The sequence below is a fragment of the Capsicum annuum genome, chromosome 9 (assembly GCF_002878395.1).
Source record: "Capsicum annuum cultivar UCD-10X-F1 chromosome 9, UCD10Xv1.1, whole genome shotgun sequence".
In the NCBI taxonomy this organism is placed as follows: Eukaryota; Viridiplantae; Streptophyta; class Magnoliopsida; order Solanales; family Solanaceae; genus Capsicum; species Capsicum annuum.
The window spans coordinates 42,893,025-42,965,113 of record NC_061119.1 but is presented as its reverse complement, the minus strand read 5'-3'; the positions used below and the strand labels follow the sequence as shown (position 1 = coordinate 42,965,113).

Sequence of the window (72,089 nt, the reverse complement as noted above, 5' to 3'; positions counted from 1 at the left end):
AAACTCTATCCAATGACTTAAAAATACCTAAAGGACCTCTTTTCCTTTAGCTATCAAGATTAAACTTACTCTTTCCCTCTTTAACTCCCAAGGCAAAAGTTACTAGGGTTTTACAAGGGATTTAATATTTATGCTCCAACCTCCGAATTCATTTTAGTTTCCTGTGTATTTTAGGTATGTCACTCATCACTAAACCAGTCTTTTTTATTATGGCATAAATTGATTTAATGTTCATATGATTTATTTGTTAGGTTTGAAATTGGGTTGAGGGATTTTGATGGTGGTCACTTGAATTGCTTTTCCAATATTTTAAATATATTATTCATGCTTTAATTGATCGTTTTGGGACTGAATGGGTGTATTTCCATAGGGAACATGAGTTTCCCTAAATTGATGGCTTTTTGGCTTAGTAATTGCATTAACCTCAACCCATCTTGTGAAATTTGGTTTGAACATAGATACTTGTATAATTTAACTCATCTTTGAAACTATTACTTTGTACTGAAGGATAAATGGATAAAAATGGATTTGAAAAGCCTTGCTGGCCTTGGTTTTGGATTTCAAATGGAACTTGGGAGCATAATGGTTACATGGATTGGGTTGGCATAATTATTTAATCTTGCAAGCATATTGGTATGACAATACCAAGTTGGTAAATACCTTAATGAATGACTACTGGGTTAATGGTTGGTTTTATGTGTAAATTATTTTAAATTGGGCTTAAAGAGAGTTGTGTAGCTCGCCATGATGGTTTATTACCGGAGGGACCAACTATAGAAACCACATTTGTAGGTGTGAGGTCAATATATCTGTGCGCTTGGTGCACACTTGATATTTTGGATGGCTATCACCTTTGTGTCTTTAGATTTTCCTTGGTTTCCTCAGTTCGTGCGGCTAACACGCACTGGCCCTTTCAGCAGGAGAAGTTGAACCCATATAGCTCATGGGTTACACAGTTTAGGTTAATATTTAAATCTCTCATGTTCATGACCCTTGTCCCTATACCATCATCCAATATATGTATATAAATGTTGTGCATGTGGTTTTTACTGGTTTCTTATAATGACATTATTTTATCCCTTTCCCCTATTATATTATCCTTAGATGCTGCAAAGTTTTATGATATAGGATTTAAGGCTTTTTTGTGACTTCTGTTTAACGTTAGGTGGTGTGGTGTATTAGTTGAGTTGCTGTGAAGTGGTGAGCCTTCATCTTTTGGAAAGCCCTTCTATTTTATTAGGTTTCTTTTCATATTTTAGGAATTGTGAATTCTCTTTTCTCATAGTCAGGGGCATATCTCATTCTAGTTTGTTATTTCTGGTTTTAGAGGCTTTTGTAGAGAAGTATTGGGTTGTTTGTTTGTTTTGATTCTCGAAATCTTCTTTTGGACTATTTATCTTTCTTATTACTATTTTTGGTTGACTTTTGTTATTTATATTTTATTGTTCTTTGGAGGTTAGGCTAATGGGGTAGCCTCCGACCCACGGTGGGCTCAAGGTACCCATCATAACTAGGTCCTAGTTTGGTTCATGACACCTAGTTTTATAAGGCCTTCTAGGAGATGTTTGTGTCGTACATCTTGAGAGATTAGATATGTAATGAGTTTGATCACTTAGAGTAGGACTCTTTGTCTATTATGAGTTTAAGGTACACTTTCATGCTCCATTCAGATGTTCGGCCGCTAGCATTTCCTTTATGTAAGAGAGGATTTATAAGTTTATAAAGGGGTGAAGGGATGAGAAGGTCATTATCAGTTGGCTACTACCTAGATGGTTGTATTAGTTCCTTATTTTTAGAGATTATTGATCATGCCAAGTTAACCGAGTCTATTATTAAGATACTCTGGAAGGCACCAAGAAGGTCTGTTGTTTGGGTTAGTTTAGTGGTCTCAATATGGGGATTTCTCGAGTAGGGGTTCCCATGGTTAATATGGTAGGTCGATTCAGGTTTCTTTGCAGGAATATGGTGGTAGAACTTCAGCATCTACAGTTTTAGGTAGCTAGGTATCAGGTCATGTTGGTAAGGGTTCCAACTTAAGTTTTTTGAGCCAGAATAGTTCTACTGGTTTTTTTGTACCCCTTTAGATTGAGTCATATCATAGAGGGTGTTTTGTATGTAATGAGGTTATTCATTTGGCCAAAGATTTTCCTCGATGTGTGTATAGATACACTCAATAGGGTTCTCAACTTTATCTTTTCCCTACTCCAATATCTACAGTGATAGGTAGTTCACAGAGTCGTAGGAGTGGTAGGAGTGGTGCTAGGGATGCTAGAGGTAGAGGTGAGGGAGCACATGGTAGTTTTGAGGGGTTACTCAATCCGAACGCAAATAGGGTCAATGTTACACTTTATTTAAGAGACTTGAGGCAAAGTCTTTTGATGCAGTTATTACTAGTATCATCCCAGTTTGCTACAGATCTGCTTTCGTGTTATTAGACCCTAGGTATACATTCTTTTATGTGTCTATATATTTTACTTCTTATTTTTATATTACATGTTAGCCTCTTGCTTTTTCTCTTTACATTTCTACCTTCGTAGGACATTATTTAAGGGTGGCTTGAGTGTATCGATCACGTTGTTACCTTTGTGGTGTACGAGACTTGGTAGAATTGAGTATCCTAGATATGATTGAATTTGATGTTATTTTTGGTATGGATTTGTTAGCTCCCTACTATGCTATTTTGGACTATTATGCTAAGGCTGTGACCTTAGCTAAATCGAGTGTACCAAGGTTAGCTTAGAAGGGTATTCATGATTCAAATCAAAATTTAGTTATATGATTTTTACATGCTCATCTCAAGTTAAAAATAGGGTGGTTGTCTTATTTGGCTTATATCCGTGATACTAGTGTTGCCTCACCACCTCTTATTGATTCTATTCGAGTTTTTGCGAGTTTATGGATGTGTTTTCTATAGATTTTCTTAGTTTTCCCTTGGATCATGATATTGGTTTTTCTATTAATAAGGAGTCGAGAACCACACCCATTTTCATCCCTCCTATAAGATTGTCCCAACTAAGTTGAAAGAATTAAAGGTTTAGTTGTAGAATTTGTTGAGTAAGAGGTTCGTTAGACCTAGTGAGTCTCTCTTCCTGTCTTCTTAAAGAAAAAGGATGGGTTGATGTATATATGTATTGATTATAGGATGTTGAACAAAGTGGTTGTTAAGAACAAGTATCTTCATCCTCACATTGATGATCTTTTTGACTACCTTCAACATGCTTTAATGTCTTCCATGATTGATGAGATTCAGGTATCACCAATTGAAGATTAGAGCTTCAAATGTTCTAAAAATGGTTTTTCGAACACTATTACAATCATTATGCATTTTTGGTCATGTCTTTGGGTTCATTAATGCCTCTAACCATTCATAGAGTTGATGAATAGGGTATTTTGACCATATCTCAATTTTTTTGTGATTGTTTTTATAGATGACTTCTGGTTTATTCAAAGAATAAGGCCGACAATATGAGATATTTGAGGATTGTACTACAGAGATTGCATGATGAGAAGTTGTATACCATGTTTTCGAACATGAGTTTTAGTTAGATTCTATGTCTTACTTGGGTTATGTTTGGACCAAAGATGCTATTATGGTTGATCTGACCAAGATATTTGTGATTTCTGATTTGTGATTGGGCTAGACCTACTTCTCCAACTGAGATTTGGAGTTTCAGTCGTTTAGTAGGCTATTATTGAATTTTTGTAGAGGGTTTCTCATCTATTACGACTCTTTTGACCAAGTTGACTTAAAAAATGTTATTTTTCAGGGGTTGAATGATTGTGAGAAGATCTTCCAAAATTTCAAAGAGTTGTTGACTTCAGCCCCTATTTTAACTTTTCCAAACAAGGGCATGGGTTTTTCCATGTTTTATGATACTTTTGGTGTTGGTTTGGGTGCGGTGTTTATAAAGTTAGGTAAGGTTATTACTTAAGCCTCTTGTCAGTTGAAGCCTCCTGAGAGGAATAACCTTATCCATTATTCCATAGTATTGGTGTTGAAGTTGTGACGGCATGACTTATATGGAGTTCTTTCCAAGATTTTCTCGAATCATCGTAGCCTTTAGTATATCTTTAGTCAGTGAGAATTTAATATGAGGCAATAATATTGTCTTGAGTTGCTTAAGGATTATGACCTCACTGTTCTTTATCATCCAAGCAAGGCTAATGTGGCTACGGATAAACTTGATCCAGAAGTTCACTAGTATGGAGATTTTAGCTTATTTTTTTACCTAGGAGTGGCGTTTTAGCCTTAGAGGTTCAATCTTACAAAATGGTTAGGCCTTATATTTCAATACCTGGACGTTTGTTAGCCTTTGTTGATACTAAATCTTCCTTAATGGAGCAGATTTGAGCTCACTAATTTAATGATGATAGTTTGAGGCTGATTTGAGATAAGGTATTGAGTAGCGAGGCTAAGGTAGCATCGCTTGATTTTGATGGTGTTTTCAATATTGGTGGCTAAGTTTATGTGTTAAGAGTTGGTGGATGGGAGAGAATAATTTGTGTGGAGTCATATTTTTCCAAGTATTCTATTTATCCATGGGTGATCAAGATGTATCATAATTTGAAGCAACATTGCTGGTGGGGTGGTATGAAGAAGGATGTGGAGGACTTTGTAGTTTATTGCTTGTGCTGTTAGCAAGTGTTGGCCGTGCATTTGAGATTGGGTGGTTTGCTTTAGAGATCACCCATTCTTAAGTATAAGTGAAAGTGGATAACTTTCTAGGTCGTGATTGGGTTGCCTTATACTTTTGTAGTTCTAACAATATTTGGGTCATCGTGGATAGGTTGACCAAAATGGACCATTCATACTTATTCAATTTTCCTTTAATGTTGAGTGATTGGTTCATATGGATGCTCATGAGATTGGGCATTTTCATGAAGTACCCATGTCTATTATTTCAGATAGATGCTTAATGTCCACTTCTAGATTTTGGCATATTTCAGGAGAAGTTTGGTAGTTACGTTAACCTTAGCACAACTTTCTATCCTCGGACCGATGGTTAGTCAGAACAGCCAATTCAGGTTTTGGAGGATATGCCTTGTGCTTATGTTATGGACTTCTGAGGTCAATAGGAGCAATATTTAGCCCTAGTGGAGTTTTCTTATAATAAATAGCTACTATTCGAGTATTCAAATGACACTGTTTGAGGCATTGTATGGTAGGAATTATCGATCTCCTAATGGTTATTTGGTTTGAGACTTCAAAGGTTAGACCCTATAGTACCTACTTACTTCATGAGTCTATGGAGAAGGTTCGGTCCTAGAGTAAGCAAAAGAGTTATGCAAATCACAAGTTTCATGCCTTAAAGTTTGGGATTGGTGATCGAGTTTTCCTTCGTGTATCTTTCATGAAGGGGATAGGGTTTTGGAAGAAACGTAAGCTTAGCCTTAGGTATATCGAGCCATTTGAGATTCTTTGGACCGTTGGGGAGGTTGCTTACGATTTGTGCTTATCTCTAGGATTTTCAGTCATTTATCTAGTCTTTCATGTATTTATGCTTTGGTTCTACATTCCGACTGAGTCTTATGTGCTTCATTAGGACTCGACTCAGTTGGATAAGCGATTGACTTTTGTAGAGCAACATTGTCTATTTTAGATAGAGATGGTAGACGATTGCATTCTAGAGACATTCTTGTGGTTAAGGTTCAGCAAAAACACCATCCTATTCAGAAGGCTACTTAGGAGGTCGAGTCTAACTTGCTTAGTAGTTACCCTCATCTCTTTATCGATTCAGGTATTTTGTTTTCCTTTTGTTTAAGGACGAACTAGAGTCTTAGTAGTGGATACTGTAATAAGCTAAGGTTTGAAATATTTATTTTCATGTGATTTGACCAATTTTTCCTTCCCTGTAGTTTCTACATATTGATTTTGGGGTGTAGGGATGGTTGACATGGTTCCCAATGCATTCATGAGGGTTTTGGGAGAGTTAGAGGTGTGCTTAGAAGCTTTAAAAGTTCCATAGTTAAATTCATCCAATATTTGATATTTTGAGTGCCAGATGAAGATTTGAATAGTTTCATTAGATCTGAAATATCAAATTTGGGTTAGAAGCAGGTTGGTTTGGGTTCAGATCCTTTAGTTTGCATTTCGACCCTCCATTTGAAATCTAGTTAAATTTGACTTAATGGGTCCCTGAGGTTTAAATTCTTAAAAATGACTTTCTTAAACTTGACGTCGCCGTTGATTCCAAAATGTTAAAAATATCCTATAAGCATAGTTCATTTACATTTACGAGATTCTAAATGAATCCCGAGGGAATAATCGATAACTTTGCAAATTTAACAAAGTTGCTGATATGTTTGATATCTGGTGAAGCCACTTAAGAAGCCAAGGACTGCTTAAGCGGCCCAAGATCGCTTATGTGGTAGCCGCTTTAGCATCCAGGGTCACTTAAGTTGTAGCCGCTTCCATCACTGTATATATACTTTTTTCACAATCTTTCACCATTGTTGGACTTTGAGCTTCGAGTTTTGGCAATTTATAGGGTTTTCATCACCATTTGAGCTTGGGTAAGCTCCAAAATCTTATTTTCACTACTTTATATAAAGTTATATCATCAAAACACTCTCTAATCTTGGTTTTAATATGGGATTTTGAAGATTTTTCTGGAAAAGCTTAAAAATAGTTTTTCTTGGATTTAGACCTCGTTTTAAACTCATTTTCACATGGATTTTCATATGTAAATTACTTTAATCTTGGGTAATATATTTCCAAAATAAAATTCCAATTTTATCTCTTTTGCTCTCGAACTCATTTTTTAAATCCATTTTGGACTCAACTTAAATATGGATAATATTGGTATCCTTAGCTCTTTTTAATGCATAGATGCTATATCTGAATGTTATAGTTGATTTTGAGGCCGTTCGAAAGGGGAATGATCCGTGTTGAAGCACTTTAAGCTTGGATTTTGGTGTTTGAGATTGGTTATGACTTAACTTTCTTCAAAATGGGGTGGGTAGTTAATGAATAAGTAAAACATGCTATGAGTTAGGCAAAAGAACTATGAGATATGACTTTAGAGGTATTATATATTGTGTGTTGCCTGTGGGGGGGATTATACTCTATTGATGTTGACTTATGGTATTATATACTGGGTGTTGCTCCTGCGAGGGCTTTATTTGACATTACTGGCCTTATTTATATATTTAAATGCCTTGTTTCTTAATGTGATGCTCGAATGAGGACTTGAATAGATATTGTAGGCCCTATTAAAAATTATTTGTCTTTATCATGATAAAATACCCGTGTTTGTGGGTTAATATGATATTACTGATGTGTTACTGTAATGACTTAATTTTTGGTAATTCTTATGAATTATTAATTTATGTGTGATTTGACTATTTTACCCCTCCTCCAGGTTGCTTTGTGGTATTTCTAGGGTGTGGAGATGATTGACATGATTTCCATTGCATTTCGGTATTATTTGTGGTAGTTTGTGGTTTTTGTGGTTAAAAGGATTATTAATTGACTGTGGTCAACATTTATTATTCTGCGCATCAGATGAAAAAATGGACTGTGGCAGTAGATTTGGAACGTCTATTTTAGGTTAGTAACATGGGTGGTATGATTTTACGACTTTGGTACCTTATTTCGACCCTTGGTTTAGAAAGTTAGGAAATTAGGTCTCTAGAGTCAATTTTGTGAAAACGATAATTTTTTAAAATTCTAATATTGTTATTGAGTTTGAAGCGTTGAATTTAGTAGGGTAATATAGTTTGTTTCCGTTTCTTAGGATTCTGAATAAATCCAAAGGGATCTGCGGAGACTCTAAGTCTCCAGCTAATCACCACTCATCTGATGCATCCTCTTAAGTGACGCTTGGGCCACTATAGCGGAGGCTACTTAAGCGATCTGTTAGTCGCTTAAGCGACCTGGTTCAACCAGCTGAGTGTTGCTTAAGCAAGACTAGCTCGGTTAGGTGAGTGTTGCTTAAATGGCATTGGGTGCCCTTATATGACCTGTGCAGACTTTAGCAGGTGTCACTTCAATGGCACTTGGCCGCTAGAGCGATGGCCGTTTATGTGGCCCGATTTTCATTTAAGCAATGCTTGGGTGGTTTAAATACCCCTTTTTCTCAAATTTTCACCATTTTTGAGATTTGGAGCTCCAAATTTTAGAGTTTGAGGATGATTTCTTCAATTTTCAAGTTTGGGCTAGCTCCGAATCTCAATTTCAATTATTTTTCTTCAATTCTTGTCATCAAAAGCTTGTTAAAACTCGATTTTAAAAGTGAAATTTGGGGATTTTTTCTAGGAAGGCTTAAATTAGTATCTCTTCAATTTAAACCATAATTTCAACTCATTTTCAATTGGATTTTATTCCATGGGTTTCCTTAATCACGGGTAGTATATTTTTGAACTAAAATTTATGTTTTACCCTTCTTTCTTCAAATCCCATTTCCGGGGCCCGTTTTGACTCCGACCTAAAAATGGGCAATATGGGTATCGTTGGATTCCTTTTGACTCGTAGATTCCATAACTATATGTTTTAGTTGATTTCAAGGCTATTCGTGAGCGAAATGCTTCATGATTGGAGGCTTTTGGATTGGATTTTCTTTATTCGAGGTAGATTATGACTTATATTTATTCAGATTGGTCTGGATAATTAATATTGATATAAAAGTATGTTATGGATATGATAACTAATCAGGAGAATTGTTTTATTATTGTTTTATGCCTGTAGGGACCTATGTTGTTGTTATTTGGTGATTTTGGGACATTATTTGCTATGTGTGACCATATGGGGTCTTATATGATGTTGTTGGCCTGGTATTTATGTAATTGGTTTTTTCTTAGTGGAAACTATCTAAGTTTGGATTTATGTGGCATCAATGGAATATCATAGTATATCTTAAATAAATAATGCTAGATCATAGATGGTTGGCTTATTGAGTGAATTTTTGGCTCACATGCTTGGTACATTGGTTGGAACTAGAAATTCTCATTCTAGTTGGTTGTGAGCATTAAATTCTCATATCATATACATTCATGAAACATTGGTACCACAGTGGAAATACTGGCTTTTTTGATAGAAAATGTGACATCTTTAAAAACCCTTAACCGATGTATCAGAGAAGAGTTGTGGATATTGGATTAGTATTGGTTATTAGATTGTATATGGGTTGACGAACCCCCAATGGGTCCTATCTCAGAAGAACAACTCGGTAGGTATTTACGGAGATTGTGCGACAACCTCGTCCATTATCATCATCATCATCATCATCTTTATTGCACTTCATACATTGTGTATATTCCTTGTTGAATTTTCATGCTTGATTTGATGTTTTTTGGTTCGTGTTTCTTTCTTGTACTTGTATTTCGTATATGTGTATATCTTAGAACTTTTAATGGAGACAATGTGGGCTAGTGTTTGGGAAATTTTTTGTTTGTAGGTGATACCTACTAAATCTAAGTGGACCGTACTCATTCCTACAACACCCTTTTGGTGTATATCCAGGTACTAGTGCTCCACACAATAGTTATTGGGTGGTATTTGGAGTATTTTTGAGGTAGCCATCAGTCTCTGCTTTTGAGTTGATGTACTACCTCCTTTTGTTTAGTTTGTGTTGTTTTGTATTCAGAGGCATATTATGTTACTTTTGGACTGTCAGTTGTATATTTTGATTTTAAGATGTACTTAGTTGGTTCTAACATTGTTATATCAGATTTTAGGGATTTATGGTATCATTGTTATGTATTTTGCCGCTATTATTGTATATGTGTGGTTTGGCTTTGTTCGAGAAGCCTTACCTTAGGATTTGGTGTTGTTGTTCTTATTTCATATCAGTTTGGGTGATAGGCTTACTTGTCAAAGGTTGCCACGATAAGTGCCATCATGATCCTTAGTTTGTGGGTCATGAAAAATTAGTATAAGAGCAACCAGGTTCATTGGTCTCATTAGTGTAAGAATAAGATTTCTAGTAAATTCTCGTGGATTGATACGTAGACGTTCGTGTCTATCATCGAAAGGCTATAAGACATCTTTAAGAAGCTTTCCTTATTTTCTTTCTTATCATATAGATTCTTTCATACCCTATATTCTAAACTGAGTTTTGATCTTTTTTGTGCAGTTGGTGAGGACTAGATCCTGTGAGGCTAGAGATGTGGAGCCATTATTCAAAGAGAGAGCCTAGTCTAAGGGAGAGTTATGGGTCGCAGACAGGCACAGGGATTTACCCTGTCTAAAGATAATCCTAAGAGGCTCTCCTCTGAGCCTTATATTGAGCATGCTGAAGATATAGGGCCTACCCAGTTCACAGAGAGTTCTTCTACCCCACTATTAAAGAGATTATTAATTCATTTACTGACTCGTTTAGAGGGTGTTCCTTTGAGGCACCTGGTGTTCCTTCAGCTCTGAGTATTGTACCCTTATCTCTGCTAGAGCCTTCTTATGATGTTCTTCTAGTTTTGATTGTGGATTCTCCAATGATACCGATATCTGCTTATGATACTCTTTAGACTTTGAGTGTTGTTCCTCCTTCTGTGTGGGCATCTAAGTATAGTATTCCCAGATCGGGAGTTCATCTTTCATCTATATTACCTCTTCAAGTAGGATCTTATCTAGTCAAATTCACTATGCCTCCTATTATTACAAGTATGATTATGTTCTAGGATCATATGAGGTTTAAAAAATTTACTCATTTGGGTTCATCTAGGTTCAGTGGTGTTGTGGGTGAGGATGCCTATGAGTTTTTAATTGATTATAGGGAGAAGTTGCATAATCTTGGATTGCTCAAGTTGTATGGGGTTTCTTACACTACTTACCAGCTGAGAAATGCATCTAGGGATTGGTGAAGGTCTCTTGTTAGTTGCAGACCTCTGGTCTTTCCAGAGATGACTTGGGATTAGTTTATTGAGGCCTTTTTGGATAGGTTTGTGCCATACAGTTTGAGGGATTAGATAAGAAATGAGTTGGATCACCTGGTGCTGAGCTTCATGACTATTGTAAGGTATGAGGCACGCTTCCTTGCCTTGTCTAGATATTCATATGCTAATATTTCCACTAAGTCTAAGAAGATTCAAAAGTTCATAAAGGGGTTGGATGTTTTACTTTAGCTTACTACTACCCAGATGGTCGTGTCAGGGGCATCATTTTAGAGTCTAGTGGACCATGTGAAGATGACTGAGTCTATTCTTTGAGCATCTAAAGGAGGTGCCAAGAGGGTACTCCATCAAGGCGAGTTTAGAGGTCACACTCCTTGAGGTAAACATTCTAAAGGCTTCTATGGGTGTCATGCCATACCAATGTAAGCGGCCTTACAGGGATCAGGTAGTGGGTCTTCTGATTCAATAGCTTTGGGTGGTTGTTATTGCTTAGTCGTACCTCCCCCTATTGAGTCGGGCTACAGAGATTGTTTTGTGTGTAATAAGGTTGGACATTTGCCCAAAATCTACCCCTTACATATTTTTAGGCCTATTTTTATATCAGTAGTGAGCGGTAGAGGTTCTATTAAATGTGCGTGAGACAAAAGTAGTGGTGGCTATGGTGGTAGTCGTGGGTTACTTAATCGGGTAGTGGTAGTGGATAGTGCTATGATATACTCGCCAGATCAGAGGCAAAGGCTTCCAATGTTGTTATCATTGGTATCGTCCCTATTTTTTCAGATCTACATCTATATTATTTGATTTGGGGTTGACTTTTTTTGATGTGTCTAAATATTTTGCTTCGAGTTTTGATTCTATTAGTGAGCCATTTTCCATGCATGTCTGTGTATCCAACCCTGTAGGAGACTTTTTAGTGGTGTCTTAGATATAGTAGATTTTGATGTCATCTTTGGTATAGATTGGTTAGCTGCTTATCATGCTGTCCTAGACTGTTATGCTAAGACCGTGGCTTTAGCTTTGCTGGGTGTGGCAAGGAAGCTTAGAAGGTCTTATTCGGGTCCCAAAAGAGTTATATCTTTTCTTCAGGCTCGTTATTTGGTATAGAAAGGGTGTTTGTCTTATTTGGCCTATATTTATGATACTAGTGTTACTTCACCGCCTTTTTTAGACTCTATTCGTATTGTCCATGAGTTCATCAATTTTTCCCTATGAATTTGCCTGGTATGCCTTCAGATTGTTATATTGACTTTGCTATTAATGTTAAGTCATACACTAAGTCTATTTTTATTTCTTCTTATAGGATGAACCCAATAAAGTTGAAGAAATTAAAGGATCAATTATAGGAATTATTGGATAAGGGATTTATTTGGCCTCGCACTTAACCTTGGGGTGTGCCTTTCTATGAAGAAAAAGAATGGGTCTATGTGCATATGTATTGATTACCGACAGCTGAATAAGGTAACTCTTAAGAATAAGAATCCTCTTCCTCTTATTGATGATCTGTTCGATCATCTTCATGGTGCTTCGATATTTTTGAAGATCAATTTAAGATTTGATATCACCATTTGAGGATTAGAGCTTTGGATATTCTAAAGATAGCTCTTCATATTTTGTATGATTATTATGAGTTCTTGGTCATGTCCTTTGAGTTGACCAATGCCCTAACCATGTTCATGGAGTTGATGAATTGAGTATTTCGGTCATATCTTGACTCTTTTAGTATTGTATTTATAGATGGTATCTTGGTTAATTAGTAATGCCAATCACAAGGAGAATTTTCATATTGTACTCCTGAGATTGAGGGGTGAGAAGTTATAAGCTAAGTTCTCTAAGTGGGAGTTTTGGTTAGAGTCTATTTCTTTCTTGGGTTATGTGATGGCGAAGGTGGTATTATCGTTGATCCAGCCAAGGTTGCAGCAGTTCATGATTGGGCTAGGCCTATTCTTCTATCGAGATTTAGAGTTTTGTTGTTTTGGTAGGTTACCATCAGCGTTTTATTAAGGGTTTTTCATCAATTGCAGCTCCATTAGCCAAGTTAACTCAGAAAAAGATTTTCTTTCAGTGGTCTGATCCTTGTGATGTGAGCTTTCAAAAGCTTAAAGATTTGTTAACTTTAATTTCTATCTTGACTTTGCCCAATGAGGGCATAGACTTTACTGTCTTTTGTGATTCTTCAGGTGTTAGGGTAGGTTCTGTATTGACACATAAGGGTAAGGTGATTGTGTATGCTTTTCATTAGTTGAAGCCCCATGAGAAACATTATCCTACCCATGATTTGGAGTTGTGTATGATTGTTTTTTCTTTAAAGTTGTAGCTGCACTACTTGTATAGAGTCCGTTGTGAGATCTTCTCAGATTATCGTAGCCTTCAGTATTTTTTCACTAAGAAAGATCTTGAGGTAGCATTATTGTCTTGAGTTGCTTAAGGATTATGACCTTACTATTTTCTATCATTCGAGCAATGCTAATGTGGTTGTGGATACCTTGAGCCATAAGTCGACTAGCATGCCTAGCTTGGCGCATCTTTTGACATAGAAGAGACCTTTGGTCTTAGAGGTTCACTCTTTGGCTAACTAGATGGTTAGGATTGATATTTTGACACATGGTGTGTTTTGGCATTTGAAGAGGCTAGGTCTTCCTTGATAGAACAGATTTTGGCTCATTGGTTTAATGATGTTGGGTTGAGAGTAATTTGGGATAAAGTGTTGAGTGGAGAGGCTAAGAAAGCCTCGCTTGATTCTGATGGTGTTTTAAGGATTAGAGGCCAAGTTTATGTGCCGAGAGTAGGTGATTAGGTGAGATTGATATTGGAGGAGGCTTATTGTTCTAGGTACTCTATCCATCTGGGAGTGTCTAAAATAGATTATAATTTGATATAACCCTACTACGGGGGTGGTATGAGTAAGGATGTAGCAGATTTTATAACTCGTTGCCTATGTGTCTAGTAAATGAAGGTCGAGCATTTAAGGGCTTGTGGTTTACTTCGGAGGTTACCCATTCCTAGGTGCAAATGGGAATGGATCACTATGAACTTTGTGACTGGGTCGCCTCGTACTTGTCGTGGTTATGATAATGTTTGTATCATAGTGGATCGGCTAACTAAATCTGCCCATTTCATTTAAGTTTGGGTTTCTCTTAGTGCTGAGAGGTTGGCCCATATCTATAATCGTGAGATAGTTCAACTTTAGGGTGTACCAGTGTCTATTATCTTAGATTAAGGTTCAATGTTCACAACTCACTTTTGAAAGACTTTTCAGGAGGAGTTAGGTGCCTGGGTTGATCTTAGTACAACTTTTCACCCCAGACCAACGATCAATCGGAGCGGATTATTTAGGATTTGAAAGATATGCTCTGTGTTTGTTTTATGGACTTTGGAGGTAGAAGGACTAGCATATAGATTTGGCAGAGGTTGCGTATAATAACAACTATCATTCCATTATTGAGAAGCTCAGTTTGAGGTTTCTGAGATTAGACCTTGAGGTAGGAACTTGATTTGCGAGTATTTGAATAGAGTTATGGGTATTTGAGAATACACTTCAAGCGGTACAGAGTACACAAAAGTGCTATACATATCATAGACTTTGTGCCATGAGATTTATTGTTGGTGATCGAGTCTTCCTTCTTGTGTCACCCATAAAGGGCGTGAAGAGGTTAGGGAAGAGACGAAAGCTTAGCCCCAGGTATATTGTACCATTTGAGATTCTTTGGACTACTAGGGATGTGGCTTATAAGTTAGCATTGCCCCTAGATTTATCAGTTGTTCATTCAGTTTTTCATATTTCTATGCTTTGGCATTACATTCCGGACGAGTCTCATTTCATTCGTTTGGATTCAGTGTAGTTAGATGAGAAGTTATCTTTTTTTGAGGAGCCCATCTCCATTTTATCCAGGGATGTTAGACGGTTGCGTTCTAGAGATATTCCAGAGGTTAGGGTTTAGTGGAGGCATCGACCTATAGATGAGGCTACTTGAGAGGTCGAGTCCGGTATGTGTGATAGTAATCTCCAGCTTTTCACTGATTCAGGTATTTCCTTTGCCTTTAGTTCGAGGACGAAGTAGATTTTTAGTGGTAGATGATGTAATGACTTAATTTTTGGTGATTTTTGTGAATTATTTATTTCTATGTGATATGACCATTTTATCCTTCCTCGTGCTTGCTTTGTGGTATTTTTGGGGTGTGGGGATGATTGACATGGTTCCCAAAACATTTTGATATGATTTGTGCGATTTTTTGGTGGTTAAAAAGGCTTACTAGTTGACTTTGGTCAAAACTTATTATTTTGTGCGTCATATGGTAAAACGGACTGTGACAGAAAATTCAGAACGTCAATTTTAGATTGATAACATGGTTAGTATGATTTTTTTATTTTGGTACCTCATTTCGACCATCGCTTCAGAAAGTTGTGTAATGATGTCTCGAGGTCAATTTTGTGAAAACAATATTTTTAAAAATTTTGATATCCCTATTGACTCTGGAGCATCAAATTTAGTAGTATAGCATAATTTGTTTGTGTTCTCAGGATTTTAGATGAATCCAGAGGGGTCCGCAGAGACTTAGAATTCTCCAAGTCCCCAACTGATGCACCACTCTGCTGGTGATCCGCTTAAGCGGCCAGTCATTCGCTTAAGAAACCTGGCTCAACCAGTCGAGTGTTGCTTATAAGTTACACCAGCTCGCATAGACGAGTGTCGCTTAAGCGACATTGGGTTCACTTAAGCTACCTATGCAAACCTTGGAGGGTGTCGCTTAAGCGGTACTTGGGTAAGCTCTAAATATATATTTCAATTATTTTTCTTCAATTTTTGTTATCTAAAGATTGTTAGAACTCGATTTTAAAAATGGATATTGGCCAGGAAGGCCTAAATTAGTGTTTCTTCAATTTAAACTCCAATTTCAACCCAATTTCACTTGGGTTTCTTCTATGGGTTCCTTCAATTATGGGTGATATATTTTTGAATAAAAATTCTAGTTTACCCTTCTTTTTTAAAAATCTGTCTCCATTTTGATCTTGACCAAAAAATGGGCAACATAGGTATCGTTGGATTCCTTTTGATGTGTAGATTCTATAATTGTATGTTTTAGTTGGTTTTGAGGTTATTCATAAGGGGAAGGCTTCCTAATTAGAGGCCTTTAGGTTGGGTTTTCCTCATTCGAGGTAGGTTATGACTTAACTTCTTTCATATTGGTATCGGTAGCTAATATTGATATAATAGCATGTTATGAGTGTGGGAACTAATCATGGAAATTGCTTTATTATTGTTTTGTGCCCGTATGGGGGCCTATGTTTGTTATTTGGTGGTTTTGAGACACTATTTTCTATGTGTGACCGTGTGGGGTCTTATATGATATTGTTGGCCTGATATTTATGTAATTGGTTGTTTTTTTCTTAGTGAAAACCATCTAAGTTGGGATTTATATGGCATCAATGGCATATTATGGTCTATCTTACTCTATTGGTACATGGATTTTGTTGGATCATAGATAGTTGGCTTATTTAGTAGGTTTTTGGCTCAAGTTCTTGGTGTATTGGTTGGAATTAAAAATCCTCAGTCTGGTTGGTTGTGAGCATTACATTCTCATATTTACTTTCTCTTCAGCCTTGTTTACCAAGTTTGTGCCTAATGGATTGATATCGCCAGCCTCAAACAACCCAATAGATGACCTACGCTTCCTTCTGTAGAGTGCTTCGAATGAGGCCATATCAATGCTTGAGTGATAGCTATTGTTGTATGAAAACTCATACAATGGAACCAATTGTTCCCAATAACCACAATGCTTGTCTAAATTATATTTCTTTTATTTTAAAAAATGAATCTAATTTTTTTAGTCCTTAAAAGAAAATGACTTTTTTATTTTATAATACTAAAAATCCAATTTTTCACATCATATACATTCAGAAATATTGGTACCGCCATGGAAATACTAGCTTTTCTGATAGAAAATATGGCATCTTTTAAAATCCTCTACCGATGTATGTGCAAAAGAGGAGTTATGGATATTAGATTGTATTGGTTATTGGATTATATATGGGTTGACGAACACCCTATAGGTCCTACATCGGGATCCAACTTGGTAGGTGTATACGGAGGTTGTGTGACAACTTCATGCATTATCATCATCATCTTCATTACATTTCATACATTTTGTACATGTTGTGTTGTACTTTTGTGCTTGATTTGATGTATATCTACTTGTGTTTCTTTCTCCTACTTGTATTTGGTATATATGTATATCTTAGCATTATTAGTAGAGATGGTGTGGGCTATCGTTTGGGACATTTCTAATTGTAGGTGACGTACCCATAGTGTGTCTTATATATACTTTATTTTCTACTTTCTTCAGTTGTCCTATGATACCTACTGTGTATAAGTGGACCGTACTCATACCTATTACTCCCTTTTGGTGCAGATCCAGGTACGAGTGCTCCGCACGGTAGTTGATTCGGGTGGTGTTTGGAGTATTTTTGAGGTAGCGGTTGGTATATGCTTCTTTTTGTCTAGTTTATGTCTTCTTTTTGTATTTAGAGATATATTATGTTCCTTCTGGACTATCAATTGTATATTTTCACTTTGATATCTACTTAAATGGTTTTTAAATCCTGACGCTGGATTTTTGGGATTTGGTGTAGTTCGTCTTTGTTCTAGAAGCCTTAAGTTGGGATTTGGCGTTTTGTTCTTATTTTATATCAGTTTGGATGATAGACTTACGTGTCAAGGTTTGCTGCGGCAAGTGCCATCATGGCCCTTAGTTTTTGGGTCATGACACTTACATGCATATTTATTCCAATGGTGCCCAACTAGAACTGATATCATGAATTATTGACATATTGAGCTGATTCTTTAGGTCATCTATACACGTATTTCAAGGATTTGATAAATTCATACTAATTTGTTTGTAAGAATTATATCTTCATTACATATATACACATTCATGAGATATCAATACTATTAAGGAACATTGATTTTTGAAATAAAATAAGACACTTTCAAAAACACGTAGATCGAGGGATGTGCTAGGCGGGTAGATTGAGGCATGAGATTGAGATTGGTAAACATTTAAGATAGTATATGGATTGTGAACCCCCCATGGATCCTATTTTGAGAGTATTGAGGCTCGATAGGTGTATACAGAAAGCCATGCTATTATGTTCGACTATTCACTTCATCATTCACTGCATTGCATTGCATTTTCACTTCATGTATTATTTTATGTGTTACTTGACATGTAATTAGCTTTTATCTATATCTTCGTGTATGCTAGGGCCTTTTGATGTTTATATAAATATACTAGAACTATTAGTGGAGATGGTGTGAGCTACCGTTTGGTAACTTTTTTGCTTGCAGGTTGCATGTCCATAGCATTTTCTTTACTTATTTTATACTTTCCTCAGTCGACTTGTGATACCTACTGAGTAAAATTTGACCGTACTCACTCCTGCTATGCCTTTTGGTGTAGACCTAGTACTAATACAACATGCGGAGGCTAATTTGATGCTGTTGAGTTGGTAATCCGAGGTACTGACCCGTTCTAGGCTTTTAGAGTTTACTTCAGACCTCCTGTTATCTATTTCTAATAACTTTATTTGTTTTTGAAGATAGATAGTTGTATTTTTATTATTTTTTGGCTATTTTTATTAGATGATCTACACTTATGACACCAAATGTTGGGATTGTTATAGTTTGCTCAGACTTCTACTGAATTTTGTCTGTGTTGACCTGACTTCATTCTAAAAGTCTTGTTTTATCTTATTTTATTTTTTGTTTTGGTTCTTCTTTATTTTATGGGTGATTGACTTACTTATCAAGTTTGGGCTGCAATAAGTGTCATCATGAATTCAATCTTTGGATCGTGACATTAGAGTTCCATATCATGATGGGAAGAGATTTTTCCTTACACTGGTAGATGATATGTCTAAATGTACTTGGATTTTTTTTGTTTCACACTAAGTTTGATTGTATCACTATTTTGAAGGACTTTTTTACATGATAAGAACATAATTTGGTCTAAGTATCAAATGTCTTAGAACAGGTAACGGTACAAAGTTCTTTAACTCTCAAATGGATAGTTTAAGACAGGAATATGGCACTTTGCATCAGAGTTCTTGTGTGTATTCGCCTAAATAGAATGGTATAGTTGAGAGGAGGATGTAACAATCCCATTTGTTGTTACGATTAAGTCTCTCTTACTAACATTCAGGTTAATATCAAGTCTCTCGTACTAACATTCGGGTTAAGATCTTCCTCGGGGATTTGAAATTTCAAGCTAGGCTAAGCTCAGACAAAATCTGAGAAAGGTACGATCTAGAAAAATTGAAGAGTAGATTGGGGGAGTGTGACTAAGTTTATCTTGACTGGGATAATTGAATCCATTGGACTTTATGAAAGTAATTTGGGTAAATAGAACTCCCAATATTGATCTCGACGTCATGGGGTTAGTTTAAAATATCTCAGTTTAAGGGTGTGTTGTGAAAAAGAAAAATATGAGAGGATTCTTGAGGTTCTACCTTGCCTATGCCACTATAGATACATGCACATCGCTATAGAATAAAAATTCTTGCTATAGCTGAGGTCAATGACAGTCAAACTCGTTATAGCGAGTGCCTCCCGTTATAGCAACATATATCGTTGTTTATTTAGAAATTTCTCCAAAATGCCTCATCATTCAAAAACACATTTTGGAAAAGGTCTAGGGAAAAATAGGCAAATTCTAATAGTTTTTATTGATTTTTTCATAAAGGTAAGTAAAGTGTTCTCTTAAACTAATATTTCAAATAATTAACCTTAGAATCACCAGTTCACATGTTTTTAGGGAGGAATATTGTGTTGTCTGGTTTTCTAGTGCAAGAGGGTAAGTTAGTCATAACTCCGTTAGGTTTTACATATTAGTTATTAATTTACTTTTGCATGCCATTGATTTGCTATAGTAACAATAAAATTTATAGTTTTAGGTGAGTTGACGGTAGAAAAAACCTTGAATGAGAGGGGGGAATGATTATGGAATGTAAGGTTGAGATTAGGTTATAATCCTTGACATTGTAGGTCCTTTGGTTGATTATGTATTATATTATTTTTTTAGACCATAATCAAGCAGGAATTACACGGAAAGAAAGGCACAAGCTTAGTTTAGTGGTGCAAGCTTGGATTGAGGTAGGTAATGGTTAATATAGTTTAATTCAGTTTTTGTTATGTATTCATAATAACTTTTCCTTAGTATTTCTTGTCCAATGCATGTTTTTAAGGAACAAAAAAGGTTATAAAGGGTTGTTTGATGTTCTCAGAGTAATCATATTTAATGAATTTATATATAAAGATTGTAGTTGTTACAAGTTTTGTTTTTTATTATTTTTCTATGATTAATGTGATATTTTTATTGGTTAATTGTGAAATCTACTGTAATTTGGACATTTCAAGGGATTTGGTGGAATAAGGTTGGCAGATATTTGATATTTGAATTTGGTAAACGGTTAAAGTTTTTCCCATGTAGGTCCTAACTAGTGGGTAATTATAAGACCCTTAGTATGTATGTACAAGATTTGGGTGAGTGTGACCGTTCCATAAGACAATCGAGCATTATGTGCTTTATTATTATATTGGTTTGTTGAGTGAATCAGTTTAAGTGGTGAATTATTATTGTGATTTGAATTGACTGGACTTATATGTTAATAATGAAAAGTGATTCTTGTGTACTTGGTTGCATAATAATGGTTCGTTTAGATTGTTTGGACCCTTGAGACATTAGAGAAAATGACATAAAAATAAAAAGAAATATTATTGATATTATTCTCATGTTATAAATTGAAGTGGGATTCATGTTAGAGTCATGTATTTTTGACTTGGTTATGGTTTGAGTCATATATTGTTAACTTGTTTATGGTATTGATTTTTATATTGTTGACTTGGTTAAGGCATTGAGTCATTTATTGTTGACTTGGTTATGATTTGAGTGATATGTTGTTAACTTAATTATGGTATTGAATCTTATATTGTTAACTTGGAGTCTTGTTGGTGGACTTAACTTGACTTTTTACTATTGCTTAACTTATAATGGGTTGTTTAATAAGGCTCTTGAATATTGTTAAGCGTTTTAGAATGAATAGAGGTTGCTAAGTAGTGAACGTATGTTGGCCTGTTCAACTCAGTTATAGTTATATGTTCATATATCTCATCTAGGGTTGGCCAAATGACCTTACCAACGCAATGTTATTTTCTTATGTGCTGATACTTCACTTGCTCTTACTTTTATTGAGTCCAAAGCATCTTTCAACAACCATTGCGAGACCTTAGTTTTCATTCTAGCGTTTGATTCAAATTCAAGGGTAAGCTGTATCTTTTGGGCTACCATAGATTCTCTTGTTGATGTTTTCAAGTCCCTTGTTCTGGACTTATGCACATTCATAGTTTTTGGGATTACATTTCCTTTTTGACATTATTTATAATAGTTTGGGTACAACTGACTTTTGGGCTTAGGGTTTATATAAGTATAATGTTTTTGCATTTTATTAAGCTTATGCTTTATTTCAACATTGAATATAGTTTTGGAATAATAAAATTTATTAGTTGGTAACTTTATTTAAGGATTGGTTAATGATTGGGGTATTTGTCTTACCAACCAGAGGTTAGTATGGGTGCCAGTCACAATGGGTTTGGGTCGTGGCAGAGGCATAGTTATATTCTTGATATGGCTAGAGCCTAGAAGTTCTAAGCTTATTTTCCTCTAGAATTCTGGGGCTTCTGTGTCTCCACTGCAAAGTATACCTTAAACAAACCGCCTAGTGTATTATTGAAGGGCATGTCTCTTTTTGAGAAACTTTTGGGTAAACTATCATCTTTTCAACACTTTAGGGTGTTTAGGTATTTATGTTATGCTATAGATGTCAAAAGATTGTAAAAAATTTCTCCCAAAGCTTTTTCTCCTATACACTTGGGATATTCCTCTTTCCAAAAGGGTTATGTGTTGTATGATCTTAGTTATAAGTCCTTATTTATTAGTAGAGACACTGTTTTTAAAGAAAATATCTTTTATTTCAAAGATTAGTATTCATCTTCTTCACCTCTCTTTCTAGTTATGCATTTACCTGATAATTATGCTAATCACTTTGAGTCTATTCCTTTCCCTACTCCTGCTCGTATTCCTAGTTCTACATTCTTTAATTCTTCTATGTCTGATAGGATCAAAGATCCTCTAGTGATATCTTTAGTTCTTCCTAGTGTACCTCTCAGAAGATCCACCATGTGTTCTAAGCCACTTGTGTGGCTTGGTGTCTATGTCTTTACCAGGGCCAATTTTATTTATTTGCATCTAGTGTCTTAGTATGTATCCTACTCCAAACTTGCTCCTTTCTATAAGCTTCTTTAGCTGTTTATTCTTCTATACTGGAGCCTCAAGAATATAAAGATGTCTGTCTTGATTCTCACTAAGTGAAAGTTATGAAAGTTAAAATCACAGCTTTTGGGTATAATTGCACTTGTTCTATTGTTCCCTTACCTCTAGATAAAATACCTATTGGTGTCAAGTAGGTATTTAAGGTGAAATACAAAGCATTAGGAGTGGTTGAGCGGTATAAGGTGTTGCGGCCTAGCGCACACACAAGTGTACATTGTCAACAAAGTAGTAAAATGGCCTTATAAAAGTCAAGTATCGATCCCACAGGGACTTGTGCTAAACATCTAATTCTAGCTTCACTACTAACATTAACAAGTGCTAAAGCAACCAAAAGTAATTGAAATTTAAGAACTAAAAGTAAAAATGAACAATACGGTAATTTAAAGGTCTTGAACAATAATGGGGAGAAATCCAGGGTTAGGCACTACGAACAATCCTACTTAGCTATATAACTTTGTTGATTTAGTTAATTATCTTGGTTGTTAATTCACAGGATTGATAACATGATCATGGTCTTTCAGACCTCTAATCAACTATCTAAATTAGCCTTACAACTACATCATTGAGCGAGGATGCAAGAACTAAGCTAAACACATTAGTATTTCTTTCTATCTATGAACCAAATAGGGGGACTTAGGTATAATACTATCTTAAACTCAAACCATAACTTTAATTCATTGAATAATTACGATCATATCCAATATATACTCCATGTTCTTTTATATCGTTCCTCCTTTCGGGCTCCTGATAGAATTATGCGCTTATCCTAAGGGTCGAAAATCAATAGGATAGTAAACAACCAGAATATATAAAAAAAAACCGACAATGATAAATAACCCAAACCAACTCAATTAACAACTTGAGTAATCATGTTCTTAGCCTTAACCCCGGATGAGGGTGTTTAGCCGCTCATGGACTCACAAAGAATCATAATGATGGAATCAATGTAATAATACAAATTAAATTAAATTAAAGGATTGAAACCCCTAATTAAAGTCTCCTCAAGTGTATTCTCTCACCCACAAATCGTCCAAGGTGTTTGCAAAACAATTGAAGTGTCTTATTTATAGTAAGACCAAGTTGGCCGATTTGAACTAGCCAACGTGCCATGCCCCTATCGCGGTGCCTAGGTAGCATGGCATATTAAAATATGGAGGGATACTGTAAACAATATTTTGTCTGATATTAAGGGCGTGTCACACCCTTATAGCGGTGGCTAGGCAGCATGGCACACCCCTAAGTCCACAAATTCCAGTTTTGGTCCTTGTTTACTCCATGCATTTGGTCTTTGATTCCGTGCTCCGTGGAAGCTTTTTCTCTTCAAAAAAAAATCTTGTAAATCATACCAAAATAAATTTAATCATCTCACCAAGTTTCCTATTACATAAAATACCACTAATTTCACTAAAATCCAACAAAAATAACTAGAATAACACATAGCTCAAGCTAAGACGACTCATGTTCTGGTTTAAACTCTAATTGTACATTTTGATTCCAAATTTCCTTTGATTACACCTTAAACATCATAAAATCATAAATTAACACTTAGATGCTCATTTATAATAAGATTAACTCATTACGCGCATGAGATGTCCCAAAAACCAAGCTAATTAAGGCTAGATAACAACACATAGGTGCATAAATCCACCTAAGATCATGACCCCACACTTAAAGCCTTGTTCTTTCCTCGAAAAACTCTTCAAATTAAGCATCATATATAAGAATACTTCACATTACTACTACAACAAGCAAGACATTCAAACTAACACTACAATGACTACACAGATGGCAAGTTTCACAAGCAAGCATGGCATATACAATTAAGAACTCATGAATACTACTTTAAAACATCCTAACCTTAAAAATTGAGTCCACCAACTTGGAAAACTCATGCATATTACTCAATAAAATAGATCATATATGTCAACTAACTACCATCAAACATGTGCCCTCACCAAAAGAGAGTTACCCATATTCATTAATACATAGATGCAATTTTTCACTAGAATGGATATACGAATCCAATTATGCTCAATCTCACAAAGAATTCACAAATCATACATGATAAACCATAGGCTTTCCTTTAGTGTAGTACTCTACTAATATCAGAATGTTAAGGCTCAAGATCAAATAGGACTTCAAGGGTTGTAATGTACGCTAAGGGATGGGTAGGAACTATTCTAGCTAGTAATAGTGACTATCTTCCCTAAGTGTTTTAATACAACACACGCAACATTGAACTCTTCTTTACATAACCAAACTTCCCCATATATATCTTTACACATCTCTTTTGTTTTGTTCCATCTCTTTAAGCTAGTTCACATGCACTAAGGATGGGGTATTCTCTATCACACAGGATTTAATTTTGCACAATTTCTTTCTTTTCATGACATCACTCCCCATCACAACACATTAACTTTTTCACACCAATGCCTACTGCTTTGGGGATTTACTTTCACCTTTTTCTTCCTCTATTTTACACTCCTTAGCCTCATTAATTTTTAAATTAAAGATCTTAGGAGCTTTGGATCAAATTATGAATAATTAAATAAGGGAATAGGCTACATATGAGGCTACCAAAGAATATAGTCTAAAGGCTCAATGAGGTTAACTAAGATTATGGACAAGGGAAGATAAAAGAGCAAACGAAACATGGCTATCAAAGAAATGTTTATATCATCTCTTAAATAGACACTCGTTATTTAGCTTTGCACATACACCTGCAAAGTTCTAGACATTAATATGCAACAATTAATCAACAAAAATCTCACATCACACATGGCACATGCTCAACTCAAGTAGGATAATCGTAGACTCTCAACCAAGTAATATCATGAATTTAGAATTAAGCCAACTTCATGCAAGAGTCATAAACATGAGCCTAAGAGTCTCAAAAGTAGTCATTTAGCATAATCAACATGCTTTCACATTCAAAATCACTTACATCATATAATCACACATATGACATAGCAAGAACATCCTACTTATTCCTAATACAAAAATTTTAAAATTTACTCCTAAAATGAAAAAAGATATTGTGTTCAAAGGGTGCCTCCATGAAAAAAAGACAAAAAGAGCAACAAGGGGTGGGTGAAGTGTGCACCTACTAGACTGACACCAACACCAACAAAACTAAGATCTACCAAAAGAAAACCTTTTTATAATTTTTTCAAATTTAACCAAAAACTAGAAAATGACTTAGAATTAAAATCCTAAAGCAACACTTCACCCGGAACCATGGGAATTTTCACACCCCACACTTAAAAACATACTTTGTCCACATAGTGTACTTAAAAATAGAGATAGAAATACTTTCTAAGACCTATAGGCCGATCTCACAATATTTTTAACATAAATGAGGTAGGTGGACCCCACACCTATTTTTTTCCATGCTTCTTAGCTTGGGTCTCTGGTACGTAAACTTTCCTTCAACCTGTGACTCAACAAAAATAAAAACTACGTGAAATAAAAACTAAAATATGGGAATGAAATACCTACCTTAACTTAGGTTTCCTCCCAGACAACGCTCGATTTAGTGTCAAGGCACGACCCACCCACTACATCAACCATAGTCTTTTATTCTCTTTTTCCTACTCGGAGGCCATCTTCTCACTCTTTTCTGAACTTTTGAGTGTGTACTCTCAAGGTCTATATTTTTTACAGCAACACTAGCCTTTTTAGGCTCCTTCTTGAGTTTCTCAACTTTGGGCTTAGGCGGTGGCTCGAGCAACTCTATAAGATAGTTGAAAGAGGTAATTGGTGGTTTGGACTCTACCACCTCACACTCATCCACTTTCATAGCTATGGTCATACATAACTCTTTATAATGGGAAGGTGGATTGAGTGGTTTGTAGACTTTGAAGACCACCTCTTCATCATCCAATCTCATCATGAGAGCGCCCTCTTTCACATCGATCAGTGTTTCTCCCATTTCAAAGAGTAGCTATCCCAAAATAATCAGCAAACTATCATTTTCATCATTTTCAAGAATGATAAAGTCAGCAGGGATAATAAACTTACCAACCTTAATGAGGACGTTTTCAATAATTCCTTTGGGATGCACTCTAGTTCTATCAGCTATTTGGAGTACCACAGAGCATAGTCTCGACTTTTCCAAACCCAGGGTATTGAACATTGATAGGGGCATCAAGTTTATACTTTCCCCTAAATCACTCAAATCATGGACCACATCATTGTCACCAATCTACATACGGAGGGTGAAACTCCCTAGGTCCTTTAACTTCTTGGGCATTTTTCTCATCTCCACCGACTACACTCCTTAGTAAGTATCACCATATCAATATCCTATAGCTTCTATTATTATTTACCATATTCTTCAATTACTTAGCATACTTAGGAATACCCAGCAAAACATCCAAAGGAAGATTAATGTGAAGTTCTCTAATCGTGTCAAATAACTTCTTAAAACATGCATCTTTCTTGGACTTTTTGATCCTTTGAGGGAATAATGGTGGTGGAATTTCATGCACTTGCTCTACAGCTTTAGCTTTTGGGTACTCAATTTCTTCAAAATCTCAACATCATCGACTTCAGCTTGCTTCTTCTTAACCTGCTGAGGTACCAACTCTGCTTAAACCTCCTTATTTATTTTAGGAGGCCTTTCAATAAGATCTCTACTACTCCTCAAGGTATTTTCCATGACTTGTTTTGGATTTTTTGTATCACTTTGTAATCCACTTTGGGGCCTGGTATTTTGAACCTGAGCTAGCTGCTCCAGCTGTGTCTCTAAATTTTTTTGGGCAAGCTGTTGATTCTTTATTTCAACAGCCATATTCTCTTGATTGGCCATGATCTTCTTCAATGTCTCCTCAATGTTACTTGCCTGTGTGTTTTGCTGCTACTGAAACTGCAGACTTTGAGTGTTGCACAATGAATAATTTAGCTGACTCTGCCACTGTGGTTGTAGGAATAATCATAGTTTGGCTTTTGCGTATTGCCTACAAAATTTGCAAACTCTGGATTAGCTCCACACAAGTCTATAGAATGACCATTGTTGCCAAAAATCTTACACCAATATGGTGCCTGCTGTACCACATTCACCTGAGCCAGAGATTGATTTATGCCCAACTTGCTAAATTATGTCATCATTTGATTCTAAAAAGTATACAATTGGGACGCTAAGGCTATGACACTATCAACTTCTAATATGCCTGTAGAATTTTCCACTACACTCCAGAATATGTCACCATGCTAGTCAAGATTACCTTATGCAATTTGATTCAACAAGGAATAGAGCTCATCATATGTTTTCTCTAATGCTTGACTAACTACAGCTGAATCTAGAAAAATCTTTGTATTATGGTCAAAAGATTTAACAAAGGTGTGAGCTAATACCTTATTAGATTGTTGGTGATGTGGACAGCTCATGAAAAGATATTAAAACCTCTCCCAAGTATAATATAGATTCTCATTCGACTTTTACTTAAAACTCACTATTTCACTATGTAATCTTGCAATCTTATCGGATGGGAAGAATCAAATGAGGAACTTTTAGGGAAAATCATCCTATGTAGTGATAAAAATTGTTGGCTCAATGTTCAACCACTTTTTTTCTTGCCCTAAAAGTGACAAGCAGATTAAGTAATCCTCACATAATTAGTAGAGATTCCAATAGGGATGAACGTGTCACTTTTCTCTAAAAAGCTTTGCAAATGGACCTATGGATCCTTGTGTGACAAGCCATTAAACTATCCATTGTTGTGTAAAAGTTGCACCATATTCTACTTCAGCTCAAATATACCTCTGAGTGTTGGTCTGTGGATAGAGGAGGTAACATTAGTTGGGAGTGGGATTGCCATTTCACGTACTATCTTGTGGGCTAGTAGATCTTTAGCCATAGGATCAGGAATAACTCCCTCTTGGTGAATTTGAGTTATTCAGTAGAGAAGTACAATTTCTCTCCTCAACTAGTGTAAGCATTGCTCAAGTTCGAGATATGGTTCCAACTCTCTATCCCTTGCTAGCTTACTAGCTATTCAAATGTGCCTACAAATTCAGAAGTTAAGATCAAGTAATTAGAACTTATGAAACCAAAAAAAGAAAAAATAAAACTAATATAGTTGCCAATTTACAAGTCCCCGGCAACAACACTAAAAATTTGTTGCGTCCTAGTCCACACGCAAGTGTACATGGTCAACCAAGTAGTAAAATGGCCTTATGAAATCTAAGTATCAATCCCACAGGGACTTATGTTAAATAACTATCTAATTCTAGCTTCACTGCTAAGATTACCAAGTGCTAAAGTAACCAAAAGTGGTTGAAAGTTAAGAACTAAAAGTAAACTTAAACAATACGGTAATATAAAGGTCTCGAGCAATAATGGGGAGAAACTCAGGGTTAAGGAACTATGAACAATCCTACTTAGCTATATAACTTTGTTGGTTTAGTTAATTATCTTAGTTGTTGATTCACGGGGTTGATAACATAATCATAGTCTTTCGAACCTCTAATCATCTATCTAACCTAACCTTATAACTACATAGTTGAGTGGGATGCAAGAACACAGATAAAACCATTTGTATTTCTTAACATCTATGAACTAAATAGGGAAACTTAGGTATATTCCTATCCTAAACACAAATCATAACTTCAATTCATTGAATGATTACTATCCTATCTAGTATATTCAATGTTCTATTCTATCGTTCCTCCTTTCGGGCTCCCAATCAAATTATGAATTTATCCTAAGGAACGTGAATTCATAGGATAGTAAATAACAAGAATATATAAAAAACCAACATTTATAAATAACTCAAACCTACTCAATTAAAAACTTAAGTAATCGTGTTCTTGGCCTTAATGAAGAAATAAATGTAATAATCCAAAAGTAAAATAAATCAAAAAATTAAAAAACCTAGTTTAAGCATCCTCAAGTGTATTATTTCACCCACAAGTCGTCCAAGGTGTTTTCAAAATAATTGAAGTGTCCTATTTATAGTAGGACCAAGTTGGCCGATTTGAACTAGCCAACATGCCACGCCCCTATCGTGGTGCCTAAGCAGTGTAGCACATTGAAACCGCAGAAGGATATTGGAAACAACATTTTGGTTTGACACTAAGGGCGTGGCACTCCCTTAAAGCGGTGGCTAGGCAGCGTGGTACACCCTTAAGTCCACAAATTCCAGCTTTGGTCCTTGTTTACTCCATGCATTTGGTATTTGATTGCGTGCTTCATGGTAGATTTAACTCTTCAAAAATAGCTTATAAATAATCCCAACATTAAGTTAATCATCTCACCAAGCTTTCTATGATATAAAAAACCATGAATTAGACCTCATGACACACTAGAATCCAACAAGAATAACTAGAATAACACAACTCAAGCTAAGACGACTAGTGTTCTAGTTTAAACTCTAATTGTAAATTTTGATTCAAAATTTTCTTTGATCACACCTTAAACATCATAAACTTATAACTTAACACTTAGATGCTCATTTATAAGAATATTAACTCATTACGTGCACTAGATGTCTCCAAAACCAAGCTAATTAAGGCTAGATAACAATACTTAGGTACATAAATCCACCTAAGATCATCAAGATACGTAAGTAACTAAAGGATATAATCAACAAGAAGGATTGGGTCACATTAAAACTTTTTCTCATGTGGCCAAGATGGTCACTATGAGTTCTGTGGTGGCCTTAGCAACTTTCTCTAATTCATTCTTTCAAGGTGATCTCCTTAAGGAGGTCTATATATGTAGAGCCTGGAGGGTTTTGCAAAGTAGGGAAGAAATACTTTGTGAGATTTCCAAGTCCTTGTATTGACTAAAGCAAGCACATATAAATTGGAATCTTAATCTCAGTGAAGCCTTGGCGGATATGGGGTTTCAATAGTCACATTATGACTATCTATTATTCATAAAGAGAATGGACACTGAGCTCATTGTCATTCTTGTGTATGTTGACAATTTAATGTTAACCGACAGTAATTTGGCTCTCATATAACAGGATGAGAAAAGACTTACAATATAGACTTACAATAAAAGATCTTGGTGAGTTAAAATTTTCTTAGGAGATAAGTTCTCCAAAACAACTAATAGTATTCTTATAAACAAAAGGAAGTATGCTCTTGGCCTTGTATCAGAAGTGGGACTAGTAGGAAGCAAGCATGTTTCTACTCTCATAGAGTTTAATCATAATCACAAGCTAACATTAACCGTGTTTGATGCATATATAAGGAAAAATACAAATACAGAAGACAAGTTACTTGAAAATCACAACAGATACCAAAAATTGACAGGTAAATTATTGTAGCTGACTATTACCAGGCCTAATATAGACTTTGTGGTTTAAGTACTGAGTCAATTCATGTTTTTTCCAAAATAATCTTACTTGGAAGCAACATTTAGAGTAGTAAATTACATCAAAGGGAAAATAGTGCTTGGACTATTCATTCCAAGTAGAAGGAATTCAGAGTTGATAGCATATTTTGAATCTTATAAGGGGGCCTACATAGAAAGCAGGAGGTCTATGACAAGCTACATAGTTAAATTTGGAGATGCAGTTGTAGCCTAGTAAGTCACAGAAGCAAGGAACTGTATCAAGAAACTCATCTGAAGCAGGATTTAAAAGAATATCCATTATTATAGTTGAGATAGTTTGGTTGAAAGGATTGTTCAAAGAATTAGAAACAGAAGTTAAGATGCGGGTAAAGTTGTTTTGTGATAGCAAAGTAGCTATTCAAATAGCTACTCATCCCATCTTTTATGAGAGGATTAAATATTTTTACATAGATTATCATTTTGTGAGGAAAAAGATCATGGATGGACTGATTCAGACACATCACATATGGACAAGAGAACAACAAGTTAATCTACTCACCAAAGGGTTGTGTAAACCTTAACATGATGTTCTGATAGACAAACTGGGATTGAAAAATATTTTTTTTAATCCTCAACTTGGAGGGAGAGTGTTGAGAATATTTAAGTTAATTATAGTTAATAGAATAGCAATATTAATTAAAAGGAATATTCTGTCAACTTAGCCATTAGAAAGTTAGTTTGCATTAGTGCACTGATTTTCACAGGTGCAAGTGGATGACAGACTGTCATTCTTAAAGTATAAAATATCTCTATATATTTTCTTCTCTATATATTGTGTTAGTTACAAATGAAATCAACATTTCCATTCCTCTAGATCCTTGTTGCTTCTCTGAGTTTTCTCATCATTTTTTCTTGCTCCCATAAATTGAGATACTTAACATATTCGATTAGCAACAAATCCTAAAAGGGGATAATTACATCGATGCTTTAATTTTCTCCCTTATGATACTTTAATAGTGTCATGATGATACACTGTCATTCATCTTTTAAATAATAAATCCCGATTTAAGGTAAAATCATACTTTTAACTTTATTCATGCTCAACAAATGGATAATTCTTGAGTTTAAGTAATATATATTTTTAATATAAATAATTTGCATTAAGTTATTTTTATCTGTAATAGTGGGTAATACATTTTAGTTTTATAATTTCAAATTTTAAATATAAATATGCTTATATGCAGATATATTTTTGAATGAATTATTTATATGGATGAAGTGGAGGTTCGCCTCGGGAGTGTTGTGTGATAAGAAGGTGTCCCTTAAACTTAAAGTAAAATTCTACAGAGTGACAGTCCGTCCGGCCATGCTGTATGGAGCGGAGTGTTGGCCAGTCAAGAACTCCTACATTCAAAAATTAAAGGTAGCGGAAATGAGAATTCTGCGATGGATGTATGGACTTATTAGAGGGGGTCAAGTTAGGAATGAGATTATCCGGGAGAAGGTGAGAGTGGCTTCGATGGAGGATAAGATGCGGGAAGAAAGATTGAGATGGTTTGGACATGTGATGAGGAGGGGCACGGATGTCCCAGTTCATAGGTGTGAGAAGCTAGCTTTGGATGGCTTCAGGAGAAGTAGAGGTAGGCCTAAGAAATACTGGAGAGAGTTGATTAGACATGACATGAAGCATCTACAACTTACTAGGGACATAAACCTAGATAGGAAGGTGTGGAAGCGCGAATTAGGGTAGAAGGCTAGTGTGAGTGTGTGGGTTGTAACAAGTAGTTAGGTGATTTTAGTGTGTAGCTGGGTTATTATTCTTTGGACTGTGTCCATAGGTAGGATTTTCTAGCCAGGAGAGTTTGGGTGTGGGGGGTGTCTTTGGTCTGTGTGTGTATGTTCCTACTTGATGGGTGTCCTATTTCTTAGTACTTATTTTGTAGTGCTCTTATTTCTCTTGTCTTGCATTTTCTATGATTTCTATTTTGTCTATTTTATTCCTTATTTCTATTATGTCATCCATCTTGTTGCTTGTTTCATTACGACATTGTTTACTATTCTTTATCTTGAGCCGAGGGTCTATCGGAAACAGCCTCTCTACTTCTTTGGAGGTAGTGGTATGAACTGCGTATATCTTACCCTTCTCAGACCCCACTTTGTGGGAACATGTTGGGTTTGTTGTTTTTGTTGTTATTTATATGGATAACATATGAGACTTAAACTCATAATTTTATAATAATATAATAATTTAAACTCTTATTGTATGCTCTAAAAAGGGTTACAAACTCTTTTTCTACTTTGGAATCCCTTTTCATGGTTAGTTATTTATTAAAATTTAAAGTTGAAGCCACTCTGTAGCTCCTTCAAAAATAATTTTCTTCTATCGCGGAATGTATTATATATTTGTATGAACTGGCTTCATCATATTTATATTTCATAAGAATTAAGAGATCACTCTAAGTATGTCTTCGATATTTAGACATATTTATCATAAAATCCTATTCAATAAGTAAGATACATTAGCTATTTGTTATCAAAATTGGACAATCAAATTATCAGAGAAAGATTGGATCGAAAGCTTCTCAAGCTCGAACACTTAAGAAGCTTAGCCAAAAATTATATAGTCCACATTTATATTTGTACTCTAGCAATCTCCAAAAGTTTTCTTTTCTCTTGCTTGGACATTTTTAGAAGAGAAAAATGAGCTCATAGACCCTCCTAAGTCTTTAATTAAAAAAAGGGGACAAGTGGGTCCCACAATATTATTAAGTTAAAAAATAAAGTCGCTTAAACAACTGGGACAGTTGTTCGACGACCGCATTAGTTGTCTCAACAACTATCAAAGTTGTCGAACAACTTTGCACATTTGTTGAACAACATTTCAAAGTTGTTCAACAACTGTGCAAAGTTGTTGGAGTGAAAATGTTAAAAAAAAAAAATTGAAAAAAATTTCGTCGCTTTCACCTAATTTTTAAAACTTGAAGGACCCATACTTAATTGAGAAACTTGTTTGTCGCTCTTAATTCAAGATTCCAATTTAGAATGAGGAGATAACTAAAAGAGGATGTTAAGAAAAAAGGTACTCCCTCCATCCTATTTTATGTGTCATTATTTGATCGGGCACGGAGTTTAAGAAATAAGAAAAGACTTGATAATGTTTACCAAATTGTCCTTTATCAAAAAATGTACTATTTACTTTTTTTTTTAATTAAGTGGGATCACAAAGGGTAAAAATATAATTGTGCCTTTAAAAACTTACCAAATAAGAAAAGACAATATTATTTTTGGGACGGACCAAAAAAAAATAGTGACACATAATTTGGGACGGAGGGAGTAAATGATAGAGAAAAAATTATCAATATTCTTCTCCATTTTGCTTACTAGCCCTCAAAATAATTTTCGACCTCTTTACAATTTTTTTTTTAAGTTTTATATCCTTTTTAAAAAAATCTTTCATTTTACAAAAAAAGAAATAATCATTTTTTTACACATAAAAGATCTAGAAATGTTTATTTCTTCTATTTAATTATTTAACTAGTGAAATTTGTCGTACTTCACGCGATTTTAAAATAAATTAGTTAATTTTTTAAAAACAACCTTCATGATTTTGATTCTATGAGTTGACTGAATTTTATTTTTTGAGTTAGTTGAGAGAAAATAATGTGAGCTCAATAGACATTATTTGATTTCAGTTCAAGTATTTATTTAGTATAACTTTTAATTTGAGGATCTAGATGAAAAATTCAGACCAGTTTAAGAAGCCACCTATGTATTCAGCCTAATGAAATTCATTGTTGATCTTAATTTTCATTGTTGTTTTCACTTTGGATTGCTATCAGAAATGAATTAGCTTTTAAATAATGAACCAAAATAAAATCAAGATATTTAATTTTTTTTTCACCAATTTGCTCCATAAACATTTCTAATTCAACCTGCAAGGCTTATAATGTACACAATATTTAATTAAGGATATTTTAGACAAAAGTCCTTAATTTTTAAAATAAAATTCCTTAATTCAAGTACCCAAATATGAAACATAAGGGAGTATTATAGAACCTTTAAATACAAAGAGATATCATCAAAAAATAGAAAGCAAACATGTAAAAATTAATTTGCAAAAAAACAACAAACCTAAAATAAATAAAAAATAAATAATTATAAACAAAATATAGAAAGCAACACCACGCACTAAATGTAGAAACAAAGAGAGAGACTAAGAAATAGAAAAATCTGCAGATAAAGCTATGTTAATGAGAACTAAAAAGGAAAATAACAAACAGAGAAAATTCTGAAGATAATTATAAAAAGTTCAACAAATAAAATATTCATACCAAAAAAATTAAGCATACCGCTAATTTAGAATTGGAGAAAATACAATCTAATAGGAGGATCCGAGACTCCAATATATAATTTATAATAAATATACACACACAGAGAAACTTGAATACACAAATAAAAACATGAACACTCAAGACCCATTATATACATGTAGTTGCCAAGTGTCATTCTTCTTATTTATTGTATCATTAATTATTAATTATTAATAATATTAATTAATATCAAGACGTCTCTTTTATTGCGTGTGACCTTTGAATTTTACGAATTTTAAATTGTATAGTACAATATTGAATTTGAGATTTTGCATGTTTTCAATAAAATAAACCAATTTTTTTTATCATTTTTCTTTTTGCATATTTAGAATTAAGTTTAATCGGATTAAATTAGTAGGATGAGGAAAGATTTTTAAACTAATAATTGTTTAACGTTCTTAAATGCATTTTCTTTTTAAATGAGCAATGAATATAGATAATTATCAAGTAATTAGTGTACTTGTTTGCCATAGTCTGAAAAAAATTTCTTACAAATACAAAAATTTTAAATTTATTGAAAAAAAAAATGATGATAAGCGAAATAAAAGGTATAGACACAAGAGATTGAATAGAGAAATATAATTTTTTTTTACTTTCTTGATATGTCACCTAAGTCAAGTTGGAGTGAATTGAATCAAAGGAAAAGTAGTGAGAAATGAGAATAGTAAAAATGAATAAATCATGCTATATACCACAATTATAACATATACACACATATATAAGAACATATATCATCTTATTAAATTTAAAAATAAATAAGAAAATTATATGGTGTAGTAGATGTTAATTACAATATTTATCGTAAAAGTAAAGTATAAAGAGAACCGACTATATACTCCTGACTATATATCCCCTTCGTTACTTTGTTGTCATATATACTAAAAATAGTTGCTTCTAAATATTTAGCAATTTTAATTATTTTTCAACTTTATCTTTAAATATTAACTATTGTAGAATTAAGAGGCACATAAATTATTAAAAATATTAAAGATTTAGTAAGGCATATATTAGTGAAAACTTAAAAAGAAAGGAACGGAGGACGTAGATATATAAAGAGTAGAACTATGAAATGCATGAAATTCATACTTCCTGGAAAATGAAGAAACAAATTCAAAGAAGGAATAAAAACGAAAATAAGTAATCTTCTACTATTTGTTTGTTAGCTTCAATACTTTCCTTGAGTTTACATATACCTGAAAGAAAAACAAAGAAAATCAAATTTAAAATATGACAACCCATAATCGCAATACGAAAAAAATTGATAAGATCAAAATTTTAAAATAATACAATTCATATGCATAGTGCAGAAAAGCTGAAAAGATCAAACCTGCACAACAATAATTATTATCCCATAACTCATAAGTATAAAAGATTAAGAAGAAAGAAAGATAATTACGAAAAAAAATCTCCATAACATAAATAGCTAAAAATTTATAGGGATTGTGAAGGGAAGCAATGGTTTCTCCTCCACAATTGATAGAAAAAGGTTGAATGTCATCAAAAAGTATAAATAATTAGAGGAGAAGATGAAAAGTTAAAAATTAAGTTAGTGATCATCTTTGACGTGGGGAGACAGAAAGTTTATAAATTTTGTTAATAAAGTTAATACAAATTAATCACACTAATTATTGAAGAAGAATAAAGAATTAACCAAAATATTTAGACATTAAATTTTCTTTTAAAAAAAAAAGATAAATAGAAATTGCTAAAGACTTTTTAAATTCTTTTCTCCTTCATAAATAAGGAATTTGAGTGACTGAAACAATAAAACTATTTAATTAGTATGTGGAGTATCAATTATAGAGTCATTTATTATTATAACATTAAAAAAATAGAGCAAAAAATAAAAAAAATAAAAAAAGGAGAAAAAAGATAAATGGCATTGGAGGCTTCTTAGACATGCCACATAGGATGGACTACAATTCACTTTTTTATATATATACTAGAGAAGTTAGCCGTGCTTCGTGCGGTCATGAAATTGTCCTGCCTTATGCGGTCATGAAAGATTCGTTAAATTTATGACTAAATTTTCTTAGCATCTAATTAAATTTAAAAGTTAAACATATTTAAGGTCTTTTTTTACATGAAAATATTAATGTGCTTTCATGTAAAATATTTTAATCTCTTTTGGATAGTTAAATACATACAATAATTGGTGTATCTTAACTTTCAATACTTACAATATTAATCCAAGGAAGAAGTTACCATAGATACGAGGGAGAAAGAAAAGCCGCATACTCATTAAGTTTATTTTTTTGTGACATTCAAAATCTTTTTTAATTTTCTTTCATAAGATAAAATGAACATATATCTTTAATAGTGAAAATAAATCTTGAATATTCAAAATTCTTTACCAATAACAAAGATTAAATGAATATAGCTTTGTTGAATGCCACAATTGAGATTGAAATTTGATAGTAATCTCAATCAAAGCAATGAACTAATAACCATAAAGAGGAATCAAAAGAATTTAAAACTATCAATTCAACCTTTGCAATTTCAAAGGGAAGAAAGATGAATTATGAAGAAAAAAATAATTAGTATTACTGCTCATTATTTTAATTCAACATTTGCAACTTTAATGAACCATTACTATTTTTTATATTCTAGAGTTGTAACTTATGTTTTTATTAGTAAGTTATCACAACAGTTATTGTTGTAATCTAAATTTTCATTAGCTGAATTATCACAAATCACAATGGTTACAATACTTTTTACTTAATTACATGTGTTAAGCTGGTGTATTTTTTAATTCAATTAATCAGTAGAATATTCTATAATTATTATTTAGTAAAATGAAGAGAGACAGCCAAAAAGAAAAAAGGGAAAAAAGATTACAAGTTCCAAGAAATTCTGTTGGAGTAATCTTTAAGTGATTGGAGAACTTTAAACTTATTAAGATTTAAGAGTCCCACCTAATTAGTGCAAGAAATAATATTATTGGAATTGTTTTCATTACCGACAAATGGCAATATACATAACAAAAGATGTACCGTAAATTAAATATATGATTTTTAGGTGATAAAAAAAAAAGACTACAACACCTTATTTATAGATATTTATAAGTATTTAACTTTAATTTGTTAATAATTTCATAACTTTTATTTTATTTAAAATTTAAATCTAAAAAATATTTTAAACGAAACAAAAAAAAAATAAGAAAAGTACAATACTGAACTTGTTTGCCACAAATTCATAAAACAAAATTATTATTAAAAGGATTAATAAAGAGAAAAGGAAAAGATGAGGTGCAATTAAGAGGTAAAACAAAGCAGTTTTTGAAATTTGCAATGAAGTACAAATTAAATAGAATAAAATTTCTTAGACAATCTTTTAAAAAAAAAAGAAAAGGAGGGGAAAAAAATTTAATCAAAGAATTATATACACCATCTTATAATAGACCATAATTTTATATAAATAATTGTATATTTAAAGATAAATGTTTATATAATAATTAAGTTTTATGTAGCAATAAAATAATAGTATACACAAAGTGTAAAACTTTGTAATCAAATCTTATTATTGGAGAGTACATGTCTTGTATTTGGTGACATAGTTGATTAAAAATACTAAAATAAGCAATAATAAGGACATCTATATTTATTAATAAATCATTCGAAAATTTCTACTTTTGTAAACTAATATGAACATCTCTCTTGATATATTATAGATTCATCTTCATCTTGACAATGAACTTATACGAAACTAATTAGGCCATTTTCTCTTTGATGAATCTTACGCCGCCATCAAGCTTTCTTCTTCATCTTGGCGAACTTGTGTTTGGTTCTTATGACACAAGAAGAAATTTTGAATAATATGTCTATGCTCTTCATCATAGTAGCCATATTACAAATTGCATTTTCAATGTCCCTCTTTTAGTTATTAATAATGTGAAAAAATATTAAAATGGAGAAAAAGAAGAAGGAGAAATGGAAATGAACATCCACCAATTCTATAGATTATTGTTATTTATAGATTGATCAAGTCCTAAGAATAGGTAGAAAAAAATTGAAAATACATATTATTAAGTGAGAATACAAATAGATAGAGGTTTTTTTATAACGTATGAGCTATAATTAAGTATAATAAATATGATATATTTTTTTTAATTAATAAATAAAAAAAATATAATGAAGAAAAAATTTAAAAAAAAGCAGAAAAAAGATAAATATTTTTCTTGGCCTAAGAGGCATGCCACATAAGCATGCTTATTAGTCTCCTTTATATAGAGAGAGATTTGTAAAAGGACAAGAAATCTCATTTACTCCTCTCATATTACACCTTTTAAATTTCTTTTTAGATATTTAATTTTGTAGTTCTTTACAAAAATTATTTTAATAATTTGACCCTCAGCCGGTACAAATTAATACAAGAGATATGTAAGTAAAACATAAACACTATAAGCATAGTGTTATAAAATAAGAAAAAATAAAGAAGAAGAAGAAGAAGAAGAAGAGTAGAGACAATAGAGAGAGTAATTCTTATTTCTTCTCTTAAGGGATGATTTACAATGAAGGAAGCCCTTCTATTTATAGGGGGAATTTTCCCCTAGTTTCACACTAAAAGACAAATACATCAAATCCTGATAGACATCAAATAGATCTTGATAGATCTTGATAGACATTCACTATAATTGATATATATCATAACACTCCCCCTTGAATGTCTAACAATACGCATATAGGCTGCCTCATTAAAAACCTTACAAGGAAAACTCAGTAGGACAAAACCTCGTAAGGGAAAAAGACTATAACGCATATTAGCTTCCCCTAATAAAAACTTTCTGGAACCTTTGCATTTAGATCTTGTGCACTATCTTCTTGAAAGTTGCAGTTGGAAGAGACTTGGTGAATAAGTCAGTCACATTGTCACTTGAACGAATCTGTTGTAAGTTAATATCACCATTCTTTTGGAGCTCATGTGTATAGAAGAACTTTGGTGAAATGTGCTTCATTCTATCTCCTTTTATGAATCCTCCTTTAAGTAGTGCTATGCAAGATGCATTATCTTCATATAAAATCGTGGGTAATTTGTAACATTTCATGCCATATTTTCTCTAATGAGATGTATTATGGACCTCAACCACTCACACTCTTGGCTTGCTTTATGAATAGCTATAATCTCAGCGTGATTCGATGAAGTGGCTACGATAGACTGCTTTATTGATCTCCAATATATGGCATTACCCCCATATATGAATACATAGCCTGTTTAAGACCGAGATTTATGCAGGTCGGATAAGTACCCATCATCAGCATAACCAATAATATTGGAACTGCAATCGTTTGAATAAAATAAGCCCATTTCGGTAGTTCCCTTTAGATACTGTAATATGTGTTTGATCCCATTTCAATGTCTCTTAGTAGGAGCAGAACTATACCTTGCTAGCAAATTTACTGAAAAGGCAATATCAGTTCTTGTAGTATTTGCAAGATACATTAGTGCACCAATTGCACTAAGATATGGTATTTTAGGATCAAGGAGTTCCTCATTCTTTTCTTGAGGTCGAAATGGATCCTTATTCACATCAAGTGATCGAACAACCATTGGAGTACTTAATGGATGTGCTCCATCCATATAGAATTGTTTCAACACCTTTTCTGTGTACGCATATTGATGATCAAAGATGTCGTTTGTCAAATACTCAATTTGCAAACCAGGGCATAACTTTGTCTTTTCGAGGTCTTTCATCTCAAATTCTTTCTTTAGGTAATTAATTGCCTTTTGAAGCTCTATTAGAGTTCCAATAAGGTTTATGTCATTGACATAGACAGCAAGTATAACAAACTCCTACGTTGTTTTCTTTATAAAAACACATGGGCAAATTTCATCATTCGTATAACCTTCTTTAGATAAATATTCACTAAGACGGTTATACAACATGCGTCTAGATTGCTCAAACCATACAACGATCTTTGTAATCTAATGGAATACATTTCCCAAGGCTTTGAACTATATGCTTTCGGCATTTTAAATCCTTCGAAAATTTTTATGTATATCTCATTATCAAGTGATTTATATAGATAGGTTGTTACCACATCCATCAAATGCATTTTAAATCTCCCATGGACAGTGAAACTAATAAGATAACACAATGTTACTGTGTCCATAACTGGTGAATGTCTCATCATAATTGACACCAGGGCGTTGTGAAAATTCTTGTGCAACAAGGCATGCTTTATACCTTTGTATTTTATTTTTCTCATTTCTTTTTCGCAAAAAGACCCATTTATAGCCAACAGTCTTAACACCATTAGGTGTTTGAGGTATAGGTCCAAAAACTTCACGTTTGGCAAGTGAATTCAATTCAGATTGAATTGTTTTTTGCCATTTTGGCCAGTCATTTCTTTGTCGACATTCTGTGACAGATCGAGGTTCAAGATCCTCACTTTCTTGCATGATTTTTGTTGCAACATTATATGCAAAGACATAATCCACTACTATTTCAGATCGATTAGTTTCAACATCACTTGAATTTATGTATAGTTCCTCATTTTCTTGAGTCTCAGGCTTATTGATTCCTTCAGAGATATCAACATTTCTCAAATCTTGAACTTCCATATGTGGATCTTTCGTAGTGTCATCTTGACCATTTATTTTTATTTTTCTAGGATTTCGATCTTTAGAACCTAATGGTCTGCCACGCTTCAAGCGTGCTTTAGATTCATTAGCTATGACACTAGTGGATGGTCCTTTAGGGACATCAATTCGAATTACGATATTCTCTGCAGGAATATGTGATTTAGTGATCCTTTTCAAATCTGTAAATGCGTCCGGCATTTGATTTACAATTCTCTGCGGATGAATAATCTTTTGTACTTCTTGCTCACAAATAGAAGCACGTGGATCAAGATGAGATAATGATGGATTTTTCCACAAAATTTTTCTTTTGATATCACTATCTTCTCCTCCTAATTTTGGGAAAAGTATCTCATCAAACCGATAATCTGCAAATCGAACAGTGAACATATCTCCCGTTAATGGTTCAAGATAGCGAATAATAGAGGGTGATTCAAACCCAACATAAATTTCTAACCTTCTTTGGGGCCCATCTTGATGCAGTTTGGTGGTGCTATAGGCACATATACACCGCACCCAAAAGTTCTCAAGTGAGATATATTAGGCTCCTGACCCAAAATTAATTGCAACGGAGAAAATTTATGATAATTTATCGGTCTAAGACGAACAAGTGTTGCAGCATACAAAATTGCATGACCCCAAACAGAACTGGGCAACTTAGTTTTCATCAGTAATGGTCTTACTATCAACTATAGACATTTAATTAATGACTCAGCAAGGCCATTTTGACTGTGAACATGGGGTACAGGATGTTCTACTATTATCCCAATCGATAAGCAATAGTCATTAAATACTTGGGATGAAAATTCTACAGCATTATCAAGGCGAATAGACTTAATTTGATTATCAGGAAATTGAGCCCGTAATCACATTATTTGTGCCAACAATTTTACAAATGTCAAGTTGCGAGATGACAAAAGGCACACATGAGACCATCTAGAAGAAGCATCTATTAGGACCATGAAGTATCTAAATGACCCAGTTGGTGGGTGAATTGGTCCACAAATGTCCCCATGTATGCGTTCCAAGAATGCGGGGGACTCAATCCCAACTTTTATTGGCGATGATCTCACAATCAGCTTGCCTTGATAACAAGCATTACATGAAAATTCACCATTCGAAAGAACCTTCAAATTCTTTAATGGATGCCCATTTGAATTTTCTATTATTCGTCTCATCATTATTGATTTTGGATGTCCCAAATGATCATGCCAAAGTACGAAAGTATTGGAATCAGTAAACTTTTGATTTACTATAGAATGTGCCTCAATTGCACAAATCTTTGTCCAATACAGGCCAAAAGATAAAGCAGGAAACTTTTCAACAACACATGTCTGTCCAGAGACATTCTTGGTGATACCAAGATATTCAAGATTCATCTCATCAAATGTCTTGATATGATAACTGTTTTCACGTATATCTTTAAAACTCATCAAGTTTCTCTGAGACTTGGGAAAGAACATAATATTATTTATGATTAGTTTAGTTCCCTTGAGCAAGATTATAATAGCTTTTCTGAAGCCTTCAATTAAATTAGCACTATCAGAAATTGTAGTAATATTAATCTTACCCATGTTTAGATGAGAGAAATATTTCTTATCTTTAAATATCGTATGTGTAGTGCTCATTCTTCCATATTTATGAAACCATCACCAATCAAGTGATTAATTTTTCCTTCATATCATTATCATTGACCGTCTCTCCACAAAGTATCAATTGAGAAGAAATTCTGAACATGGCAGAATTATATTCATGAACAGACTTGTAGTCTTGAAATCTTAGATGCATCCACTCATATCATGCTTTCGGGAGGATGACCATCTTTATATGGTCTACTTTTCTTTTAGGCTATTCCACAATACGAGTGAATCCTTAGTAGTAAGGTACTCAATTTTCAGAACTTCGTCAAGATGATGACGCAAGAAAATCATAGTCTTAGCACGATTTTGACTAGATGTTGTATTTTCATTCTTTATGGCGTCTCCAAGACCCATAGCATCTAGGTGGATTTCAGCATCCAACACCCATGAAATATAGTTCTTGCCCGAACTTTGAAGGGCAACGAACTCACACTTCGTAAGATTGTTAGCCATATAGAAAAAGGGAAGAAAAATAATAATACTTTAGCCTTAACCTTCAAATTTGAGATGGTAAAGTCTCGTGCTGATAACGTGTTATAAAATAAGAAAGAATAAAGAAGAAGAGTAAAGACAATAGAGAGAGTAATTCTTATTTCTTCTCTTAAGAGATGATTTACAATGAAGTAAGTCCTTCTATTTATAAGGGAAATTTGCTCCTAGTTTCACACTAAAAAACAAATACATCAAATCTTGATAGACATCAAATAGATTTTGATAAATCTTGATAGACACTCACTATAATTGATATATATCATAACACATAAGTTATAATATTCTCTTTTAGTGTTTTCCTGTTCTTTCCATCTGCCACACCAAAATAAGTTGCAAGAATGGAAGAAGAAAGCTGTGTAAACAAAAAGAACAGGCTGTTTAGCCATTGAATCCCTATGAATACGTATAAACACAAAGCAAAAGCCTCTTGTACAGTTCTTGGAAAGAAAAGTGAAACACGATCTTAATTCAACTTCAAAATTAGCCCCAGATAAGAATTGTTCAAATTATATATAAAAAACAACAACAATTCATCTCCTCAACCAATATGATCACTCAAACAGTACCTAACCTGAACGTCTGAAGCGTCGGGGTCCAAAATTGAGTAAACAAAAAATTTGAATGATTCTGTCTCAATAACACACCTAAGACAATGAATCTTGAGCCTAAAGATTGTCAAAGACCATATAAAGAGACAAGATCTGTTTCTTCAACCAAATATGGTACAATTGACAATTTTACATACACATAACAAAAAGTCCAAAAGAATCATTAGAATTTCCAAGGAAAACATTGAAGATTTGAACAAGAACCATCCCAAGTAGCACTACACAAATCTTGCTTTATTCCTTTTTCAATATCCATACCATCACAACACTTACAAACCATTCCAAGAGTCTCAGACATCTTCAAGAACTGTATTGATGAAGATAACTTACTACTATGTTGTTGTTGTAAGGAAATTGGTCTTGCAGCATCTGCATAACCAAATCTTGATTCTTCTTGAAATGAGAAATTGATAAGCATAAGAGATAGCAAGAGAAAATAAACCTTTATTGATGACATGTTGTATTTTCTTTTTTCCTGTTCAGACTGTGATTATACAAGCAGAAGATAAATTTATATATATGCAAGCTTTTAGATGTTCATTGTGGAGGAGTTAGAAGAAAGTGAGATTTAATTTAATATAATAGATTAAAGTCAACTTTTAATACTATTGCTTGGCTGTTTACCTCTACTTCGAAAGGTACATTTGAGTATAAATGTGGGCTTCTAGAGATGACAGAGTGTCCAACACGCCCCCCACATGTGGATTATTTCCTTTCTTCATAATATACAAATTCACAGTTAATTATATTTAATTGGAGAGTTGGAGTTCTATTTTTATAGCTTTACAAATTTGTTCTTAGTTTTGAGTTATTTTTGCAAAAGATTTTTAATTTTACATGTAAAAAATCTTCATTTTTATAAATAAGAGATATAAAAATATCATTTTTCTTCTATTGATTTTGCAAATGTTCATAAAAGATCATTTTCTCTGAGTATATCTACTTTCTCCCATTAGAATACTTGATATTTTTTTAGACTTAGGCATATGGATATAAGAAATTTACGTATTCGTAAAAAAAAAAAAAAAAAATCTTAACTAAAATATCCCTCATTATGAAATGTTCTTTTTTTTAGGTTAACATAATTATTATTAGTTTTCTTATATTAGGAACGTGCCAAGGGCAAATTTGAAAAAGAAAAATTAAATACGTTTTTTATTTTGTGAAACGTCAATGATTTTGGATCAATTTTTAGAGGCTAAAACATCAATTATTTTGAACTGAAATGACTAATAATTTCATTAATTCACATATTAAATATGCTTTTAATTTTGGAAATGAGTTTGGAAACACATTCAATATGATCACACCCCCTTTGTAACTGTAAGGCAACCAATTCATTTCGGGCCCAATTATGACTTGGTATCCAGTGTTCTTTTCGGATCAATTAATTTTTGAAGTCACTCCTTGACTCATTCATTCAAAATACACATTTAAATTTCTTTATACAAACTCCATCTATTGGAATTATTTTTTGCTGATATGGTGATAATATTGTTATAGAGAACACATAATGCACTATATCACAAATGATCTTAAGCGATAATAGCGTAATTACCGCAAGATGTGTTTTTTTAGAATCATTTATTATTGACAAACTATTGGTCTAATAATATATCAAGAACTTTGCTAATATAGTTTTTGGACGAATATTTTCTATTGGCCATCCTCGAGTTTGCATGGCTCTGTAAATTACAATATGTGGGAAATAAGTTCTTGTCATTAGGTCAAATGCATTTATGTCATCATTTTGTTGAGAAATTTTCAACTCACCAGTAGTTTCTTAGTCTTCTTTTTTACAAGAAAATGTAATGTTCTATCTAAACTTGAATACGACGACATTGAGTTTCTAGAGGAAAAATTGGTCAAAAGCTCAGTGAGACACAACCCAAAATATTTTGAAATTTTCAAATTTTCTAGCTAGGAATTAGTTAATTTATGACCTTAGAGTAATTCTAAATTTCCTAGCTAAGAATCAGTTAATTTATAACCTTAGAGTAATTCTAAAAAAAAAATATTTCCAGTGAAATGTTGTTATAGTTGATAAGCGTTATGGAGATATGAGATATCTGATAGATAAATAATCACCATGCCAGTAGTTGGTGTAATTGATCTTAGGTGTATTTATATGCCCAAAGGTCATATTTTGCCCATATTGTAGCCTAGTTTGGAGAACAAATTATCTTGTATAGGTAGGTATTGTTATACATTTGATTTAAATGAGCTAACCTACGCGATTAATACTATTTCAGGAGTGAATGAGGCATATGGAGACATAAGACGACTACAGATTACAAAGGATGTGGGATGTGAGCAAAATAGCAGAAAATGGAGGTTGCCAGGCAAGGCCTACACGGCACCCCTTGGGGCTGCACAATGACCATGTGCCACATCCCTTGCGGTCGCGCGATCGGGCCTGTGGCGCAGGGGTGACTCCGGGTCAGCCAACTCTTTTAAATCAGACTTGTTCAAGGGATCGGGGGTAATTTCACAATACATTTATAAATACCCCAAGTACGTTTCTGAGAGGAATTATGCATTGTTTTTTGAGCAGTGAAAGAGGCTAAGGGCTTTTCAATCATTAGGGTTCATCTTCTGTAAACTCTTCCACACTTAATTCTCTTATATGAACAAGATTTCTTTTGTAAGTTTGTTTCAAAGCATGTGTGGCTAAAAACCTTGTTCTAGGGTTATGACTAGAACATGATATTTAGTATTTGATTTGAATCAATGGAGTTCATTTTCTCATGCGATTGTGCTTGTGTTCTTGAATCTAATATTTTAGTGTCTGACCAACATTAGAATAAATGTGTAATTCTTGCATTACTTGACCACGAAAAATCGAGAATAGGACGAAGAACAAGAGGAATAAGATCATCTCTTATGAAAGTAGGGTTGATTCGTAACTAGGATAAAAATATACCTAGTTTGTCTTTTTGGGTTAGAAATGGGATGAACACGTAAAACATTTGAATTAGAAAATCACATTCCCGCTCAACAATTTAGTTGTGAGACTAGTTCAAATAGGTGACTTAGAGGATGACCATTCTCGGATTGTATACTTAACCTTGTAGCCTGCAATTTGAGAAATAAAGTTCACTGAGACGAACAAATGTCAAACATGATTGTGATACATGTTGTAGCCCTGGAATCTCCTTAATTATTGGTTATGACTTTGCTAAGAATTGTAATTGACATCTTTTAATCTTTCGCATATTACTTGAAATAATAAATCTAATACAATAAATCACTTGTCTGAATACTATTATAAATTGAATTAAGTGAATTGTTAAGCACACAAGTCCCTGAGGATTCGACATCCAACTCCTAAAGAGCTGTTACATTACTTACTAGACCACGTATACATGCGTGTGCGGTAGGTCGCAATAAGTTTTTGGTGTCGTTGTTGGGGACTTAAGAAATTAGTAATTTTCCTAAAGTTTATTTTTGATAATATTATACAAGTATTGACAACTTGATCTTAGCGGCTAATTTTTGTAGGTCAAGTTTATACCTCAAGCTAGCAAGAGAATAAGAATTGGTTGAATCATACTTGGAGCCTGAAAGAGTATTTCATTAGAGGTAGAGGGAAACAACTCTACAATACCCAATTCAACAACTTCAGCTGGATGATCCAGTAGAGACTGTTTCTACTGAAATAACAGCAGCTAGGCCAGTTTGAGAAAAGGCAATCCCACTTGCAAACAATGTCACCAATAGCATTCACAAATTAGATGTATGCACACTAGCGGATAGTTCATAGGACTATCTCATGAGGATCCACAACAACACTTGCAAAACATTCTTAAGATCAGTGATACATACATTTCCGTTGGGGTCTCTACTAACTATGCGCCACTCACCCTCTTCTCTTTTTCTTTGTTATAGGAAGCTAAAAGGTGGTTGAAGGCTGAACCACCTGATTCCATCACTTTCTGAGATAATTTGACATAAAAAAATTAATTTATTTTCTTCCATCTTGAAAGACTGCGAGGTTGAGAAGTGAGAGACTAAGCTTCAGACATAAGAGTGGTGAAAATCTATATCAAGCCTGAGAGAGGTTCAAGTCTATGCTTCGTAATTGCCCACACCACCATCAAACCAATGAGATTTTAGTGCATACTTTTATAGAGGAACTTGAACCCAATTCAAAGATTCTTCTGAATTCAGCAACAGATAGGCAGGCGCTAGAGAAGACATATGATGATTTGTACATACTTCTAACTCATATATCACAGTGGAACACAAATGTTTTAAGAAGCACCATAAAAAAGGTTGTAGGGTTTACAGATCAATTGATAGACATTGTAGCACAAGTTGCTTTTCTACAAAATCAAATAACCACTCAATTCAGTAACTTGAATTTGAGGCATCAGCAAGCTTCTATTAATATTATGTAGCAAACTTAGACATGGTGTAAGGTATGCAGAAATGGAGATCATTCAGTAGATGCATGTGCAAATAATCTGGATTCAATAAACTTTATGGGTAATATATAATTCCAGGGTAATCAAAATTTTGGAAACTCATATAATGCATATCGGTGAAATCACCTCAGATTCTCATGAGGTGAAAATCAAGGGCAAAATGCTAATTAATATAGAAGACCAGGAAATCAGAATCTGCGGCAACAAGCTCAGAATAGTAATTCTAATGCACAGTCAAGTAATATTAAGGAAATATTGAAGCAGATCATGGAAAAATAAGCACAAATAAAGACTGATATAAAGAATCAATAATTGGTTACAAAGACTTTAAAGGTTCAGTTGGGACAACTTACTAGGGCATAGAAACTAAACTTCAAAGAGGTTTACCCAACATTACAAATTCAAAACCTAAGTAAGTTAATACAGTCTCTACTCATAGTGGTCTGCAATTGGAGGAGTTAGAGCCTAAAAAGGTTACTCACAGGGCAAGTATACGTGGTCTAGTAAGTAATGAAAAAAATGTGTCAAGTGTTAATATTATTTTGGACTTGACACTTGACACTTTGATGCAGATCTTGATCTCTTATATATTTTAGATTAGCCTTTTGGGCGCTTATAGATGTGGCTGCTGGGCAGCTCATAATGAGAGCATATAATAAAGTTAGAGTCTTCAATGTTTACAAGGCTATGAAGCTATCAACCATCTATGAAGAGTTATTTGCCATCATGGTAATTTATCTTGAATCATACATTCCACTCATTACTCTAAAAAATCCATTGGAGAGATCTCTAGTTGGACATTATATTTTTAAAGATGTAAAGTCCTATGAGATGCTACAAGTTATAGATGTAGCCAGCATATGTATCCGTATAGGGGATTTTGCACCATTGAATAGACCTCTTGGTCCATCATCAAAACCATCTATTGTATAAGCCCCAAAATTAGAGATGAAGACTTTTCCATTACACCTCAAGCATGCTTACTTGGGGGATAATGCAATCTTACCAGTTATTCTCTCTACAGGGTTATCTGAAGCACAATTTGTTGAGGTTCTATCTGTTTTAAAAAGAGGAAAAAATGATTGGATGGTAGATGTCTAATATTAGGGAATAATCTCAGCATATTGCATGCATAAAATCTTTATAAAAGAAGGGAACAAGCCTAGTATTCAACATTAGCAAAAATTAAATCTAGTGATGAAGGATGTGGTAAGGAAGGAAGCGATTGAGTGGCTGAATAAATGCATTATTTATCCCATTTCAAATAGTAAGTGGGTCAGTCTAGTTTAGTATGTCCCCAAAAAGAAATGCATGACGATGGTTATTAATGAGAAGAATGAGTTGATTACAACTCGAACTATAGGATGAAGTATTTGCACGGACTACCATAAGTTAAATGAAGACACACAAAAGGATCATTACCCCATTCTCTTCATTGATCAAATGTTAGACAGGCTTGTAGGGCAAGAGTATTATTATTTCTTAGATGGGTATTCAAGCTATAATTAGATACAATTAATGCCGAAGATCAGGAAAAGATGACATTTACATGTCCCTATGGTACCTATGCCTTCAAGTGTATGCCCTTTAGGCTATGCAATACACCTGCGACCATCTAACACTACATGATGGCAATATTCTATGACATGGTAGAGGACTTTATTAAGGTATGTATGGATGATTTTTTTATTTTTGGTAACTTTTTTGAAGTCCGACTGCAAAATCTTAATAGGGTCTTTGCAAGATATGAATATACAAACCTGGTACTTAACTACGAGAAGTGTCACTTCTTGGTAAGGGAAGGCATTGTCCTTGGCCATAAAGTATCCCAAGAGGCTTAGAAGTTGATCGTACAAAAATCGAGGTCATAGAAAAGCTACCTTCACTCGTATATATGAAGGTTGTGCATAGTTTTCTTAGGCATGTTGGGTTCTACAAGTGATTCATAAAGGATTTCTCCAAGATTTTAGGGTCCATGTGAAAACTTCTTGAGAAAAAGTTGAAGTTACAATTTTGTGATAATTGTGTGAAAGCCTTTGAGGCTTTGAAGAAAAAGTTGCTTAAGGCACCTATATTTATTTCTCCCAACTAGGAGTTACCCTCCGAATTAATGTGTGATATGAGCCATGTGACTGTAGGATCCATTTTGGGGAAACAGAAAGAGAAGGTCTTTCATTTAATTTTTTAACACCTCGTTTGTTTAAGCTAAAATTTAAACCGTTGTTCCTAAGTGTGTAAACTTTAATCCCAAGATTTGGATATTAATATATATGTCATGATTATTATCCTAGTGTATAAAGTGCTATCGAGGTGAAAAATATTCATGGGAATCACTTAGAGCAAAGTTTAGCTAAGAGCCTTTGATTCGACCAAATTTTAGTATTTGATTCTACAAGAGTCATATTTGAACATGTATAACTCTTTACATATGTGGAATTTTTCATCTCAAGACCCACCAAGTTGTAGATAATTGAATTATCTTTCCAACGATACTAATTTTGCCTTAATCCGATACCCAAGCAAAAATTTATGACTATGCTAAGGTCGTGCGTCGTATGGCAATCACAAATATCCACTGGATGAGGTGTGCTATTGGCATGCACCGCGCAACAAAAGTAAAGTGCCAAAAGTTGCTCCTTTTTTACTTATATTAAGAGCGTTGAAGTCTTTTCACACCTCTAAACGATTTCTAATCCTTCTTAAATGAATTAAAGGGTTTTAAAACACCTTATTACCTACTCTTCATGATATTAACTCACGTAAACCCTTCCCCTCTATCCAACAACAAGAAATTCAATCTTTCTCTCTAAGAATTCAAGTATCCAAGCTCCAAGTTCAAGTTTTCCTTCATGAATTCATCCAATTAAGGTATATGGGGTATTCATCAATGGGTTCCTTTCACCCATTGAGCCCTAAAATCCTCTCTTTGATTAAAGTATGAATTTTTCCTTCATTATGGAATTTTACATGTTCAAGATGAACTTAATCCATGCTTTTTCGTAGTAATTTGAATTCAATCCATGTCCTTATATGACCCCATGTAAATTAGGTTATGTAATGCTTCAAATTTCAAGTTCTTATGTATATTTAAATTGAGTCCATGTTAACTTATCCAATTCATGCATCAATCCAAGTGTGTATAATATCTTGCCAAGTTTAACTCATTCCTATGTTCCAATTCATGAAATTCCTCAGCTTAATTAAATGTCTTATGTTTTGGGTCTTTGAACTATGATGTTATATCACTGTTTTAACGTTGTTATCGTATTTTCTAATCATTCAGTATTGGTGGGTTATGAACCCCCAATACCAATGTGTCCATACATAATTTTTGTTATCAAGTAACAAGTCAGTCAAACCATTGTTTAATTATCATATTCAGAACATCATGTTTATTTTTAGCACTTTCAAGTATAGTACCATGTCATGTTAAACGACTAATAACACCAATTTAATTCTATTAGGAGTAATACTTAGCACCGAGCGAACTTAGGGATGACGACTCCCTCGTTAATAGAGGCATTAGTCGTTAGTATCAGTCCCTAAGTCCCGGACCTACGGTGCCATCATAGATTATGAGGTGTCCACCATCAGTAGAGGAATGGCACCCTCGTCCTTTAGGACATCAGCTTTGTGGATTCACATCGTCAGTCATTTGTTGGTATGTCACTACCCGAGACTATCCCCTGGTCGTAACACGATGCTTAGAATCACAAGTGATCCCAAACTAACTCATGAACTAGCCTACTGCTTGAGCAACTAATTTAAATTGTATAAAACTAAATTTAAAGAGTGGAAGCATAATCATGAGGAAATATGAATAAGTATAACACTAATAAAGTTTACATCTTGACAAAACTGAAGAAAGAAACTTGAATTACATGTAATGACTCTAACTGACTATCTATGAAGCCTCTACTATACTGACAATAGACAGCTGGACATGCCTCCAACTACCACTAATCAATACATGTGGATAATCATAATATAGTACATGAAATACTACTGACTGGAGTCCCAAAAATAAGAGAACTCATCACTTGCTGCCTAGAAGCTGCGAAATGTCTGATTATGATAGGTGGGATACAACTGGTACCTATATTATGAGACAATGTAGCACATAAACACATATGTGGATCAGTACTTCTGGAATGTACTGAGTAAGTAGGGATGAATGTATTAAGTAAAACTGAATAAATACATCATTTTTAAAACATGCATGCTAAGTGCAAGTAGACTCATCAAGTGACTGAAATCAACTAAAATCTGAAGTATCTTAAAAAATGAGTAATAAACACAATCTAATAAGTTAGTGAATCACTACACTTAGTTTCTTAAATCCTTACTTTTGTAGAATAAGTAGAACTGAAGCTGGGAAACAATGAAACATAAATATTGTATGTAAATCTTATGTAGGCTGAACATGTTGTAGAACTGAACTGAGGGTCTTGTATAGATACTAAGCATGAAAAACATGAACATGTAAAACTGAGAATGCAAGACCAAGCATAAATATGTACTGACATGATCTGAAATTTGAATAACTGAAATTTGTATAACTGAACATCTAAAATTTGTACACTTGGTCATTGAAACCTGAACTGACATACTCTAAATACTAAACCGAGACTATGGGAGCTAGCTACAACTGACATGCCCCAATCTAAGCTACAGGGTCCAACTTGTAACCCCAGTTGGAAGGGCATTGGTACCTTGTCAGGGGTACCAACTCATGACTGATGATGTGGATCCATAAGGTTGATGTCCTGAAGAAAGGGGTATCATAACTAACTAACGGGGGAACCCTCATAATCTATGGTAGTGTTGTAGGTCTGGAACTTAGGGACCGCTACTAACGCCTCATGCCTAATTGGCGGGAGAGACTCCATCCTTACATTCCCTCGGTGCTACGTATTACTACCAACTGAATGACTTTTGTGTTATTAGTCTTTTAACATGACATGGTACTGTTTGTGTAAGTGCTCAGCATGAACATGATGTTCTGAGTATGATGGTAAAACCATGGTCTGACTACTTGTTATTTGAAAAATAGAAATCATGTAAAACACATAGGCATCGGGTGTTCATAACCTGCCAGCACTAAATAATTACAAAAATAGGATAATAACAGTCGGACAGTGATAAGAGATCATAATTCAAAGACTTAAAATATGGTAAATTCCAATAACTATTGAAATACATGAATTTTAACATGGGAATGTGTTAAACATGGTAAAACAACATGCTTACATGATTTAAATTCATAAATAGATGACTCATCATGAAATCAAGGGAATTAAAATGAGGAAAATTATAATTCAAACATGAAGTGACTTAAATAGCATGGAAACACACATTAACATGGCTTGAATTTGATTTAATAAGAAGTTCATGGATTAAATTCGTAATATTCATGAATGATTTTATAAAATAGGATAATTAATACTTTTAAGTTAAAATAGAGTTTTTGGGCTCAATGGGTGAAAGGGACCAATTGATGAATACTCCACATACCTTAATTGAATGAATTCTTTAAAAAGATTGAAATTTGAAACTTCAATCCTTGAATTTTTTAAGAAGAAATCTTGAATTCTTGAGAAGGGAGGCTTGACTTTTGGGTGAGGAACCCTAATCTTAATGTTCTTTATATTCTTGAATTTGAATCTTGAAACTTGAGATATGATCTTGAAGAAGAAACCCTTGATGGTTATTCTTGAGAATGGCAGAGGAAGTAATGTGTTAGGTGTTTGAGAATTTGGAAAAAATAAGCTTATTTGAGGGTTATAAGTCATGGGTAGAGGTTATAAGAAGAGAAAAAGACTAAGAAAATCCCCTTAGAAATTTTCTGGAATTTGCTTGGAAGCCGTCACGAAGTGTTTGGGTACGACTCTATCTTTTGGGTACTGTTCGTACCTTGAGTCGTACCCAAGAGCCTAAATTTTGACTCCTACTATTGTGGGTACGACTCCTCCCAACGACTCGTATGCTTTGGGTACGATTCGTACCCTACTGACATCTTTGACAGTGCTTCAATAATTTGGCCATAACTTTTCATCCCGATATCGGATTAAGGAAAAATTGGTATATTTGGAAAGCTTATTCAATTATCTATCTGTTGGTGGGTCTTGATCGCAGAAATTCTTAGTAAAACAAAAGTTATTATCATTTGAAGATGACTATAGATATTCACATCCTAAGAATTTAATCGCTAAGGGAGGTTCGACTTGTTCATGAGCTAGGAGCTATTTGAGGAATTAATATATGTCTAAGTAACTTATAGGGCTATCAAAACATGAGGCTTGATTCTCAGATTGTCTACTAGTCAGGGTATGAGTCATACCTCGTAACATGTCTATACGACTTGTAGCCACTACTCTTAAGCTAGACAAAACTTACAAAACCTATACTGTTAACAATACGACTTATATTCATACGACTCATACCTTACTTGATGACATATAGGGTAAACTCATAAGTCGAATAGAACTCAAATCATCCCACACCGAAATAGGTATGACTTTCTACATACGACTCATAAGAGGCTTTACAATTTGAGGGATGAGTCATAAGTTGTCCAGAGACCAAGAAAATATGGGGTATTACAATATATCTCCCCCTTGGGAATATTCATCCTCGAATGAGACTGGTTAAACTGAGAATACTGAGTCAAATGAGGTCGTATACTGAACATTCATGAAATGGGGCCATGATTAAATAACTGAGTCTGAAACACAATACAAAAACTGAACTGACTTCATGAATACATGCAATGACATAAGAATGGTTATAAGGTTGATATAGAAACGAAAGAGTCAACTTATGAGTAACCATTACCTTAGGCTAAATCTGTTTTCATGAAGAAAAGTTGAGAGGTTTAGGACATGAAAACTTAGGGTATTACAACATCTCCCCTTTGGGATCATGGTCCCCCAAATGATACTAACTTGGCTGAAATTCTATGTAAGGACTGAGATAATACATGGGACACTTACGAACTAAATCATTAATGAAAATATGAATCTGAAACATGATGCATAAACTGAATTGAATTCATAATTTACATGGATACAAACAAATTACCTCTTGGAATGGCTATACTTAAGAAACTTTATATAGTAAGACTAGATCGAAAGGTGGAAAAACAATAGGAACATGTCTGTCTGGCTGCTAAACTGAATTGCTGGCTATAAGGACTGAATTATACTAAAAGCTTATACTTAACTAAAGTATTTCTTCAACACTCTTTCTAAGAAGCTCTAATAACAGTAGGGAATAAAGAACTTGGGCATGATCTGAATAAGATATATGAGTAAGGACTCTTAATATGGCTAGAACTCTGTAACATGGAACATAGGCCAATAAAATATAAGTCATTGCAACTTCTAACTTTCAAGCTTAGCCACACTTCTCAAACACTCCCTTAACTATACTTTTCTAATTAAATACCGTGCTCACTTGACTTAACTTATAATTCTCATATGGGAATGTATAACTACGGTAGCCAAAGTCTGAGTTGAACTACACGCTCTTGCCATGTTCAAGACTAACTCGAAATTACAAAGTGCAACACATACCACCGTAATACTAGTCTAAACTATGAATTTGACACCCCATGCATGTTTTAAAACTCTCATCTCAAGAATAATTCTTCTTAACACTTCAACAACTATATTCGAGCTCTTACTAGAAATTCACTAGCTCACAATGCACTCATCCACTTATATACCAATATGACATTCAAGCCTATAATTATAGCCATATATAAACTTCTAGGAAACCAACCCACCAAAGCATTTTTCCTATATTCTCTAATACCTCTATCAATAATAATTTCCATGTACTATCCCCAAGAAGACTCACATAAATGTTTTAGATAACCATGACATGACATAAATCATAAGCTTTGCCTCAATCTTTTTCACAATTATAGCCTTATATAAAACAAGCATACAACAATATTTCCTCAACAAAAATCGCCTACTCTCTCCCATCTAAACCATTGATCATCAATTTTCTTATCACCACTATCTTAACATTAAGGAGAGGTCACTGAAAGGTCATAACATAAGGACCTGAAGTGTGAAAGAATACAATGCATAGCTTTGACACTTAAATAAGGTCTGAGGAACAGAGTATCTAAAACATGAATTCATTAAAGAGATCAAAACTGAGGATACACATGACATAATCTAAATTTTGCTGGTCATTAAGAGTGCACCATGAGTTATAGGAACTGAGCATTCTGTTAGGCATGAGTACATGAGTTATGAGTTTCATGACCTGAGTTTGGAGTTCATAGATTCAAGGAATATGATTCATACTGCTGAGTAAACTTGAACTCCTCATACTAGAAATTGGAAGTGTACATGATTTTTATAACACCCTGAGCCTACACCTCGGATGTCACACAGTTTTTGCAACTCCAAAGGACCACAAGTTAACCCATGACTAGTTCCTATTGTGATTACTGAATAATAATAATGAAATAAATGCAGAAATTAGGTTGAATTTGCCATAGTTTCATACCTAAAATTAGATATTGAATACTGATAAATAAATACTAAAATCTAAATATCTGTTTGAAATAGTCCAGTCCAAAATCCTCTAACGGTCTGAATATGAAATTGATGGGACAAGTCCCCAACTAACTTCAACTACTAAAAAATAAACTAAAGTACTAAAATAATGACTATGTCCTCAAACTATGAGGACTCACCACTAAATCTGCTACTGATAATCCGGGTTGCAAATTACGGTCAGGGGCCCGTGCATTTGAACCTATGACTTAAGACATCATAGCGCAAAAGAAAGGTATGCATCAGTACTTTGAATGTACGGGTATTCTAGGTGAGGTAAGGTTGAATCCATGGGCTCATATGCAAGAATAATAACTGTCTGAATAACACGAATATAACTGAATAAGAGTACATGTATACATAAAACTATTATAAATATTGATTGTGCAATATGATGTTGGGTGTATTTATGCATTCTAACATCACTATTCTAGTCTTTTTAGCCTTGTTTTGCGGATGATTCTAGGCTACATGAGTTGATAATGAGATAAATGTGAAAAAAAAAAGTATTTAAGCATGTGTTTATAATGGTTACAAGGGTTTTCCAACAAGTTGGTACTTAAAAGAGTCTAGAGTCCAATAGAGAAAACTAGTCTTTCTAGCTTGAGCTAGTTACTTGTCTAGTCTATCTTGTTGGATTCTATTGTGCTCTATGTATTCCTTATGGTTTTAAATATGTTATTATATATGGAACAAGTTGTTAGGAGTGTATAAATTTCAAATGAATCAAGAGAATAATGGAAACTTGAAGTGAAAGATCATAGAAATTTGACTAGTCTAAGCTCTTATTTTTTATTGATCGTTATGAATATAGTGTTATCTGTACCTTTAATTTGTGTGTTGTTTATTGTAGGATCCTTTTTGAGCTTAATATTATGATATATGGATAATATAAAGGCTGAAAAATCATTGGGAAGACACCACAAGACAGGGGATGAAAGGAGGAAGGACCAACACTTAACCAAAATTTAGGACGCAACTTCCAGTAGCACCGTGCAATATGTGTGCGTCGTATTCTCCATTTCTATGGAATAGAGCGTTTGTCGCATGCTCCATTTCTATGGAATAAAGCATGCGATATGCTCCATTGTTATAGAATAGAGCATGCATCGCATGCTCCATTGCTATGGAATAGAGCATGCATCGCATGCTCCATTCCACCCGTGGCCGTTTCAAGCTAAATTGACTTCTACATGGACTTGGCTTGCCCTTATTCTATGCATACATGTTGTATCACGTTTTTACATATCTTTGGACATATTTTGGAGATCAAGGGGATACTACAACTTCATTATTAGGTTTTTATTAATTTTATTTAGTTCATACATATTTTAGTCATTAATTACAACATTGTGATTATGATTATGACTATGTGTGGCTAAACGCCCTCTTCCCGGGGTTGAAGCCAAGAACATGATTATTATTGATATGGATTAATTTTGTATCCTTTGCTTATCAATATTGGTAGTTTGTTTATTCTTATTACAACTATTTTAAGGATTCGCGACCCTTAGAATATATCTATTGTCAACCTTGTAAACTCAGGAAAGGGAATAGGGTGATAGAACATGGGAATAAGCATAGTATGGTTCTTAATTCTTTATAAAATAAGAAACTTGAATTAGTATCTAGGACCAGGATGTACTTAGATACCTTACTTGATTCATATGTAGGATGATATTTGCTAAGAACTTAAGTGAATTATTACATCCCCGCTCAATGATGTAGGAGTAAGGTTTAACTTAGGTAATAGATTAGAGGTCAGGAAACCATAATCGTGAAATTAACCCTACGAATCAACAACCAAGATAAGCAAGTTAACGAATGAAATCCAAAAGCATACTATGATTGTTCAGAGTGATTCAACCCTGGATTTTCTCTTATTGATTATCTCAAGATCTTTACTTTCTGCATTGTTTAGTTTCAATTTACTATTTACAAGCTCTTTAATTGGTTTCTCTCGTATCAATTAAATCTAAAGTGTGAACTAAATCAAATCGTTGCTAAATCTAGTCTCTGTAGGATTGACAACTCTGCTTTCTTGAAGGCCACTATATTACTTGGTAGACCACGTACACTTGCGTGTATGCTTGAGCGCTTTCAAGTTTTTGGCGCCATTGTCGGGGACTTGTATTTTGGCAATTGTTTATTTTAGTTTTATATTTAGATTTATTTGGTGTTTTTATGCTTGGTCTTGTTTTTATGTTTACAAGAGACAGGTTTCTAAGTTTATAAGCTAGAAAGGGATCGGGAGTTGGTATAACCAAGCCCAAAACTCAAGTAACTTTACCATTAATGTAGGAGAAAAACAATTCTTCTCCCTAGAATTTCTCAAATACAAGAAGGCCAAAAGAATATTGTTCCTATGGCTGAACAACAAGCAGCTGGTAGAAAGGTTAGGGAAGTGGCAGTCTCACTTCCAACGAACTTGAATTCCCCAATTCAAATACCGACAGCGGGGGGGAATTTTGAGTTGTAACATAATATGGTGCAGCTTCTTATTAGCAGTGTACATTTTACAGGGTTTTCACACGAGGATTCACAAGTCCACTTGCAGACCTTCATTGACCTTACAGATACATTCACTCCAATAGGGGTAACTCAAGATAATGTGAGGCTGACATTATTTCCCCATTAATTTTTGGGGAAAGCTAAAAGGTGGTTGAATATGGAGGCCGCCAATTCAATCATATCATGGGATGACTTAGACAGAAAGTTCCTCATCAGATTCTTTCCATTAGGAAAGACTGCGAGACTTTGTAGTGAGATAGTGAGCTTCAAACAGAAGCCTGATGAAAACCTCTATGATGCTTGGGAACACTTCAAGGCTCTTCTTTGGGAGTGTCCCACCACCAACAGTCTAATGAGGTACTTACTCATACTTTTGTAAAAGCTCTTGATTATAATATGAAGATTTTGCTATATTTAGCCGTAGGTGGTCAAGCGCTTGAACTGACATATGATGAGCTACACACATTGCTAAACCGCATAGCACAAGGAAATCTAGATTGGTATTCAGATTCTACAAGTACCACAAAAAGAATTGCAGATGTATTGGAGGTGGACCAATTCACAACCTTATCAGCATAGGTTTCTGCACTATAAAATTTGATCAACACATCATTCAGCAGCATAAAGATAGGAGTAGAACAACCTGTATCCATAGTCAATATCGTCTAACAAGCCACAGGTTGGTGTGAGGTATGCGGAAATAACAGCCATTCAGTGGCCATGTGTATTTATGCATTCTAACATCACTATTCTAGTCTTTTTAGCCTTGTTTTGAGGATGATTCTAGGATACATGACTTGATAATGATATAAACGTATAACAAAGTGTTGAAGCATGTTTTCATAATAGTTACAAGGGTTTTCCAACAAGTTGGTACTTAAAAGAGTCAAGTAGAGTTCAATAGAGAAAACTAGTCTTTCTAGCTTGAGCTAGTTGCTTGTCTAGTCTATCTTGTTGGATTCTATTGTGTTCTATGTGTTCCTTATGGTTTTAAATGTGTTATTATATGTGGAAAAAGTTTTTAAGAGTGTATAAATTTCAAATGAGTCAAGGGAATAATGGAAACTTGAAGTGAAAGATCATGGAAATTTGCCTAGTCTAAGCTCTTGTTTTTTATTCATCGTTATGGATATAGTGTTGTGTGTACCTTTAATTCGTGTGGTATTTATTTTAGGATCCTTTGTGAGATTAATATGATGATATATGGATGATATAAAGGCTGAAAAATCATTGAGAAGACACCACAAGACAAGGGATGAAAGGAGGAAGGACAACCACTTAATCAAAATTCGGGACGCAAATTCCAGTAACATCATGCGATATGCGTGCATCGCATACTCCATTACTTTGGAATAGAGCGAACATAACATGATCCATTTCTATGGAATAGATCATGCATCGCATGCTCCATTTCTATGGAATAGAGCATGCATCACATACTCCACTCCACCCCTAGTCGTTTCCAAATAAATCAACTTCGACACAGACTTGGCTTACCCTTATGCTATATATACATGTTGTATCACGTTTTTACATATTTTGGAGATCAAGGGGATACTACAACTTCATTATTATATTTTTATTAATTTTATTTAGTTCATACATGTTTTTAGTCGTTAATTACAATATTGTAATTACGATTATGACTATGTGTGGCTAAATGCCCTCTTTCCGGGGTTGAAGCCAAGAACATGATTAATATTGTTATGTATTAAGATTGTTTCCTTTAAGATTGTTTCCTTTGCTTATAAATATTGGTTGTTTGATTATTCTTATTATAACTGTTTTAAGGATTCGTGACCCTTAGAATACATCCATTGTCAATCTTTGGAACTCGAGAGAGGGAATAAGGCGATAGAACATGGGAATAAGCAGAGCATGGTTGTTGATTCTTTATAAAATAAGAAACTTGAATTAGTATGCAGGACAGGTATGTACTTAGATACCTTACTTGATTCATATGTAGGGTGATATTTGCTAAGAACTTAAGTGAATTATTACATCTCCGCTCAACGATGTAGGTGTACGGTTCAACTTAGGTAATATATTAGAGGTTGGGAAACCATAATCGTGTAATTAACCCTACAAATCAACAACCAATATAATCAAGTTAACAAATGAAATCCAAAAACATAATATAATTGTTCAAAGTGCTTCAACCCTGGATTTTCTCTTATTGATTGTCTCAAGATCTTTACTTTCTGCATTGTTTAGTTTCAATTTACTATTTCCAAACTCTTTATTTGGTTTCTCTCGTATCAATTAAATCTAAAGTGTGAACTGAAATCAAATCGTTGCCAAATCTAGTCTCTATAGGATTGATAACTCTGCTTTCTTGAAGGCCACTATATTACTTGGTAGACCACGTACACTTGCGTGTGCGCTTGGGCGCTGTCATAATGCTATGGACATAACTACGCATACTGTAACTGAGGTCATATTAACCCTGGATACTGAGTTCTCATACTGAATAACTGATATTTGAGTTTATTGATAACTGTATTACTGTTAACTGGGTGACTGTTTCTGACAGTCCTGATTCTGTAGAACTGAATTGAGCTCTATGCTGAGTTGTGTGACTGTGTCTTACAATCTTGATTCTAAAACTGAACTAAGGTTTTATGCTGAGCCTGAGACTAAAACTGAAACTGAAACTGTGGGAGTGTTCATCTAACCGACATACCCTGATCATGAACTAAGTTGGGGTCCAACTTGTGACACCAGTTGTAAGGGTGTTAGCACCTTGCCAAGGGATACTAACAATGGCTTTAAGTTAACTCTCTCTAGCAAGAATACATTTCATCAACCCTCGCTAGCAATAAAATTCGTACAAGATGTATCAACCCTAGACTGGCTGGAAGATATCTCAAACTACGTTGGCTATGTAGTTCTGTAACACAGGGATTGGTACTAAGGGTCAAACCCTTTACTGACAGGAATGCCCCCATCCCTGGGTTCACTCGGTGTTGATTCCTACTCTCAACTGAATAGACACTGAACTGATTTCTAGACTGTACTAGGCTTGACTGAACTGTTACTGATCATGTTATCTAATTGAACTGGACTGAGTTCACTAAGTTCTATTAACTGACTGAATACATGGAGTTCTGTTAACTAGCTGAATATACTGAGTTCTGTAACTGACTGAGTACTACTCTACGTGACATCACTGAAACTATTATGAAACTACTGTAAATCTAGGTAAACAACTAGATTTTTAGGTATTAGATACCACCAGGACTCGATAGCATAGATAGTAACAACATAGCACAATTTTGAAAGTATGATAACTAGTCACTTTATCACAATTCATTCTTTGAGGCATTTTATCAAACACTTGCATGGCATGAACTTGTAAACATGCTAACATGGTATAATTGCTCTACTCAACTCACATGAACATTTTATCAAACACTTGGGGGCATAATTTATGCACATAACTATAATACAACATACAAGCATTATGACCACTATCCCATCTCACAAATTCAAAGGGCTTTTAACTTAATTTCATATAACCCTACACATATGTTAATTACTTCACATGAATCTTGTAATAAATTATAGATTAATACCCAATTAACATCAAAATCATGAATACAATCAAATTCAACATAAAATTCATGAAAGCAATCAATTTGTAGTTTTTAAAAGAGGTTCTTGAACTCCAAGGGTGGAAGGAAACCCTTGGATGAACACCTTTCATACCTTGATTGTTAATTCTCTGAAAGTTATGGTGAATTTCTTGGGACTTGGATCTTGAACTTGATGGCTTGAGGTTTGTTCTTGAGAGGATTTGTGAATAATGAGTGGATTTTTCCTTTAAAAAGGCTTAATCTCGTGTTTTGGGGCTGAAATAAGATGGGAAAATTGACCAAAATACCCCTCTGGATGCAAAATTAAAAGAGCAAAAACTTTGCCCAGTGATGCGCAGACCAACGTGCCGCGTCGATGGCATCAATGCGATGACCAATGCGCCACGTCGAGTTTTCATTGGTTCACTAAAATTCGCACTGAAAGCTGGAAAAAATATCCGTCAACGCGATGGGCTACTCAACACGTTGAGATCGCATCAACCCACTATTTTAAACTCCCAAACATATTCCAAACGAGGTCCAAAAAATCTAAAACTCACCCGAAGTGACCTATTGACACACCTGATCATGATTCAATTCAAGGATCGACATTTTAAGGTCATAAGGGTCGTAAAATAAGATCGTCAAATCATGAAGGCTAAAATAAATTCTAAGCATAAACACTTCACTGGAATTTCTAAGGCTGGGACCTCTTTTTATGCTCTAAAGGACTGAGTTAAGCTTAAGATTTTATGGGGTCTTACAATATCTCTTTTTTAGGAACATTCATCCTCGAATGCGACTGACTAAGATGAGAATACTAATAAACCAAGTTTACATACTGAATATGCACAACTGAAGCATGATTCCATGACCAAAACTACTAATATACTGAGTTATCATACTGAACATGCATAACTGATGTATGACTTCATGACCAAAACTACTGATATACTGAGTTATCCTACTGAACATGCATAACTAAAGCTTGACTAAATTCTGAAGGCATGACACGTGACTGAGTTATTTCATGAAGGTATGCATGATATGAGAATGCTATGTAATTGAACCGATACAGAGTTTATAAAGGTAATCTGAGCATGGAACTGAGTAAATTTAAGGAAAACTATTACCTTGAACTGATCTGAGTTTATGGAGAAGAGGTGAGGATACTTGGTCCGCATATCTTCTTCTGCTTCCCATGTAGCTCCCTCAATGAAATGATTCCGCCAAAGAACTTTGACTAGAGGAACCTCTTTGTTCCTCAGTCTGCAAACCTGATAATCAAGAATTTCGCCTAGGATTTCCTCATAAGAGAGGTTGTTCTAGACATCAATGCCCTCAATTGGGACTACAACTGTTGGGTCACCTATGCACTTCTTTAGCAAAGAGACATGAAACACTGGATGTACAGAAGCTAAATCTGAAGGCAACTCAAGCTTGTAAGCGACCTTTCTGAAATAGCTGAGAATTCGGTAAGGACCGACATATCGGGGACTGATCTTCCCCTTCTTGCCAAATCTCTTCACTCTCTTCATAGGAGAGATTTTTAAATACACAAAATCACCAATCTTAAACTTGAGATCTTTTCTTTGCACATCTGCATACGATTTTTGTTGGCTCTGAGCTGTCTTAAGTCTTTTCCTGATCAACTAAACTTTTTATGAGGTATCAAATACCAAGTCAAACCCTACCGTTGTGGCCTGACCAACTTCAAACCAACCAATGGGAGATCTACATCTCCTCCCATAGAGCGCCTCAAATGGAGCCATATGAATGCTAGAATGATAGCTTTTATTATATGCAAACTCAATCAAGGGCAAGTGGTTATCCCAACTACTCTTAAAGTCAACGGCACACCCTCTTAACATATTTTCTAAAGTCTAAATAGTCCTTTCTACTTGACCATCGGTCTGAGGATGAAAGGTTGTACTGAGGTGGACTTGGGTACCAAGACCCTTTTAGAAGGCTTTCCAAAAATGAGAGGTGAACTGCGTACCTCTATATGAAATGATAGTTAACGGAACTTCAAGTAATCTAACCAACTCTCTAACATAGAGCTTAGCATGATCCTCAGCTAAATAAGAGGTATGAACTGGTAAGAAATGAGATGACTTGGTCATCCTATCTATAATGACCCAAATCAAATCATGCTGACGATGAGTGTGAGGCAAACCCATCATAAAATCCATGTTCACCTTCTCCCACTTCTAAGTAGGAATATTAAACTCCTGTATAGATCCACTAGGCTTCTGATGCTCAATCTTAACCTACTGACATATCGAGCACTTAGCTACAAACTCTGTAATATCTTTTTTCCTCCTGCTCCACCAATAGACCTTCCACAAATTGCAGTACATCTTAGTGGGCCCTGGGTAAATCGAGTAACGTGCTTCATGTGCCTCTGGAAGAATCCTCTGCCTCATGCCATCTACATATGGCACACATAGTCTACCCTAGAAATGCAACACACCATTTCTCCCTTGGGAGAAAACCTCTACCTCCTGAACTCTGACTGACTCTTTCAGCTTAACTAGACTGGGATCCTTATCCTACTTTTCTTTTACTTCGGAAACCAAAGATGATTCTGAACTATTCTATACCTATATGCTACCCTCTACTGAATCGACTAAGTGAACACCTAGTCGGACAAGCTGATGAACTTCCTATACTAACTTTTTCTTACCATCCTCCACGTGAGCGAAACTACCCATGTACATCCTACTGAGAGCATCAACCCCTATATTGACCTTGACCAGATAATACAGAACACTCATGTCGTAGTCTTTCAATAACTCTAACCTCCTCCTCAGACGCAAGTTCAAATCTTTTTGAGAAAATACATACTGCAGGCTTTTATGGTTTGTGAACACATCAACATATATCCCATACAAAGAATGCCTCCAAATATTTAGGGCAAATACTACAGCTGCTAACTCAAGATCATGAGTGGGGTAGTTCTTTTCATGGGGCTTAAGCTGTCTAGAGGCGAAGTCTATGACCTTATCTCTCTGCATCAAACACACCCTAAACCAACTCTAGAAGCATCATAATATACAAAAAATTTGTCTAAACCATCTGGTAAAGTCAAACTGGGGCCGTAGTGAGTCGAGCTTTCAACTCCTGAAAACTCTTCTCATAAGAATATGACCATTGGAACTTAACTTTCTTTTGAGCCAATCTAGACATGAGGGATGCAATGCACAAAAATCCTTCAACAAATCGTCGATAATAGCTAGCAAAACCCAAGAAACTCCTAATATCTGATGGAGAGACAGGCTTAGGCCAGTTTCTTACCGCTTCGATCTTTTGAAGATCAACTCTAATGCCATCACCAAAAACTGTATGACCAAGAAAAGCTACTAAGCTTAGCCAAAATTCATACTTACTAAATTTGGCGAATAACTGATGGGCTCTGAGAGTTTATAATACTATTTTGAGATGGTCTGCATGATCATGTTCACTAAAGGAGTAGACAAGAATATCATCAATAAAGACTACGATGAACATGTCCAAGTACTGCTTGAACACGCAGTTCATCAAGTCCATGAAGGCTGCTGGAGCATTGGTAAGACCAAATAACATGACTAAGAATTCTAAGTAACCGTACCAAGTTCTAAAAGCTATTTTTAGAATTTCATATTCTCTGACTCTGAGCTGACAATAGCCTGACCTGAGGTCTATCTTAGAAAAGTAACTGGCACCCTGAAGTTGGTCAAACAAGTCATCGATTCTGGGAAGTGGATACTTGTTCTTGACTATGACTTTGTTCAACTGACGGTAATCATTACACATTCTGAGAGAACCGTCTTTCTTATGCATAAATAGAACTGGTGCACCCCAAGGGGATACGCTAGGTCTGTTGAATCCCTTATCTAAGAGATCCTTCAACTGTAATTTTAACTCTTTGAGTTCTGTTAGAACTATTCTATATAGTAGAATAGAGATGGGCTGAGTATCTAGAAGAATGTCTATTTCAAAGTCAATTACCCACTCGGGAGGGATTCCATGAAGATTTTCGGGAAACACATCTAGGAATTCACATGCTATTGGAACTGACTCAAAATTAGTAGTCTCTGAACTAGAGTCGTTAACTCGAATAAGATAATAAACACACCCCTTAGATATCATTTTCCTTTCCCTAAGGTAGGAAACAAGTTGACCCCTAAGTGCTGAAGTGTACCCCTTTACTCAAGGACAGGTTCATTCGAAAACTAAAAAAAGAAAACTCTATTTCTGTAGTCAACTGAAGCATAGCATGAATGAAGCCAATCTATGTCGAGAATGATATCAAAATTTGTCATCTCTAATTCTACTAATTTTGCTGAAGTGACTTTCTGAGATACCATAATCAGACAGTTCTTGTATACCTATCGAGTTATGATAAATTTACTCACTGGGGTAGAGATTGATAAGGGCTCTACTTGGATTTTGAGACTGACTCCAAAGACAACAGCTATCTAAGGTATCACAAAGGACAAATAAGCTCCTGGATCTAGCAAAGCATAAACATGCAAATGATAAACTTGTAATGTACCAGTTACCATATCAGGAAAACTTTCCTAATCCTATCGGGACTAGAGTGTATAAAGCCTATTTGGGCATTACCCACTCGTGGCACTGGAAGTGGCACCCTGCTGATTCGAGCGACCGAACTGAGCTGGGGGATGATTATGCTAACTCTGTGAACCCGCCTGAGGACACTCTCTGACCCTGTCGCCTGGCTTGCCATATCTAAAACATATATCACTACCAACTCTGCAGACACCCTGGTGGTTTCTGCTACACTTCTGGCAAAGGAGATTTGTTCAGGCATTGTTAAAACTACCTTGAGGTTTAGGGCCTGGTGCCCTATCTTTATTGGCATCTCTAAATTATAAAATTGGAGCACTGGCTGAGGATAGAGCTGAAACTGAGGATTTTGGGTAGAATTGGGAATGATTTCCACCCTCTAACTTGGGCTGAGCAAGTTGAAGCTACCTATTATAGCTCTTTTGTTCTCCCTCTCCTTTTCCTTATTCTTATCCTCCTTTATCTACTGATCATGGACCATGAGCCTGGATATGTCCATATCCTTAACCAGCATTGCGTTCCTACACTCCTTGACCATAATGCTAGACACACCCGACACAAACTTACTCATCTTTGATCTGCTATCTACTACCACATGAGGGGCATATCTGGCCAACTGAGTATACTTGAGAGAATACTACTTCACTATCATGTTTCCCTTCTTTAGATTAATAAACTCCAAAACCTTCGCTTCCCTCAACTCCATTGGGAAGAACGTTTCCAAAAAAGCAGTGGCAAACTTTTCCCATTCTATGGGCCCTACATCTGTGGCCCTCTCTGCCTTCCACTGCTTGAACCATGAGTGAGCCACATCCTGCAACTAATATATGGCCAACTCAGCAATCTCACTAGCAGTCACCCCATAATATCTGTGACTTTCTACACTTGATCAAGGAATTTTTATGGGTCCTCATCTAACTTAGACCCGGTAAATGATGGAGGATTCATTCAGATGAAATCCTAAATTCTAGTTGCAGCAGTAATGGCTACTGGGTTGGCCTAGGCAGCAGTTAGGTGTTCATTCTAGGATACCATAGAATGAGCAAGGGTGGTAAAAGTTTCTTTGAATTCTGCGTGGGAGACATGCTCGTCCAGGGGATCTGCCTAAATAGGGGGAGGTGCTTGCTAATTTCCAATATTTTTTCCATTAGTCCTTTTTGGTGGCTTATTCTGTGAATAGAAGGGAAACTCAAATTAGATAGAGAGTTTAAATTGAGCTTATGCTCACTCGCACAATATGAATACTGAAGGAGGGAAAACCTTTTCTAAAATTCCTCATAGCCTCTTGTCCATAAGTGAGGCACGCAACACACCCATGCACAAGACTCTACTAGACATGACTTTCAAACTCCCTAAGATTCTGATGAACCTTAGGATCTGATACCAAGTTTGTAATGCCCCGATCCTGCACCCCAAACGTCATACAGTGCTTGTGACCTCGAAGGACCACAAGCTAACCCATGACTAGTAGTTGCAGTGATCACTGAATAATAATAATGAAATAAGTGTAGAAATCTGGTTGAATCTACCATAATGTTTATAACAAAAATTAGATACTGAATATTGATAAATAAATACTGAAAACTAAATATCTGTCTAAAATATTCTAGTCTGAAAGCCTCTAACTGTTTGAATATGGATTTGATTGGACAAGTTCCCAACCAACTCCGACTATTGAAAAATAAACTAAAGTACAAAAATGATGACTATGTCATCGAACTATGAAGACTCACCACTAAATCTTCTACTGATAATCTGGGCTGCTAAGTAAGGCCAGGGGACTATGCATCTGAACCTATGATATAAGACATCATAGCGCAAAACAAAGGTATGCATCAGTACTTTGAATATACTGGTATTCTAGGTGAGGTAAGGTTAAATGTATGGTCATATTAACACTGGATACTGAGTTCTAATACTGAATGACTGATATCTGAGTTTACTGATAACTGTATTTCTATTAACTGGGAGAATATTTCTAACAATCCTGATTCTATAGAACTGAACTGAGCTCTATGCTGAGCTGGGTGATGTGTCTGACAGTCCAGATTCTGAAACTAAACTGAGGTTTTATGCTGAGCTTGAGACTGAAACTGAAGCTAAAACTATGGGAGTGTTCATCTAACTGACATACCCCGATCATGAACTAAGATGGGGTCCAATCTATGACGCCAGTTGGAAAGGTGTTAGCACATTACCAAGGGATACTAACAATGGTTGTGAGTTAACCCTCACTAGCAGGAAGATATTTCGTCAACCCTCGCTGGCAGAAAAACTCATACGAGATGTATCAACCTTAGACTAATAGGAAGATATCTCAACCTAAGTTGGAAACATAGTTCTGTAATGCAGGGATTGCTACTAAGTGTCAAACCCTTTACTGACAGGAATGCCCCCATCCCTGGGTTCGCTCGGTGCTGATTCCTACTCCCAACTGAATAGACACTGAACTAATTTCTATACTGTACTAGGCTTGACTAAACTATTACTGATCGTGATGTCTAATTAAACTAGACTGAGTTTAATGAGTTCTGTTAACTGGCTGAATATACTGAGTTCTGTAACTGACTGAGTACTACTGTATGTGACATCACTGAGACTATTTTGAAAATATTATAAATCTAGGTAAATAGCTTAATTATCAGGTATTAGATACCCCCAGGACTTGATAGCATAGATAGTAACAACGTAGCACAATCTTGAAAGTATGATAACTAGTCACTTTATCACAATTCATTATTTGAGGAATTTTATCAAACACTTTCATGGCATGAACTTGTACACAAGCTAACATGGTATAATTGCACTACTCAACTCACATGAATATTTTATCAAACATTTGGGGGCATAATTTATGCACATAACTATAATACAACATGCAAGCATCATGATCACAATCTCATCTCACAAATTCAAAGGGCTTTTAATATAATTTCACATAACCCTACACATATTAATTACTTCACATGAATCTTGTAATAAATTATGGATTAACACCCAATTAACATTATAATCATGAATACAATCAAATTCAACATAAAATTCATGAAAGCAATCAATTTGTAGTTTTTAAAAGAGGTTCTTGAACTCCAAGGGTGGAAGTAAACCCTTGGATGAACACCTGACATACTTTGATTGTTAATTCTCTGAAAGTTGTGGTGAATTTCTTAGGACTTGGATCTTGAACTTGATTGATTAGGGTTTGTTCTTGAGAGGATTTGTGAATAATGTGTGGATTTTTTCTTTAGAAAGGCTTAATATCATGTTTTAGGGCTGAAATAAGGTGGGGAAATCAATCTAAATACCCCTCTAGATGCAGAATTAAAAGAGCAAAAATTGTGCCTAGTGATGCGAAGACCGACGCGTCGTGTCGATGGCATCAATGTGATGACCAAAGCACCGCATTCAGTTTGCGTTGGTTTACTAAAATTTACACTGGAAGCTGGGAAAAATATCCGTCGATGCGATGGGCGATGCGACGCATCGTGATCGCGTCTACCCACTGTTTTAGACTCCCAAACATATTTCAAACGAGGTTCAAAAAATCCAAAACTCACCCGAAGTAACCTATTGACACACCTGATCATGATTCAATCCAAGGATCAAAATTTTAAGGTCATAAGGTTCGCAAAATAAGATCGCCATATCATAAAGGCTAAAATAAATTCTAAGTATAAACACTTAGCTAAAATTTCTAAGTCTGGGACCTCTTTTTATGCTCTAAAGGACTAAGTTAAGCTTAGATTTTGCGGGGTCTTACAATTTTTATGGAAAATGCATGAATAATATTTATGACTATGGAGCTGACATTAAGGCATAAGTAGATGTCGTGATGACTGAAATACCACACTTTTCACTGAGATAAGAATGGGTCGGGCATCTTCCTTCCTTACTAATGTTCTACAACATACTGGCATTACTACTAAAATCTAAGAGTCTGACTTGGTTTCTTGTTCTATCATCTCCCCCTTAGCTTTAAGCCATCATATAATAACTTGAACACTTACTAACTTAGAATCTTTAAAAGTATCATTATACCGACATACCCAACATCATCAACCTATAACCCATAACTTACCTGGTAAGAACATCATATACTCTATAGCCTCATTCGCACTTAGCAACTCAAGGGTACTATCTAAGAAAACATACTTTAAAAACTTAGTATTAATACAATCCGAGATAACCTTGGGGACAAATCTAGGTCATACACATATCATCATACTTAATTTTAAATCAATAAACT

At 34.6% G+C, this 72,089-nt stretch overlaps 2 non-coding genes across 2 annotated transcripts; both read right to left on the bottom strand.

Annotated features, from left to right (window-relative positions):
* Positions 1 to 48,174: 48,174 nt before the first annotated feature.
* On the bottom strand, positions 48,175 to 48,281 carry LOC124887479. The gene has a single exon (XR_007045252.1). It is a non-coding gene; the product is annotated as a small nucleolar RNA R71 (small nucleolar RNA).
* Positions 48,282 to 59,937: 11,656 nt separating this feature from the next.
* Positions 59,938 to 60,047, bottom strand: LOC124887483. Its single transcript, XR_007045256.1, has one exon. It is a non-coding gene; the product is annotated as a small nucleolar RNA R71 (small nucleolar RNA).
* Between the last annotated feature and the right edge of the window lie 12,042 nt (positions 60,048 to 72,089).